This window comes from Falco rusticolus, chromosome 14 (genome assembly GCF_015220075.1).
Source record: "Falco rusticolus isolate bFalRus1 chromosome 14, bFalRus1.pri, whole genome shotgun sequence".
NCBI lineage: Eukaryota > Metazoa > Chordata > Aves > Falconiformes > Falconidae > Falco > Falco rusticolus.
This window is the reverse complement of record NC_051200.1, coordinates 2,681,256-2,738,405: the sequence shown is the minus strand read 5'-3', so window position 1 is coordinate 2,738,405 and position 57,150 is coordinate 2,681,256. Positions and strand designations below refer to the sequence as shown.

Genomic DNA, 57,150 nt, shown 5'->3' with positions numbered 1-57,150 from the left:
TGGCAAAACATCAACTGGGAAATTAGTAGTTAAACCGCAGAATATGAGGCTTGGTATAAGGATTTCTCTGTAGATAGAAAACTATTTAAAAGAGAAATTATAACAGAATGGACTGAAAAGGATTAGACTGGTAAAGCCCAAATACTAGAATTTCTGAAGAATCAGACTTGGAACCAATCTTGTTAAATATTTCTAGGAATGACTCTGGCACGAACTGTCAGAACATGCAAGTAAAACTTGCTGATGATGTAAAGCTGGGAGGCACCATCAATATACAGGAGGAACCGAGTGCCCTACAGGAGGAATGGCATTCCTCTGGGGACTTGAATCATAGTAATAGGATGCAAGAGCAAGTGCCTAGGGACCGAGAACAAGAATTTCTCCTCTAATCAGTTAGAAGAAACACAGGAAGAGAAAGGCCAAAGTATATTACAGTAGCATGTATGGATATCAATGTGTTGCAGCTACGAAACAGGAAATGTGAGCTCAGGATGTGTTGGGCAAAAGAATTACAGCAAAGGCTGGGTGTATGAGTGGCACTCTACACGGCTGCCTGAGACCCTCCCCTGGGTACTGCATGCAGCCCTGGTCACCCATATTCATTATAGAACAGGTGCAGGCAGAGGAATTACTGAGGGTAGGAAACCTGTCATAGCAGAGGAGGCTGAAGCTGTGGTTATATTTTTATACCTTTGACCTCCAAAGATCCTGGAGCAGGCTACAAATGTGTTTTTATGCCCACATGGCATAGCACACTGCACACAGAAATATTAGTTCAGATGTGATTGGTAGTAGGGCTACACACAGAGTTCCTGTCCACCCTCTGGAGCCTCCACCTTCTTGTTCTTCCCCCCAGGCTGCTTCTCTCCATCACGCTGACACAAACATTTCTGCAGTCACCTGGGAACCTGGGAACAGAGTCAGAAAATAGATCCACCAGAAGAGCAATGCAGCAAACAATAAAAAGGTCATTTTTCAAGATCAAGTCTCTAGACAGAGAAATACAACTGGACTTCTTCAAAATCTGAGATTTACTTAGTCAATGGGGACTTTGGAATCTTGGTGAAATTGCACGTTCATTGTAGAGGCCAGCCTTCACAAAGGTGCCCTCAACAGGGTTGCAGGAAGAATGCTGAGAAGAGACAAAGTTACTCACTACACACCGTTAGTGCTGTGAAGAAAAATTTGTTACCTAAGGAGCAAGACTGAGCAGGAATTAATGAAAACAGTGGCCATGGATTCCCAGCAGTCAGGGAATTAGAAGCTGGTTTCTATCTGTGGAGGCAGGCGAAGTTCTGGAAGAGCCTTCCAGTGGGGAACAATTTAACTGGTTTTAAAAGGAGGTTTGCCCCTTAGGGACTGTACAAGACAGATTTGCAATCATTGGAAGTGTCCAGGAAGGTCCCTTCCAGTGACCTGGCACATGCTGAACCAAAAGTTAAATATCCTCCTACAACAATCTCTGTCACAGAATACAGTAAATGTGTGGCAAAGCACACCGTATTTCTCTACACAAATAAAAAATTTTGGCCATTTCTCTCCACTTTCTATCTTTGCAATACAGAAATTTTTGCCACTGTCCTTTATCAGCACTTTTCATTCAAATATCTCAAGACAGATGAACCATACAATGTGCAAGACAAGAGAACAAGGCTTGAGAGATTTCCTTTCTTCTTGGAAGGAACAAGTCCTGAAGTAAGGGGGAGAAGGGCATATCCTAAGCTTTCATGCTGAACTGTTGCACTGCATTAATTCCCATAGCATTCTTCACTTTAATATTAAAGTTTTCCATCCTGGGCGGATTGACTGCAAGGGTTTTAAATACACAGAAAAGAGGGGCTGGCCATTATGGCTAAAAAGAAATGGTTGTAATAAGGATGGCTGATCCTAAACAGAGCAAAAATCGACTCAAAATTATAAATGAGGAATAAAACAAGCTTTTCTTCTGCACCACCCTGAAGCTGCAGCATAAAGTTGGGATGATGGAGAGGTTTCCTTTAGTGTGTGCCTATCTAAGAAGCACAGCATGGCCTGGGTGCATGTCACAAGTACGGGGGTCCCACTGTCTGCAAACCTGCAATGACACCTACTGGTAACCAGTCAAAGATGTTCCTGCTCACAAACCGTGAACCTGCTTGCTTCCAAACTTAGGAGACATTTATTTTTTTATCCCAGCTTTCCATCATTAAGGTTCCCCACAGTGGTTTTGTACATCCTAGCGCAGGAAGCAGGGCTCTGTTCATCCTGGCTTATTTGCAAACGACTCATTTACCATGTCTGCCTTCTGTTGTGAGCTGAGCAACCCAGGCTGGAACACATCACTGCGTGCGCCTAACGTGTGCGGGCATTGGGACTGCCTGTCACCTCGGGCCAGGTCAGCCAGGTATGTATGGCATAGACCTCTCATGGGCCACTCCTATACTTCCACACTAGCAATTCTCTTAGTCTACAGGACAGAGGTTGCCCTTAAAGTGCAGTCCTTGGCACCCAGCACCTAATTAACCGCTCTCTGAAGGCCTTAGAAGGCGACCCTCTTTATCTGCAGTTGTCAGCGATAACACCTAGAAGATCACCCACGAACTTGTGACAGGAAGCAAGCACCACTTCAAATAAAACAGTCCCACTGCAGACAGCAAGGGAAACCAACAGCATTTGGTTTAGTCTTGTTTTAGAACCCCACACTGGAAAGTTTCAGAGCCAGTGATAGTACATTTCCTTTAAAAACCTTTGTTTCTTCACCTTAAAATGAAGACTTTGACAAAATACATCCAACAAATCCGTAGAGGACTGAGGGTATGCTGAGCACTTCACAAACCAAAGGAAGGCAGGAGATGTGACCAAACTGTGGAAAGTCTCAATCCTCAGCTCAGAGCTAGCATTAGGCTTTCTAAGTTTGAAGAAATAACATGGAGAGAAAGGCAACAGTGGGGAGGGAGAAACTGCATATATTCTGAAAGCTGGATGGGTTTTAATATGTATTCTGTCAGTTTACTGGAGTACCGCAGAATGATTAATGCTTGTACAGGGTGCCATAAATTTCAGGAAAAATACAAGCAAAGTAATTAGACTCAGGAATCCCGTATGAGATTTTCTTACTGAATTCCTCGGATTTGTCCCAAATTTTAATTTGTCTACTTTGTCTTTTTCTAACATATTTCCGGGTGACACTACAGCTATGCATAAATAGTGAAAGTACCCTAAATTATTCTGAGACTGTAACAGTTGATTGAAATTATTCATTTGCATTAAAGAAAATCCACAGTGAGAATGTTCTGTATTTGTAAATAGGTAAAGTGTTGGACAGACGGACTATCTGTTGGCATCCCTGAAGTGTACACAGCCTACATTAATCTCATTAACTTTGGATATCTACAGACTAGACAAAAATATCTGAGGGTTAGTTTTCCAACTTCTCTCTACAACTAAGAAAAATGAGTGCTTTGAAGGGCGCATTTCATCTCACCCTAGACATCTGGAAATATCTTTGCCAGGGTGAGATGAATTGTGCCTCAGAGAAGAACCTATTTTTCCCTTATATGGAGACATCATATATATCAACCTTATAAAATACATATTAAAACCTTGTATAAAAGATCCTATAAGGAGAGTCTGGACAACTATCTGGTGTGGCAAATACCTGGCAAGTATCTAGTGTGGAGAGATGAAATATTTCCCCTCATGTTAAAAGAGAGACATTCCTGAACAGCCTTTGCTGTACATAGCATGAATTTCTGCTGCGAAGGTATAATAAGAGGCCTTGTTAATTCCTTTTATGAAGGGGTACAATTTTTTAGTTAAATTTTCAATGGAAGTGGGTATTACATTGTGGTATCTTATGTTCACATTAGCACACATATTTTAAGGCTTACCCTTACCTCTTTGATTAACACAAGTGGGACAAATAGCACCCATAGTAACAGATGATTCAAGACTGTGCACCCAAAGCCCCCAGTATCTCTTACGGTGGCACAAAACTGCTCAGCCAACGGTGTACCGTACCAATGAGTTGTCGGTGGCAGTGCCAGTGCCTGATGAGGGAAACAACTACTGGAGCCCATTTTATTTACATCCTATTTGTCTTTTTTTTTTCTTCTATCAAATCACCCCATAGTTAAGGGTCTCTCTGGTTTGAGACATCAGGAGCAAAGTCAGCTGCAGGTGTAACTTCCTACAGCAGCTCCTACAGATTTTCCCTTGCATTAAGCATAGTGCTCCTGGGGGCTATGTAACTGCAGTCACTCAGAGGCAATTCCTACTCAGCACAGAAAGCCATCTCAGACTGCAAAGCATCAATTGAGTCCTTAATTTGGGCATAAGTAGCATTTTTCTCATCCAAAACTTTCTATGGAAAAATAACATGCAGAACACACTATCTTTTTATGTGTCTCCAGGAAACAATTTAGCTTCCAAGTGACTTGTTTGTCCATGGTTATATCAGAGACCTAATATAGTATTTACTTAATTTAGCAAATTTTGAAATCTTCCTTTAATTAGAGCTAAATACAGTCTGTTCTTGAAATTCATTTATTTATACTACTTGGTGTCCCCACTGAAATAATCAAATGAGAACTCTGCCTGCAAATATGTTTTTCCTCCTGCATTTAGAGCTCATGGCATTCCACAACACTTTGAGGCCAAAGCCTGCAACTTAAGAGAACCAGTTCTTTGGCAGGAGTCACTTCTTGTGAAAATATTTTTGGCTCAGAATGACAAGGCTTATGTAGCTCCCCACAGTTCCCTATCACTAAAAAACCCCAAGCTATTATGGAATGAAAAGGAGTCACGAGGCTAAGCCAATGTCCTCTGGATCATTGAAAATCCGAGAAGCCGATCCAATTTAAGAGCCTGTCCTAAGAAAAGATGCATTTTTTTCCCCAAAATCACATTATCATTAGAACTTGCCTAGCCACATAAGACAATAGCATCCTGATGGGTGAAAAAAATAAAGCTACCTGTTACCTCACCTGCATGAATTGCCAGAATTCAAATGCTTGTTTTCACAGCAACAGTTAGCTTGAAAATGAGCGGTCACCATCAAAAAACACTCAAGATACACAGCGTGATTTGATTAGCTGTACATAAAGACTGGATTAGCAGCCCTACTGAATTAGCAGCTGATGAACTATTACAGCTGGGGCTGTTGCATCCCCACCGTGTGTAGCACTCGAGCTTGAATTCCCCTCTCCAATAGCCTAGCAGGTGCGAGCTTAAAGGACCAGCCAATTCAGACTACAGCTTAATGTGGGGACAGGGTGTGGGTTAGTATTACAGCCAACTCAGGTACCTGCACAAGCCACTACTGTCACTTCAGGGATTGCTGGATAAATGTGCATGACAGCAGAGCATGACAGGGAGCTAGCTGTGTCAGGGGGCTGAAAAGATAGTCAGTTTAGTCCTCATGCCATTTCAATGAGAGTTGAAGATCTTGAAAGGGTTTTTCCAGAGATCTCCTAGATGTGAATTTAGTGTTCTTGGGGTTTAGGAGACAAATATCTTTCACACAAAACTCATCAGGACAAATGCTGTCAAAGAGTGAAAGCAACTGGGTGAGGAAGAAGCTTGGTTATTTATAAAACTGCTGCAGAGGTGTTTCTCTTTGGATCAGTTCCTGAAGCATGTAAGCTGGGGGATGCCCAGTTACCATCCCTGTGCATGACTGGGATAAACAGGAGATGCAATCTCATGAATTTACACACGGTACCAGCATTCTTACACATACACAAAGGCTGCAGAGAAAATGAGTATGTTTCTTATTGCACAATGCCCTGGAATGTGCCCTGGAACATCCAAAGAAACTCTGCAGAAGTCTTATTAGAGGCAATACAGCAAAGCATCCTGAGGCACACCATGAGAACAAACAAGGAAAGCCTGGGAATTGATTCAGGACAATTGGACATTACTTGGCAAAGGCCAGTACTTCACAGATGGCAGCATGTGCCTCCAACTTTTTCCAGGTATTTTGTCCCCTGAAGTCCCAAACCCAAGCATTATTCTTTTCTTTTGTTATAGACAGAAGGACGATGCTCCTGGATGCTGCCATATACAAAGATACACAGTTTCTGGACTTTTGCAGAGTGCAAGACTTGACGCAGAGAAACCTAACATGCAAAAGCCCCCTTTCCTCCACCTTTTGTAATTATTTATACCTCTATAAAGAAAGGCAAAACAAAGGAAAATTCACCAATACAGCACTGTGGCATTTTACAGCCTTTTAGTGATGTAAGTAGCAACACAAAGATTGGGAAAACAGAATCAAAGCTGCTGGATGCCAATATGCAACTAATATGTTTTCATTTGCTACTTCTGGTTTTATTAATATAACAGAAGAAGTTCAGGGGATCAGACCTGAATCAAACACTTCACACCAAGAAGATTCAGATTTTTTTTCTAAAATCTTGTTATTTTCAGGCATACAATAGAAACCAAATGTCTCCATCAGGATTAGGCCATAAGCCACCCACAAAAATAAGCATTGCCAAATATAAACTGTCCCAACTCTTTTTTCTGTCAGCAAACAAAACACCATCAGCTTTTTTATACAGACAGTAACCAGCTTTGCAATTAACTAAAGCAAAAATTCAACAACCAATTTGCATTATGTTCCATGCACATGGAGTGTTTATCAAGCCAGCGGAAAGGTAGGAACAGTGAATTCTCTCCAAGGAACAATGCATGGCAGGTTGAATTGCATTGCTTGTTGATATATAAAGAAGAACCACAATAAAAGAGCAATGCAGTCCGAAGGGCTAACCATTTCCATTTTACTCTGAGAAGCTATTAGTATGAATTAGAAATTGTTAGTCACCCCAATGTGTGGGTGCAGGACACAGCGAATAATCAAGATCACTGTCAGTGAGAGCTTTTCTAAATCCATAAACAAATTTATTAAAAAGTTTGCTCCTTACCCAACACTGGAACTACAGTGCAAAGAATAACTGCTTTGTGTGTAATTGACTGATACCTCCCCTGGGCAAGACACGGTGATTTATTCTCCTTTTAAGCTGCTACCTGCTGAAGCCAGGATTTGTCTTGATCCCTGTCTCAGGACACATCAAACAGTGTTGGTGTTCATATAATAGAAAATGATGGTTAAAATCCCAGAAAACAACTATAAATATGGAGGAAACCCCATCTGATATCGTCACAACTGGCTACTCTGTCAAAGGTAGGTCAGCCAATACAGGAAATGACAGCTCAGGGTCAAAATCTCTTTACTTTTGAACATTTCCAAATGTGATGCATTAGGACTTAGCTTATTATGGACAGATTTAAACTGCAGGCTAAGACTGAAGCACAGTTTTACGTTTGGAACAAACTGTTGGATTAGAAGTGTTTCAATTATTTCTAGCCATCTGTTCTGTGGGTATTTTTGCTGTGTATTTTTATGTGGAATCAGGACCAATTTAAGATTATGACACATAGCTAGCTTTGTGGATCTGCATATTAAGGACATATTGCTATTGCTTGGAGAATTCCTTGTTCACCCAATTTAAAAAAAATCCAACATGAAGTAAATCAACATAGAGTTCAGAAAATTTTAATTCCAAAGGATAAGATCATGTAACCTTAACTTTTCTGTCTGTTATTTACAGTGGGTAGGCAGAATTCTTGCAGTTGTGCTTTTTGACAGCCTTCATATATTTAGTCAGAAATCTTTGTTTCTGGAATCTTTCTGGGTTGTCATGGAAATTATCACCATGTCCCTAAGACTAGGATAACAATTTTATGACAAATTACAGGAGATAGGGAAGGAGAATATTTTGGCATAAGACAATACTTACAAGGAAAAAAAATTCACACAACATTTTTGCACCCTTAAAAGGCATCCAATTAAAGATTACTCTCTAATCCCTGCCCATTCTTTAAAACTAGGCAAGTACAAAATCTAGCAATCTCCAGAAGATATTTTTTTGTATTCAATACAGAGCAGCCCATGCAGTCCAGGGAAGACTGGCCACGCCATCTGAGACTGCTTCCAACCATTCATCCTAAGCATCACACCAAAATCTAAGAACAAAGCAGATCAGAACATAAAAATCTCATTAATGGTTTGTGACATTTTAATGTCTGAATCTTGCAGACTATGTCTGCAATAGATACCCTGTGCATTCACCAGGTCTCTAAACCTTTATAAAATTGTTCCTACATGAAAATCATCTGAATGGTACCCAACACAGATTTTTAACAACGGGGGAAACCCTTGCTACCTAAGGGAAGGGATGTAGAAACTGATTTTAGCAGAGGAGAGAAAAATGCTTTCCCCCCTGTTGCTGTAACATAAACTTTGCAGGGGTGTCCAAGGCATTTGGTAAACAAGAAGAAAGGTCTTCTAGAAGGCAGAGACCGGTTGTTCCATGCTATATTCTAGGCTGTATATGCTGCCCTGCTAGCTCTAAAGAGCCAAATGCAGGAGGATTCATTAAAGGGGCATTTTCTCAAAGAGAGTGATTCCACTTCTGTGAAGGAACTGTGTTCACATGCAACTTCCAAAGCAGAGGAATTCTGCCAGGCATGAAAATTTTTGTCTTGCCGCAGTAACTTAGATCAATACATCGTTTGGGCTGAGAATAGCTTTCAGGGGGTCATTTTGAGTTGCCAGATCTAAAGCAAATTTCTGCTACTCCACAAATCAGGCAAGCTCCAGAAGTCAGAGGACAAAGAGAGCTGAAACCAGCTTTGCCTTCACAGGCCTATCAGATATAAGAATCAAAAGGCTGATCACAGTACGATTAAAGCACAGATGCTAAAAAGTCTATCTCTTCCTAAGACTTCAACCTAGCTGCCTTTCATGGTTACCTGGACGCACTGACTAGTACTAAAGAATGCAAAATTTCTGCTGCTTTCCATTTAGGGCATAACTAATTGACCTACAAACAAAAATAGAAGTTCTGCAGCTGTCTAGAAAACAAACATACCTAAGATGATTCCTATAAACTGAATTGATATTTGTGATATTTTTAAAGTGAAAAACAAATGGAGGAAAATAAAACTTAGAAAAATGTTGTTGATTATTTTGGCTTTCAGACTATTTTTAAAAATTCCTTTAAGCTTTTTTTTTCCTGTTTTGCAGATAGCACAACACAGCAGTACATGGAATCAAAGTAAAGGTATTTCCACCTTTTGCTGGTTCCATATAGCCAGAGCATAACTTAGCTTTGTGTTACATGCACTGGCACAGGCCACCCAGGGAAGTGGTAGAATCACCATTCCTGAAGATATTTAAAAGATGTGTAATTTGGCACTTAGGGGCACAGTTTAGTGGTGGGCTTAGCAGTGCTGACTTAACAGTTGGACTTGATGATCTTAAGAGTCTTTTCCAACCTAAAAGATTCCATGACTCTATGTCTGAGCTGCTTTTAGCCCAGTTCTTGGAAAACCTATAAACAGACTAGATGAATGAAATGCTGGATTTTTTTTTAAAAAAGCTCTTAGTAATGAGTTGAAGATATTTTTACCATTGTTTTTTCTAATATTGATACACGCAACTATAACTACTTCAAGAATTTGGACTTTCAAAATTTGATTTTCCTTGCTACTTTCTAATTAGAAAAAAACACGTCTTTAGTTTATAAAAGGAAAGATTTTTTACCTTAAAATAGATTTGGCAAAGTGAGATGGTCCTAAAATAAAACACAAAAAATCCCAGGTGTTTGGAGTTTCTCCTTTCAACGCGATTCAATGTGTTCAGGTGGCAATTCCAAACTGTTACCAGTAGAGGGCAGACGCTGACAATAATTTGAGGACACAGCCCTGGAGGCACGGAGAGCTTTTGGCTAATTAAAGTGCTAAAGCTGAGAAAAGGAGTAGGGTGCGTTCTAAGACCATCACTCACTCATGTGTGGGTATGATAAAAGCTCTCCAAACGGCAATCGTTGCAGCTGACATAAAAGAAGGAAGCTCACTGCTGAGGGACAAAACTTCCTACTTGAAAAAGTAAACAAATCCCTTATTTTCTTCCTGTCAGACAGTAACTAATTTCAGTCCAATGATTTATTTCAAAAGAATAAAGAAACTTCCATGTCCAAAAACCACATAGAAAAGTGGCTCAACACAAAACGCCCTAGCCCTGGTAATGGTGCCAGCTCCAGAGAAGCTGCACCGTTGGGGTTAGGGCGGCTTTGAAGATTCGAATGGCTGGTTAAAGGCCCGCACAGAAGGACCAGGGAAAGACAAACAAGCCTCAAAGGCACAACACACACCCCCAGACCCGATAGCATCCTTCAGCCACTTCAAAAGACTGCAGGTCTGTTTGATATTCACTTTTCCTCCTTGAATTTGGAAACATGTAAACAGAGAGCTGGGCCAGCAGCCTTGAGCTGAATGCAGGATCTGCAGAGGGAAGTGGGAGGGGTCCGGGGCACAGCTGGCCCGGCCTGGCTGTTGTCAAACGGGAAGGCCTGTCTGGTGCTGGCCCCTGTAGATCAAACAAAAGATACAGGTCCTTTGAGAATATATGACTATATACATTGGGGAACTTCCTGGCCTCGCACAAGGTTACTGTATAGGATTTCATGCCAGACCTCCTCTGCTAGCTGTCAGGATTTTGTTGCAATTCTTGAGAGTCACCCAGCTTCTCTGAATGACCCCACTCCTGGAATCTGCTGTGCTTGTATACAGTCCTCAGCCTTCATAATACGGAGTATGCTTTAAACAGCCAAAGAAGGAAAACCAAAACCTGTAACCCTAAAGGATGCAAATCCAGGAAGAAAGAAAAAATAACCTGGTGTTTATTATTTTTATATTAGCAAGAATTTTATGAACCATCTCATAGTTGGGTGCCTGACTCACGATACTTAAAAGCCTGAGGATGTCAAACGTATAATTATTTACTACTGGAAAATCAAAGAGAAACACCAATTTCCATAAACCTCAAGCTTCAGAACAAAAGCCAATCTCTGCTTGCACCAAGAGCCTCTTTTTGAAGTAGGTTATTTTAGAAAGGCTCTTTATGGAAATTCCTCTGAAACACCCTATCCTGACGTCTGCTGGACATGGCAAACAGGAATAGATGAGCCACCAGTCAGATGGGTTAGCAGTTCCTCGAGCAGTAAGGTGCCTGCTGAACAAAACATGTGGTCAGAAAAACATGTGAATAATTCCTCAAGAGGCTCACTGAAGCCACCCCTGTCAATCCTGTGGTGTCACCACTTTTGCTGTTACTCTGTTAGAAAATAAGGGGGGGGGGGGGGAAACCACTTTGCTTGAGCTTCTGTGAGTTGATATTTCTCCCTGGAGCCCTTCACCAAGAGAAATGTCTTATCATGCCACCGACTCTCTCTGCAGCCCTCACTCAGCCTGCCAACCTGCCTTTAAAGTACTTTTTTACAGGTCCCACAGAACTTTTGCAACAGTTCTTGCTCCGCAAAACCATTCCTGTTGCCCTCCCGCCCTTGCTCTGCTCTCCAATCAGATCCCACCTCCTTCCTTCTTGCTTAAAATTGAGGTCGCTTTGCCCATTTCCTGATACTGACATTGCAGAGCAGGGCAGGGTTTGTAACACCCATCACTGCTATTAGAAAGACTCCAGGGACCAAAAAGCTAAGGAAAAAGCATCTTTGGTTAGTAAAGTTTTTCCACAAATCTTTGAAATTCAGGCAGGATGAGTTTCCAGGCTCATCTCTGAATGCAGCTCTTGTGCAAACAGGGCTCTACTGCGAAAGCAAAGGACAGAAGCAAGAGATCTAAAGGCTCCTGTCTGTATGCTCTCAGGCTTCTTCCCTTTGCTTTACCAGGGCGCCTTACATTAAAAGGAATCTCGCAATTTAAAGGTCGTGTCAGTCTGCAGCTGGCTACGAAAGGCTCACCATGGAAATACTTCAGCAGTGAGTGAGTGACTGGGTGGAGATGGCCTATGCACAGCCCCGCTGCAGCTATTGTTTGGCATTTTGTCTGAATAGGTTGGGAAGCCACTTCCATGAAGAGCTGATCTTTTCTCCTCCTCTGCTACTTACTTCTCCCACTTTCATGTTTTGTACTTCAGAGCTGTGCTGCTTTGCTAGCCAGGGTCAGCACAAGGTCATGACTTGTGACATGAGGTTAATGTAGTTGTTAAGTAACAACATGAGTCTTTTCAATGGCATGAATATTCCACCCCACCTATTCCAGACACACACACGCTTTCTGTCTCCTGGCTGAAGCTTGAACACTTGAACAAGTTGAACACTTGTTTAATGTAAGGGTGATCACGCGAATATCTTGGACAATATGCAGCACAGTTTTTCAGTGATCACATACCCAGCAAAATAAGCTGTTTAATACATAGCATTGAAAGATTTCCAGTCACTTTAAAAAGTTGGGCAAATATTGTGACTGCCTTTTGATAGCTGAAAATGAATTATGAGTATTGCATGTAGTGCTGACACTACATTGTGAACAAGAACAGGAAAGTGCAGGTCGATCCTTATCTCTAAATTTGCTGAAGATCTGCAGTGTTCGTTTACTTTAAGAGGGGCTGCATATGCTTAGGAAACAGCTAAGTGATCTGGGTGAGACTTCTGGAGATGGAGATGTGAAAAACATGGAACTGTATTTCAAGTCTGCAAATTTTTGCAGTCAAAGCACTTCGATGTGAGGGTTATCTTTGGGAGGCTGAGAACAAAGAGGGAGATGAAAGAAGGCTTTAGAAAGCATCAAACCAAGATGCACCAATTTTTTTTTTCTACCCTCTTCTGACAAACCACTAACAAATGCATTATTGGACCCATACCTTAACAGATGTTTCCCATTTCTATTTTCTGTATTTCAGATGAACATACTCCATGTAGTCTGCAATTGTCCAACATAAATGACAGCAGGATACTGGATCAGATATTAGCATCATAATATGGTACAAGGCCCCTGTTTGATAACCACAAGCAAGTGTGAAAGGGGCAATAGGGCTGGAGAAGAGAAATCCTACCAACTGTCTGCTTTGCTAATGACACAGCTTTGTCTGTGTCTCTGAATTTTGAAAGGGGTTTCAGAATAGCTATTTACCTACCTCCCTTAACCTGATGGGAACCTTTTGATCTCAGCTGGCTCTGACCACTCAGTTTACAAAGTACAATTAAAGACAGATAAAGCCTCTTGAAAACAAATCACTCAAATCAGAAGACCCTAGAAAAGAAGCCCAATGATCTTAAGTCAAAAGCCTGCAATTTTAATGACTAGGATTTTGAATCCAAGATCACCCCAGAAAGAAGAAAGGGATTGAGGCAAGCTATACTTGATGTCTAGCTCTAAATATGAATCAGAGCAGCAAGGCAAAGCAAACCAAACAGTACAACTTCCATCCAAGAAAGAGAAATGAAAATACAAATCTATTAGGTTAACAGACTTCTTTATCTGCAATAATCACACAGCTGCAGACTTGCAAACTCTTACTACTGTGTCAGATTTGTAAACCACCAGGTGTTTCACAACTACATTTCACGCTTTGAAAAACCTATCAAGAAAAGAAAGCAGAACTCATTTCTCCAGAAAAGTGGTTGTCAAAGCATTTCGAAATGGTTATTATTCTCAGAATTGGGAATACAATGGAATTTTGAGCTGCAGTGTAAGTTGCAAAGCTATGGCTTAGTGTTCGTAGCCAACAGTAGCCAGCAGAAATACAGACATTCAGAACTGCATTCCTCTTTGATGCAAGTCCCTCTGGAGGGTGCTGTAGTTAAGAACTGCTGTCTCATAAGGTGACACATCCAAGCAGGGCCATGCTAGTCATTAGAGATCCCCCGGGTGGCAAGGACAGGAAAGGAAATCAAGTTGTGTTGTTTTTTTCCTCACTTCAGTTGTTACCTAATTGATGGGTGCAGTGGTGAAGCTATGGAATGAGTCCCAGAGGACTGGCACCTATCAAGCACCGCCTTACTTTTTTTTCAGCCTTCCAAAGGACTATTCGAGATAAACACAGAAAATAAATACATTAATTTACTATTATGTGTCCAGCCAAAATTGTTATTTCAGAATTTCTTCTGTGTTGCTTGCTCAGTGATAGCTTTATTGTTCTAGATGGGTCTGATGTCTTACAGAAACCAGATGTACCAGGTTTTGCTTTAGACAATTGTCACTAAAGTAGCTTTCAAAGCAACTGTCATGGTTTTATGTGGGTTTCCATGAACCTACAGCAGTTGTCCAGTTATAAACCAGCCTACAAAACATCTGTGAGAGGCCCCAGAGAAGGCAGTTTGGTTCCTATATACCAGAGGTGCGTACACGGCAGCCAAGTTAAACACAGCAGGACAATTAGGGGTCCAAGGGAACAGGGGCTTTTCTTTCCTAAAGATGTAGTGAACCGTTTCTGAGATGGAATGGTCAGAACCAGATATGAGGCAAACTACAGTCAGCACAACGTCTCCTTCTCATTTGCTCTGCAGGAGATTTCCACTTGTCACTTGCAGCTACTCCTTTCTTCCAGCTATGCTAGCTTTCCCCTGTATCCAAGACTCACCAAAGGGCTCAGAGCCCAGGGTGTCTTTCCTCTGAATTCCAGCTTAGAGTGACTAAATAGGGCCTGTATCCACCAGACAAATATTACCTCTAGCCCATGAAATTTTTTTCTTCTCAGTCTTTTCTCCAGTACAGCAATTCTTCTTCACTATTTACATTCTTGATAGAAAGTATGACAGTGCTTATCCCCCCTGCTAATATTTCTGTTGCCAGAGTCTTCCTAAAGACTCACATTGTTGATCTATGATCCCTGCAGATTATCAGCATTGCATGTAACCTGCATGGTATCAAGTGTATCAGTACTTAAAAACAAATGTTAATATGTTTTTCTCAAGTGCTGATTGCTGGGGAAAATATTTATGTCAAGGATCTAAACACCAAGCAAGAAAAGAAATTATTTGCAATGGCCTATATGCATCACACTATGATGAAAAAAATATATAATTAGGTAGAATAGTAAAACTTTAAGAACATAAATGCCTCTGAAGGGACATCTATCCCTAACAGTGTTCTTTGTCTGAACACTAGTGTTACTTTGAACAGCATCTTTCATGTCACCAAATTTTGGAACTAATGCAAAAAACCACTTTTTTTAAAAATAATGAGGAGAAATGAAGAAAGTAAGTAGATTTTCCTCATGTATACTCTTAAGTAAAGACAAAATTTTGTTACTGAAATACATTTCCAAAAGTAATATATGGAGATAAGGGTAACTGGGTAATGTACTGTGCATTGATAGAACCAGACTGAAGAGCTACGGGACAGAGCCCAGTACAAAAACATGCCAGCAGAGGGAACTCACACTTCGAACATCCCAGCGCCGGTGTGCACTGTAATGCTCCTGCGGGCTGGTTAGATAGCACTGAACAGCAGGGGACCTTCAAGAATAAGCGAAGTACTGAAATGAATGAAAAAATGCCCGTAGCTGCTTACCACTCTCTTGTTGCTTCATTAGGAGCAGCTGTGAGTAATGCACCAAGAAAAAGAACATAAATCAAACTTTGAAAAAGTTGCCACAGACAGTGATTTATAGGTTGTGTCCAAAAAGCTGCTCTTTAACCCTTGGTCTTCTAGGACAAGCAGAAGGTCATAACTATTACAAAACAGCTAGACTGAAGAAACTATCATAAAAGTATTTGTTAGGCTTCTGTAGTTAAAATGGTACCGCTAAGGGAGTACAAGACCAAGAATAACCAATATCAGTATATGTGCTCATACCAATACAGGCTTGGAAAATAAATAACAGAATATAAGCATGCTTTACCTGCATATGCTTGCATGCATTAACTGGTATGAAAAACCCAAAAAATCCCTTTGCTGAAGCAGTGACACCACTATGAAACCTGGGGTTTGAGTAGGGCTCATTCTCCGTGAGACCATAGCTTCCACTACAAGGGCAGACACTGAGCTAAGAGTAGCCAGGATATTCAGCAAAAAGACAGCCAAAAAAAGACAGCCATTCTGCAGGGAAAAGGGAAATAAAGCACTGAGAATTTTTTTTCTTTGTTATTATACAGGCAGCTTGAGAGCAGAGAACAAAAAGAAAAGATCATGCTTCAACCATCAGACGATCTACACATTTAAGACCAAATTTGACTTTAGTTACCTCATCTAGAGTAATCTCACCTTAATTTCTGTAGTCTGACCATACATGGTAAGAGCTTGAGGACTCTTTTTCTAACTTAGCTTGCTGTTATATAAGAACAGGTATCTAACCTGCTCCTTAACTTACTACCCTGACTTCCTTGCAATGTTGTTTTAGTCAAGCAGAGAACATACCAGTTGCAGATGTACTGCTGTACTGAACAGTTTAGCAAATTCTAATATAAAAATAGCAGAACCTTGCTGAACATCCAGTACTGGAAAGAAGAGCAGGAAAGTACATTGGTATCAGCATTTTTGATTGTGTATAGACAACTAAGCATAATTAATACAGCTGTCCCTTCTTTTTATTTTATTATTATCTTATTTAAACCAAAATACTACTTAGATTCCTCCTCTCCAACATTGCTTTCCCTTTGGATTGTAAATCATGATAGGTGCACACTGCTCTGTGCTTAGATACACAGAAGCAACATCTTGACACCAAAAATCCCCAGAAAAATGAGTTTCCTTAAGATGTGTTCACAAGATAGCCTTTTAAGAAGTGCAATTTCATAATCAATATTTAATAATACAAAATCACTGAATACCAAGTTGCCTTTTACCTAGTGTTGAACCCTAAGCACCAAATTAACTTCTACTGTAACATCACTACTGCAACTTAGAATCGTATCAGAGATAAATATAGCATGCCTGCCTTTGACTTGGGGCCTTATCTGGCAAACTCTAAGAAATTCCACACATAAGCCTTCCTCTCCCCAGCAGCAAATTAAATGATTCAGAAAACTTCCTTTTTTGTAGAAAGCAAGAAAACTGCTGGACCAATTTTCACAATTATCAAAAGAATAAGGAAATATACAATCTGATGTAAGTAAGAATAAAGGCAGCACCATGAGTTCTATTGAACACAAACTTCCTTTGTAGTGCTATAGTGACTAAATTTCTAAGCGCCTCAGTTTCTAAACTGGCAATATGAATTGTAAACTGGGGGACTGTCAGGAGGCAAATCTGCAAATTAATATCTGCAAACTACTTTTTGATGATTAGGTAGAAAGAAATTAAGAAGGACCAAGTATTATGAGTAAAGAAGGCAAACTTGCTAGTGGACTCATCCGCAGAGGGGAACTTCCATGGCAGATGAAGAATGCAGTAAGACCAGAAAACAAAAAATGTCATGCGAGCTGCAAAACTGAAAGGAAGGCATCTTCAACCACGGGATGGAATTGCTGTATCAGTGAGGTGGAACCCCCAGTTGAAAATATTGTTCCTGGTAATCTGATTTTTGAGATATATTTCAGGCCTACAGTTGAAGAAATTCTTCTTAACTAGCTAAACTCTAGTATACAGATAAATAATTTGGATGTTTCTCACTCAAGCAGGGATGCAGCACTTATGGGTTTGGCCTTTTTTTGGGGGGGGGGGTATACAAGGATCATTACTGTGACCATTGAATTTCTGAAAAATGTAAAAAGGATAGTACTAGAAATGAGCACTGACTTCTGGTCTTGATAGTTGAATAGATTTAATATCAGTTCCCTATATGTCAGAAAACACACTAGAACATATATTAGATGGTATTCCTAGAGCAGGTGGTTCTTAAATACACCTCTGAGGAGAACCAACAGTGTAGCTATCGCATGTCTTATGAATTCAGAGCAGGGCTCCAGATTTCAAACAAGTGGCAAGTCTGCAGAATTACATTTTGCCAGAAAAATTCCTAAAGTACACATTACAGAAGCATGTAGGTCTTAACAACTAGGTCTGCCAAAACCAGCCTGGTAACAGCTGCAAGTTGTGGCAGAATTATTTTTAAAAATAAAGTATTCCTAGGAAAGGTTTATTCTATTTTCACAGCTGTATTATTGTTTTGTGACATCTTAGGTTTCTACTCTAGAGTTCATCTAAAAAGGAGAAGTGATCTACAAGTACAAAGATTATGGAAAGCTCCACAGTCAGGGTTGCAGTGGCTTTCCCAAGCTAGCATCTGGGACATAACCACTGAAACTGTGTGTGCTGACCATAAGCTCTCCTTCTCACATTACCTCCAGTGGCACTGCAACAAGCAGAAAAAAACAGCTAGAGTTGCAGGTCCCCTGGGATGGTCTGCAGAGTTCCTAACTGTCAGCTAAAAAAATGTAACCTCATGATTTGAGTACAGAGTAGCTTGGTCTAGGAATGTGAGAAATAATTCATACCAGATGCCACAATGGTATTTTCAGAAAAGTCCGATTAATGGTATAATTGTACTTTAAGCAGCTATGTTGCTTATTTCTCTGATCTTTTTCTCAGTGCTGTAGCAGAATGAATTCTTGTGGATTAGCTTGTTAACAGGTAATCCTATTTAGTGGGTATCTTTGCTGCAAGGCAGTCTTGGCTTCCCACCCATTCAGTTAGGAATGTTTATATTTAGCTATTTTCTGGAAACTGAGCTCCAGCTGCAGCACGTAGCAATTACTTTGGATGGATCTTGTTTTTCCTCAGGACATGTCTTTTTCTCGGTGTAGACTGAACAGTCTCACTAGAAATATGTCACTTTGCCTGAACAGAGTTTTGAAGAACAAGCGTGTTTAACTATATGGGTCCAGATCTGTGTTAGATCTTGATGAGACTTGCAGCCATCCCACATTCTTCTTTGCAGTCTTTTTGGGTGTATATTGCTGTTATTAAAAATTGATTGCTGTAAATATCAAAGGTATTCTAGGGCAATTTTAGTAACTAAAAGCTCCAGGGGGAAAAGAAATTCCAAGGTGTCTCGGTACATTTTGCTTTGCTAACATTCTGATGTTGAGATGCCTCTTCACTCTCTTGTAGGATGGTGCTATAGGCTATCAAATAAATTGACACTGAATCTTTTCTTCCATTCTAGAAGTGGGTGCAAATCAGGCAACAATACAGGAATCCCTATGGAGATATTTTCTACGTGCATATTTAAATTGCTTTGGCACCTGCCGTACTGAACGGCTTGCAGCAAGCTCTTGGTAGAGAACTAATGAATGTAACCTGCCAGTTTTTATGAGCTTTAGGATCTTCATTTTTATTCTTTAACATTCTTTGCATAGCTATCGAAGTATATTGTCCCACTGATGATGGCTAGTTTGACACATAGAATTTGATGCAGTAATTTCTTGAATCCAGGTGTAGGTTGCACCCGTACAGCTGGATGAAATACAAATGAAAATAGACACTTTGAAAGACAGTGCTCTTGAGAAGTATTTGAAAGATGTTGTGGTGTCATGAACCGAGGGGATCTCTGGTATAGTTCTCCAAATGTAGATGTCTCCTAGCAAAGAACATTGTATGGCTAAGCAGAATACAAACAGCCTTTGTCCTACAAGTAATTTACTGAAGCAGACAGTACACCTTAGAAGGCTGAGAGGGGACTGGCCTTATAGTTACCCAAAGAGCACTCGCTAGCAGACAGTTCAAAATGCAAGGTGATTAAAATCCCCAAATTCATATCTACTGAGTATTTTACATTTATGCTGGAGAAATAAAGGTGCTCTGTCTATTACCTTGAAATAATGAACAAGACCTGAATGTACTCCAGCAATACCACACTGTGCTGTATATTCCATAACCCAGACGTACTCATTGCTGCTGCTACTAAACCCTTGTGGCAGGGAGTTTATGTACACAAGAAATAGTGCTGCAGACTTCCTGTGACTCCTGCTTCTCCAGGAAGACTGTGGCAAGCTGCTGCAGTCTCACTTGGGATTTTAAGGGGAAGAGTTTCCTGTTAGGGACAGGATAATACCCCTTGACATACGCAGCCTTTTCCTCTGACCCAACCGTCCAAGAAGCAGTGTTCATAAACAGAGACAGCAGAAAGTCAGCATTTGCTTTTCAACGGTCAACAGAACAAAAGTGGCTAGAGGTTAAGTTCTAAGCCCTGCAGAAACACATTATTTAGTTAATACTCTGTATCAGAGAGCAGCAGTACCTCCAAGGCACAAAATTATACAGGTAGTATTCCTGAATTGGATCAAGTCTACTTAGTATCTGCTATCAGTTTTAACTAAGAGAACAGTGTTGCAATTATGGGCTATAAAGTAAATTGACCATCATACTTTATAAAAATAGTTGCTAGAAACTTGATGGTACCTTACCTCTTTTCTTCAAGAAGTTAACAAGGGAGTCAAGGCATCTGGGCTAAGGATCACAAAAGATCAAATCCAATCCTGTAAAATAATAATGGAAAATTCATTGGGACCTGAAATTGACCTGATTAAATGTTATTTTATCTATTGCTACAATATCTTTCTTGATAGGTGTTATATTTCTGATGTCTCATTTAAAATACTGCAACAGAAGCATTATGATAAAAAGAAATCTGTGCTGGTTACAAAGCAAAGGCAGCATTTCAACAGTACAATTTCAAAATTATTAAATAACCATCAATATTATTCACAACAGTAAATCAGGAAAGCAATTTGTTTCATGTACCTTGGGGTTTTTATCTTGTATTATCACATCTGTTCCACTGTAAAAAGCCAGACGGGTTATTGCCCTCCTAAGAAAAGCCAGATGCCCTCTTTGTATCTGCCAATACACACTTTTCTATAAGCAGAGAATCAATCTGTTTACCTCTAATGAAAATGTTCTACAGATCCATCAAATAAAGTACTGCAACTTTGTTAATAACTGACCATTGTTAACAAAACACCACAAGGAAAGATAATGTAAAATAGTCTTAAATCTGTACTAACACATACAAGATTCTTATGCTATATTTCTTAATATTATGTTTGCTCCCATTTATAAATTTCAAACAGTGGGACTCTGACTACTTCCTAAAAATATACAGTATGCAATGCCTATGTAGCAATAATTTGCAGCAAACATAACAAAATCCTGCTAAAGGAACAAAAGTACTATAAAATCTGGCAGAATGAACACAAAAAAAGTGCATAGGGCCTTGGCTTTACCAGAATCCACTGTCTTCATGCATGCGGACTTCCATTGCTCTGCTTTGCACAAAAGGGAGATTCCAGGCCATTTAATCATAAATTCCTGGGATGACTCTCTCTCCTTGTTTGTGGGATTTGTTTTTTAATTGTGTTTACATTCTTGTGTGTGGGTTGGGAATTTAGGTTTGTTTGTGATGAAACATCAAAGTTGAGTCCCAAATTAATACTGTGCAGTCATATATTCTTTGCACCTTCCCACAAGAGGATGATAGAAACACACACAGTTACCAAGTTTTATGTAACATTAATGGGATTAAATTAATCTGTAAACCTTTGTGTGATGTTTTGCTTCTCCATTCAATTTTCCTGGTGTTATTTTCCCTGTCATTTGCTTATTGATTTTCTATTTTCTTTTCCAGATTATATATAAAAAAAGCTTTCTAAAATATTCATGTGAAATAAAAAAATATATACTCATATTCTGTAAACATGCAAGTATATTTAGTTGATATACCTAATTCTGTTTGTCAGAAAGTGGCACTTTAATCCTGACATGCCTTGCACAGGTTCTCCACATAGCATCACAGCAGTTACTGTATTTACAATTATAATTTATACAATGTGTATAAATTACACCATCACATGCAGGAAATTATCAGCAGTTTGAGCAGATAAAAGCTTGAACTGAGATTGCCATATTTTGTCAGAGTCTTCTCAGTTATCAAAAGCTAGACAAGTAAGTTAGCAGAACCGCTAGTAAATAAAAGTCCTTGATTTCTGCAGAACTTGTATGTTTCAAAATCAATAGAGTGAAGACCAACAGATTGTGGGCTTTGCAAGAGGTGCCAGTGGAGACAGCAGACTGAGATTCTCATCAACATAAGGTTAACTGAAGTTATAATTTGAGTGTTACTCAAGAAACTGTTTCTCTCATAAATGTTGCAATGTTTTTCAGGCAAAAAGTTTACATCTGAAACTGCATGAGCTGCTATTCAGATTGACACAGCACATTTACTGGTAGCACAACAATCCAGTGGAGCAATCCATTTATGCTTTGCAGACTGAACATTCAGCTGTGGTTTGGGATCCTTCTTTACCAGAATCAGTTTCATATTTAGCCACTTTGCTCTTTTAACTGTTTGCTTCTGTACTAGTAAGGAAGAATATAATCAGCCATAACATCCAAAGTATAAACTAGATTGGGGAACTGATCTATCTGACTTAAAAAATACATGCATCTATTCTAAATGAGTTTATATATTTTAAATAAAATATATTTGTAGAGATTTTCACCTGTTTTATTTTCCAGATGGATCAGTATCCTGATCTGGTTCACAGGTCAGCCACACAAACAGCTGCAGACACAGCTAAGGGTTGGTGTACTGCATTGCAAGGGCACAAACAAGGAGCAGGTAGGAACCAGTAATACAGCAAAGGCTTCATGTCATCAAGCCACAGCTTTGTTTATGATGTGGCTGCTTTTGCCTGGACTAGGAAAGAAATGAATTTCAATTCCTCACATTTGTGTTTGCTCTGCAGAAAAGACCTATATCCACAAAGTCCATTTAGTAACCATGACTCAATGTGATTCCTTTATTGCAAAGCCAAACCAAAATTCCAGCACACTTATACAATAAACTTTCACCATATCTTAATTATATATGGGCACACTGTCCACTCAGAAAAACAGGTCATCGTACATGATAAAAATCTCCAGCGAGTGCTAACTAGACAGAATTCCTAAAGATTTGCATCCATTTGAAATTTCCCTGGGGGTTGTCTTCCTAATACCCCAAGTTCACCCACACATTTCCTGTCCTCACCGACTGAGCTGCAGGCTGTGCAAAGGAGAGATTGCTTCTGTGCTAAGGTGTAAACCTCTCCTCTCAGGAGTGCTCCAGCTCCATAGAGCTTAGCTTAAGCCTTTGCCTGTTTATATATAAACCAGTGTTCAATATAAATGAGCTCTGGCTTAATGAGTACAGGCTCTGGTGTGAGGTTGGCTGACAGTGCAGACACTAGCGTTCATGTCTGAGCTGGCAATGCACTTCCAGCCATTGCACAGCTCCGGCCTGCTGCTAACTGCTGTTCCTTCCCTAAATGCGAGCTTAATTGCACAGAATCTCAGACCAGTCAACCGCTTTATTGCTAAAATATTTTTTGTTCATAACAATGTGAGGATGCTATCCATCCTTCTCAGCCATCTCAGCCTTGGTGCTTCATAGGAAATCCTATGAAACAGTTAATTTAGTCTAACAAAAATAGATGGTTTTGTGAATCTAGATCTCATCCAAGCCCTACAAAAATACCTTACACTTCATATCCTCTGCTAACACGGATCTCGTTGAGCAAAGATGCATCGCTGGCGTGCCTTGGTTCCATTACATTTCCAACAATGATCTAAATGAAAGGAAGAAAGGGCCTTGTTGCATTTTCTGTGCATGATGCATCTCCTATGGTCTCACCTTGACAACACAAAGGTCTTCTCACACACTTATATAGCTCACAGCCCCTCACTGAAAGACTTCAATAGACAAAAATAGGAAACAGAAAGATTTAGTGAAGTAGCAAAAACCCAAAAAGATTACATAGGAAATTTAACACAGGATTGGTAAATTGAGCCAAATCAGTCCACGTCTGAAATAAAAGATGATCTCTTCTCTCCATACCAACATTTCTTGAATAGTCTTACTTGAACAACACAGAACCCTAGCCCTGCTAAAGCAGAGGTGTTTTCAGGGCATTGAAAGCACTTACTCCTCTCTCCACTGAGGTCTACTTCAGCAACTATGGGACATGCCTAAATGGTCAAATGCAGACAGGTGTGTGCTAGTTCCACCTGCACTGCATATTACCTGTGTTAATGTACAAAGATCCTTCCTAACAGATCCTCCTGTTAAACTATGGTGTAATGGGGTTTATTTTCGTTGTTGGCAGAACTGTCATTTATTACTTCATGACCCTCTTGACTGCAGTAAGAGTATTTCCAAGGCTGCGTGATGAACCAGAGACAGAAATTATAACCCAGAAAATACTATGGGCTGAGTTTTGGGGAGTTAGGTTTTGTGGCCTGAAACAGTTCTAGTTCACTTCACGGACCAGAACATGATCTGGCACAAAGAAAGGCACAATTGAGGAAAGTCTCTGTTCCTTCGGGAGGAATTCCTAGCTTGGATGTAGTGCTAACATAGCTTGACAACTTTTAGACCCCACCTGGTTTGAAGCACTAGAGTTACAGGGAGCTGCCTAAATACCAACAGTGGAAGCTGGACCTGCTTCCAGGTCATAGTAACAGCACAGAGATGAAACTAGAGCTCTGCTGCTTCCAGCGCCATCCCTCCCTGGCTCCTACCAGCCATGGGGCAGCACCAAGTGCCCCGCAGCACCAGGGCTTCCACCCCGCCACGGCACCTCACAGCCCGCTCACTCATTTCCTAGGCTTTTACGATTTGCCTTGCCAACAAATTAAATGCAAGTTGAATACTTTTGAATTGCAGTATTTCTGTTTATTGCTCAGAAGAGCGGGCAGAATGCAAATGCAAAAAAATAATTTCCCCTCAAATTCTCTTTTTTTTCAGCTGGGTAAAGCACGGTTTGCTGTTTGCACTCAGGACAGCAACAGGTTTTGCTCTTTATTCTATTTTACAGGGGTTTTTTTGGTAAGGCAGATGCTTAAGGACACTGGTAGGAGAGGAAACATCCCCGGGGGTGAGCCGAATCACCTCAGAAAGCCACCGGGGATCGCCCTTGAAAGGGGAGACCGCTCCCCACAGGGCCGAGGTACCCGGGATGAGCTGCCGGGGCCTTTCCCGGAGGTGACCCCCAGCACCACCCGCCCTCCGCGGCTGCCTCACCCGCGCACCGCGACCCCGGCAGCGGGGCACAGCCGCCCCGGCCGCCCGCCGCTCGCTGAGGGTACCCCGCCAGCGCTCCGCCGGTCTCGGGGGCGGGCAGGCCCCTGGGGCGAGCGGGAGGCCCCGGCGCAGGCGGCCGAGGACGGGGACGTGCCCCGGGCCGCCGCGGCGCCCTCTGTCAGGGCGGGAGCAGAGCTGCTGGGCGTGTGGGCGGCCCGGGGAGGAGGAGGGGAACGCGGCGGCGGTGAGGGGAGGGCAGGGCCGAGCCGAGCCGGGCGGGCGGGCGACACCTGGGCGGCTGCGCTGCCTCCTCCTCTCACGTAGGTTTCGACTTTCTTCCCCGCCCGGAAACTTGGTGGAGGAGCCGCGCTTGCCGCCGTCGCAGGCCGAGTTGGTGCTGGGCTTCCCTCGGTCTCTCCCTCCCCTTCTCGGGGGCGAGCGAGCCCTCTTCCCGCCCTCCAGGTGAGCGGCGCGGGGGGCGCGGGGGGCGCCGGGTTCCCGCCGCCAGGTTCCCGCCGCGGCTGAGGCGCCCGCCGCCGGGCTGAGGGGCGGGAGGCCGCGGGGGGTCGCGGATCAGCTGTGGCAGCGGCCGAGGGCGGCAGCTGCTGCTGCCCCGGCGCCCGGCTCCCTCAGCTGAGGGTTGCTCAGCCGTAACCGAGCGGGGCTGGGGAGCATTTCGTTCGCGCTGGGCAGCCGGCTGGGCTGGGGCTGGGCAGCGCAGGTGATGGCTGCCTGCCCGCCCGCCCCACGGGTTTCGCTCCTCAAAGGTCGGTCTGGCGGGCGAGCAGCGCTCGGCCTGGGCAAGACACCCCCAACTCGGCGTTTTGGCCACTGGCGTGGGTCGGAGGGAGCTTGCAGGGCACGGTTTCTTTGCTAGGAGATGGGAGAGGTACTAAGCAGGCAAGTTTCTGGTGCTGCGCTGGTCATTAATGCAGGAAAAGCCTATAAATAGCAGTTGAGATAACAGGCAAAGGAGAGCAACATGACAGCGTGGACGTTTTGGAAATGCCTTAAAGGTAAGAAATACAGGTGACGTTAAATAGGAGGTAATGCTCTGGAGACGTCTGTGAGAGGCTTGGAAAGACGTGTTTAAGGGATACTATATAACCAGAATACTTTTTATTTAATTTAGAAGTTTTTCTTGAGGGGTTTGAAGTAGGATGAAGCTGCATGCTGGTAAAGGGACAATCCCACTGTTTGCGGCTTGGTTGTGTGCACTTGACATCTCCCTGCTTCTGACGTTGGCCTCGTTATCTGATTGAGAGCGACCAGAACGGGTAGCAGCCAGCTGATGCCAGCATAGGAGGTGGCAGGGAGAGCGGGACTGCCCCTTTCGGTGGCAGTGCAGGCTTAGTTTGCTTTAAGCCATGCTTGAAACAACACTTTTCCATCCCTTGAGCGATTTCTTTGGTCCTACGTTACCTTGGTAAAGTAAGAAAAGCAGAATGAGTATTTCTCTGTTGCTTACCAAACCAAAAAGGGTCATGTTTTCACTTTCTGCTCCAATTTTTTAACCAAGGTGAAAGGACCAGGACTCTGTAAAGGCTCCATAGAAAAAGCTATTCCAGCTCAAGTGCAGATAGTAAGGGGTCGGGAAGGTCTCTGCTGTGTGAAGGTTATGTTGGGGCAGGGTCATAGCATACAAGCCTATGGAGATAATAGGCAGCCCAGGGAAGTTTCTGTCACTGTCACACAGCTCCAGAGATGTCCTGTCTAATCCTTTAGCCTCCAGAGACTCTAGAGCAGCCCTAGGTTTGGGTGGTGTGGTGTAGTTTAAAGGACTGTAGTTATCCTCCTGCAGCAATGCCAGTTGTGTACTGTGCCTTTGAGGGACGGCGCTGACGTTTGTCCTTGATGCCTGAACCCTAGAGCTCTTTTGGCAGTTCTCCAGCAAAGAGAAAGCAGACTGTGCACATGGCTCCTTCAGAACAAAACTTCTTTCTCATAAGTTACACACTCAAACTCTTCTCTTACATTTGTAACTAAGCAGATGTAGTGTGTCTGCTGCTGAAAAGGACTAAGGCCCCTCCCCCAAAGAGATTTGCTCCCTAAACCAGCTCATGAAGTCAGAACAGCACCAGTGCTTGTGCAGGGAAGAACAAAGGGGTCATATGGCTGAGGATGGAGCAGAAAAATGATAAACAGGAGGCCAACCTTTTCTGGAGTTCACTAGCTGTTGGAAAACTCCACTGTGCTGTAAATCCACACCCTCCTTCACCTTATTTATCTGCTCTAGTAGGCAAGCTTTATGTATATGTATATACATATACATATGTATATGTAACTCATTTAAATAACGGAGATGCACTAGCATAAAACCCCGGTGAAAAGGAGAGAAGGACCTGCGGTGTGCAGCAAAAAGCAACCTCATCTGTTGAAAGACAAGTTTCTTTTAAAGTTTCTAACCAAATGAATAGTGAGGGAAATGAGTAAGAGTTAAGAAACAAACCCAGCCATATGGCCTGGGGAATGAGAGCTGTAAAAGTTGGAAGAAACAGCACCAGCCAGAAGGGACCTGACAGCTAAATGACCTCCAAAAAAAAGCCGTGAGGTTCAAAGATACCTGATGAAACCAGCTGAAGATTATTCTGGGTGACGTTAGTGCTACCTGAATGGTGATTCCAGTAACTTCCATTAGAAATTGTAATTAATGGTTTTGTAAACCGTGGTAATGCTGTACTTCCCTAAGTATGGTTAATAGACAAATTTACACATGTTTATGAGAATGTCAAGTCTTAGACTTAATAGTATAATAACAGTAAACTTAAAAGAATAAATATAACTGCAGAATAAAATATCTGTAGTTCACAAAGCACCCCTGCCGTATTTTGTTACTCTTCCTTATGCATTACCATATATTTCTTGTTTTCTGCATTAAAAAAATAATCCTGCTGCAACTGCTGCATTGATTACACTTTGAAAATTAAGCTGCATCATTTCATTCTGATCGCGTATATCTTACCAGAGTAGTTGCAGCTGTTGTCTTACTCACAGGCCTGAGTATGTTTTCCTGGTTTAATACAAAACCCTCTTGTTTGTCTTTTTCTTCTCAGCTTACTTTAGTGGTGCTGTTCATACAGTTGTTAGGAATTGTATTTGACAGTCCTTCATCAGTTTATGCTCCCTGCTTTATAACACATAAAATGTTGCTCTTGGCTTAGAAATTTCTTGACACGAATTGAGTTAGAAGATATAAAAGTATTTGGCAATTTTTTTGATACTTTGGATAAGACATTGCCCATAAGCCAGTATCTCAGGAACCATCTAAAGCGTTAGAGGGGATTTAGATGAACACAAGTAGTAGGAATTACCATGCTGGTCCAGGAAAAAGCACTCAAGGCTGGAAGGCGGGAAATGGAATAAAGCTGGAGGAATTTAGAGAGAAAATCAGCAGCTTACAGGCAAAGACTGGTTTTATGTATATACCATGGTTCCCTGAGTTTAGAGGGTCTCTGTGCAAATTTTATTTGCAGACTATAGTGTTCCTTATTTGGAATATTCTGGAAGGGATTATGCATTTAAAAAAACAGTGTTGTCTAGCTTTGACTACTCTTTGCCTGGGCCGTAACTCATGCAAGTTTTGTAGACAGCTGCAGCACACTCTTTAAAAGCTGATTTTCTGACAGTTAAAAAGGGGTTGAGATAAAACTTGACCTGCTGCTCGGAGAGTTCAAGGGGCTCACCTGTGACACTAGTTGTGCTGCAGTTGTTGAAAGTCCAGTAAGTCATGATCAGCCCTATTTGTAAAGTTCTCAGACTTAACCTTCCATGCCTAGACTAATAAATAATAGATAAATTCTTCTCACCTTGTAAGTGCTATTGCAGGACTCTAAATAGAAAATACATAGATAAAGCAGTCCCTGCCCTGTGAGCCTTAGATCTGAGGATATCCTCTTTTACGTGATCTCAATTGGTAATGAACAAAAATTGCTGCATGATTATTTCAAGTAGGATATATAAAAATAAACATAATGGGTCTTCTGGGCCTTTTTGTACTTGGGATAAAAAAAAAAGTTCCCTGTGAGGTTAACACCTGGGGCTACTTGACTACTTTACTTGTAATCTCAACAGGCTGAAAACTGAACGGAGGAAGGAGATTGCCTCCCCATTCCCACCTGTTCTGGGACTTAAACTCGTTCACGGGTGGCCAAGGAAGAATGTGGCTGCTGCAGTGATTTGTGATAGTGGAAGGACTTTGGTCTGTTGTTACAGCTCTTTTAACTGGTGAGACAGCCACGCCTATTTTAAAACTATTTTTAGAACAAGGGAAAATATAATTATCAATTTATGTACACTTTAAATATGTGTCCAATAAGATAACAATGATTCTAAAAAATGTGTTTCTGATACCAGCTTGGACACAGCTTTAGATCAGGGTAAGGGGTGGAGGGGGAAGCCTTTTCTTTCTACCTAGCTGTAAAGGTGGTTTAAAGTCAACAAGATACACCAGCAGAAATTGTAGGATGAAAAGGCATCTTAAATTAATTACACGTGCAACTGTATTTAAGCTTATGAACCAGGAGTACAGATGTCCTAAGCAGCAGAATGTGTCTCAAGTTTTTTTAAAAATTGAACCATAATACTGTTCTGCAAATCTCTAGGGGAATGTAATTCTTAATCTGGAGTTTAAAAAAAAAATAAATATATTTTTAATTCTACTGTAGTGCTTATTTACTTACAAGCTGCCATTTGTGGTAAAAGGCATTTCAGCTACTGGTTGCAGCAGCAGCTCTGCCTGCCCACAGGCACTGGCGGGAGTTTAAGCTGTCTTCAAACTTTGCTGCATGCCACCCTAAGGAGCTGCAGTTTGAGAAGATGTGGTCTAGGGAATTAAGTGTTTTTTCAGTTTAAATTAAGATAACCTGTTTTCTTTCTTTCCCCTTTACCATGATCTGATGGTAGGATGGAATGTAAAGGGGAATTTTCTTAATTATCTTTTGATTCAGCCTTTTTAGTTTGTGGGAACAAGCTTGGGCTAGAAAATAACTTTGCACTGGTTTTAATAAAATGCCCTCTTACCCCATGAAAGGAAGTCTGGGGTGTTGTGTGCCGAGCAGGGCAATGTGCCCTGCTGTTGCTGATGGCATAAAGCTCAGGCAGGGGCAGTTGGAACTGTTGAGAAAAAAGAACCAGGACTGGGGGGAATTTGGTGGTCCCACTAGAATAGTACTTTCAGCAATGTCACCTTTGTTGCTGATCATTGGGTTTATTTTGCAGAGTTTAGATTGCATGTGCTTATTGATACAAAGGGATGCTGTCATAGATTGTGCCAAATTATTTAACTTAACAGAGCAGCATAAAGAAAAAGAGAGTGCTACTGTACCTGAGACCAAAATTTGACTTGGTGTGCATGCTAAAAAGTTCTGTGCTACTTTATCCTGCAGTAAAGCCCTAATCTGATGTTTCTGATGTTAACAACTGTAACGGTCTGTTGACAGGAAATATTTCATCACCACATGCAAAATTCTGTTTTCATGCTGCTGGATTGCTTATGGTAAAGTTATGTAGAAAACAGTATTTGCAGAAACATTGTTTGGTTTGTTGGGTGGTTTTTTTTTTAACTAACCAGGAAAACAAAGATTTCATTCTTAAGGTTGAGAATAGCCAAAATTAATTTCTTTAAACTGAAATGCGTTGCATTTAAAGTAACACTTGATAGAGTGTGATAGAGATTAAAGCTCTGTAGGACATTTTTCATGATACAGGCAAGGCTTAGAGCTGTAGAAATACCATACGTCTACCAAAAAGTGTCTCTTTCTTTCCCCCTTTTTACTTTACTTTTAAATGTATATGATGATGGCTGCCATGGTAAGGATATTCAAACAATAACTTTTAAAAACATACAGTTATATAATGCACAGTCTACTTCTTCCCTTGTATGCTTCAGAAATTCAGAAATTTTCAGATAAGAAATCATCTGCTTTTTTCTGACCTGTATCGCAAATATAACACCTAGATCACAAATGGACAATGATGTACAGGTTTTCTTTTGTCAGGCTACTGCAAGAGTAATAACCGTCAGGGCTGGCTGGTTGTGAAGGCTTATACCCAAGACAAGCCTCTGCACATTATATGCTTATTTCAGATTCTGTAAACCATGGTGCTGTTTTCTTTCTGTAAACAAGGAATTTACAGGCAGACACACAGAAAAAGATGTGGTAAGAGCTCGTGATATTCATATATAGTCAATAGATAGATGATCTTTACCTCCTGTCCTCAAAAGCAAACCCAAGTTACTTTGTAAAGTAAGTGCGCTACCAGATATTTAGATGAACCTAAATCTTAACATCAAATCTCCTAATCCCTCTTTGTTTTCATTTTTGGCTTTTTGTTTTAATTGCAAGAGAAGCTTTGGTTATTAATTATAGATTAGGCCTTTTATCCTTAAATTATAGCATTGGATTCCTTCTTTCTTTGTCTATAGAAAACTTCTCCCACAAACTTCAAACTGATTTTTAGGCATGGAATTGCAGATAGCTGCTGAATTAAAAATGTAGGTGAGGTAAGGGTGGAGGTAGGGGTATTTAATTTCCTAGAGAGTGATGATTAGACACAATAGAAAAAAATAAAGAACACACAAAGAAAATCCACATGTGCTGCCAGTGGTGGAACTTCCATAGGAGTCTTTGAGTCAAATTCTGCAAAGCAGCAGATTGAGTGGTACAACAGAAGAATTCATGCAAGTGTAAAGCAAGTAGCTTGCATGTTTATATGGAAGGCAGGTTGTAGAAAGGATGGTGGATATAGCGAAAGCATCTAGCAGAGGTGAGAAAGCAGGAAGCAATGTAAATAAAACATCTTTTTCTGCAGTACTTGTCTTCACTTCTATTTGATGGCATTTCATTTATCCATTTTTCAGAGCAGTATGTTAAAATAGTGACTGTTTAATCCCCTTGGAAGAAATGTGTAGGTGGAAAACATTTTATACCACTACTTAATTCCTGAAGAAGAATGGAGGAAATTTATTGGTTCTTGTTACCCAGATAATATTAATTGCATGATAACACCAGAATCTCCTGCTCTGTAGAAAGAATTGGGATTGTTGAAATTAGATTTGCGTAGTCCTGCTACTTTAGCATGCTGTGTCCCTGGTGAGACAGTTACTGTTCTGTGGTGTCATTAACTGAGCTGAGAAGCAAATGTTAAGAGCATATGGTAGTGAGAGAAATTAATTGGAAGTGCCAGCTTCTTAATTTTTCATGTCATTTTTGCTTCCTCCTAAAATTAGGTGTATGTTTGCAATTTAAGCTGTTGATTGCCAGTAAGATTTTTAAAATAAGTAACAGAAAGCTAAGAGGTCTTTTCTTATGTTGAACTTGCAAATATACCAACAAAACATTTTTTTTTTTTAAAAAAGTCTATCTTGAAGTGTGTTATGCTAAAAATGGAAATTGGTTTACCATACTGGAGAGCTGATATTGCAAATGTTGCTCAGGAGAAAACTCCTTGGGATAGTCTTGTTCCAGTGAACCCAACCTTTTAGTACATCTCTCAGAATTTAGTTTCCTGGAATAATAAGTCTTTTCTAGTTTACAGGTTAATGATTCTGATTATAATTAATGAAAATACAGTTGGTTTTCTGTTTTCTGGCTTGGAAAACAGATACTTGCCCTGAAGTTCAAGCAGATTAAATAAAAAATTGTCCAATGAGCACAGAAACACCAGGGAGTTAGAATACAATTTAATTTCGAATTTATGGTTAAAGAATGGGCATAAATGATGGGGACAATAGAAACTTTTTAAATTGTTTATCTTCTTTTATATTGAGTACAGTAAATCAGCTTTGCTTTAGAATTTCTCAGTTGAGGTGTTCATATATGGGCTTTTGCAGGTGGCTTTTTAAAAACCCTTTGGCTTGAAGGCTAGGTTAATTAGTGAAAGGGTTACTTCTTATTTACCTGTATAAATATACCATTTACAGAAGCTTTGACTTCTTACTTTCACGTTCAGTGGCCTGATCTTCAGCAATATCAGAAAATAATAGAGATAGGTAATAGGACATTGTATCACCACCTGAAACTATTCTTGGGTTTGGTATTGTGGTTTTTGTAAAAGTTGACCTACTTTAAGTATTGCTTATAAAAATCCCCTGATATTTCAACACTATTTTCTGTGGCACTAGTGTAAACTAAGGATAGTTTACTCATGGTTGTGAAACACTGCAGCAGCGCACACTGGCAGTGTTCAACCAGGGCAGTAGTGCATTTCGTATAAAACCTGTGCCATTTCATGTACCTGAAATCCTCAGTCAAAGTGGTGATGAAATTCAGAAAAAAAACATGTTACAGAACACTTCTCTCTGTCACTGGAATGAAAAAGAAATTGCCATTCTATGAAACACAAAACTTCTTAACTGAGTGAAAACTATTTGAAGAAAGTTTAGCAAAAGTTCTGCCACTTTTTCATAACTTTATTGCTAGAGCACCGGCTTTGCTGTGTTAGAATCCATCTGGGACCTGCTTTTCTGTAAGCAGATGGCTTTGGGGTTAGTAGCCTGCTGGTGTGTGCCCTCAGTCATCTTAATCCAGAATGTGCTGGCTTTGTTTTGTCCACCCCAAAAAAATTAATTAATTGTTTAGCCTTTAGTTGGAATGTTGCATTTCCAGTCTCCCAGGGAAATGTAGTTATAAATATAATAACTGGCTTAATTATTGCAGTGAACTATTACATAGCAGTATATGTGGGGCACGCGCTCTGCCATCTCAAAGCCAACTTTCATATTGGGGTTTTGGGTAACACAGTCTATATCAACATATAAGTGCTAACCTACAGGTGCATAAAAGCATAAACCTGTTGTATTTCCAAAATATTTTCCAAAGTACAAGTATTTTTTTATTATTAAGAACTAATTATTCGGCAGATATTTTTTTGTTAATTATCTTTTAACTAAAGCAGTATGAAACATTCCTCTAGTCAACCTAATCTGTTAGAAAAAAATTTACCCTTCTGTTTTGTGTTCTTACTGCAGACTGGCTGCATGTTTCTTTATTTTGCAATATGGAATGTGCTCTGGCTCACTTGCCATATTTGTGGTTTTATAAATCAGTTAGTTAATAGTAACAGTCTTGATTTTCGGTTTGGTTTGGGTTTGATTTTTTTTTTTTTTCTTTTTTTTTTTTTCCCCAGGATCTTCCTATGTGATCTTAGGTAGGCCACTTGAGATCATATTCAGAGACATACTAAAGTGGTAAATTCCCAGACCCAGCCTTTGTGGGTCTGTGTTTTAGCCTCTGGTGATGTAATTTCTCAGCCTTTAAATGGGAGTAGCAACAATTTTATATACCTCAAAGAGATGTCATTAAGGTAAATATGTGCATGACTGAAAGTGACTTGTATCAAATGTTAGAAATGTATAAGCACAGGGCTGGACTGAATTGTGCCATAAATTGTGCTCCACACTAACAGTGGCAGAGTGAAATGCCTTAAAAACAAGGAGCAAGCGTTGTGTTTAGAAATGCTGAGACTTCACAAGGTAAGATTGGAAGGAGGGATGTTGCTCTTGGGGTAGCCAGGTACCACAGCTACAGTTCCTTTTCAGTCGCTGTAGCGCAAGTGGAGGCACAATGTTGAAAAGATTTCTTAGATAATAATTATGCTTTTTTTTAAAGGAATTTTTAAAAAAGCTATAGAAGTATCTCATCAGCTCTGTTTATGAGTCTATGGTGCTTTAGAGAACTGAACAGAGTTTGTCCATCAGGAATGGTGTTGGGTGGTTTGCTGTCGGTATGTTTCTTGGCATACTCCCTACTAGAGCTATTAACAGTGTTGTAGGTGTGCAGGGTGGGTGTATATCTGAGGCTCTGTGCCCTAGCAGAGTTAAAACAAGAATAGGCAATGTGCTAATATTGTCAGGAATAGTCTTGCTTTGGCAGGAAAATAGATTAGACTACCTGATAAGTCTTCCTTTAAAAATAAAAAGTCTATTCTTTGAGTCGGTGTTACAGTACAACAAATCCTACTTTAAAAAAAAACCAAGAGTATTTTTATTTTTATTTTTAGATACAGTAAAGATAAAGGTGATCCCAATGAATTTTTTTTCTCTAGCCCACACAGGGTACGAAATGGGGAGATATAAAGATATTTTTGCTAGTTTATTTTTTTCAGTTCTTTGTCATGTATAGGAATGGGGTGTATTACTTTCTAAATAATTCAGACTCCAGAGGCATTCCTTGCATTGTACTTTTAGAACAGCAGAGTTCATTAGAGCAGCAACATATGTATACATCAGTCTTTAATATTTTGATGTAGTCAGTAAGTAGTACCTTGGGACCAAGCTAGATCCTTATTTTATGATTCCCTCCTATCGTGTATTATGTGGAAGCTAAGACACTTATGAGGCCTAGGGAGAGATCCCAGTGCTATGGAGAAGGGCAGGAGCAGGGAACGTGCCACTTAGCTGGAAGGAGGCTAGAGAGGAGGATCGCTATGACAAGAGCAACACAAGAACGAAAGGGGTGGTTGTGCTTGCTCAGACCTTCAGAGGTTAGAACGAGTAACAGATTTGATAGAAACTGCAAAAGATTGAGTATAGGTCAAACTTCACCTCCAAAGCCAGAATCCTAGGGTCTCTAAATGGACTCTGTGAAATTGGTCTAAGCAAGCTGAGAGGAACCATGCCTGTTTTGTTGAAACAGTGCATTTTCTAGACACTTAAAATCCATCTTGTTGCACTGAAGTAGTAGTCTTTGCTGAATAAGATGTTAGCAATTTTCCTCTTACAGAACATCTGCTTTCTGACTGAATCACTGAAGAAGCGGCAGGCTTGTTGGAGCCTGCTGTCCTCCCTGCTGCTCACGAACTCCTGCCTTGCCTCAGGGTGTGGGCTGGGTTTCATCTCGGAGGTGTCAGGCTTAGGTTCCCTGGTGTCTGCAGGAGCGTCATCCTTATTGAAAGGACAGCAGCGTAAAAGTAAACTTTACCTTGGCACTTTTGAATGAAATCTTCTCCCTTGTTTTCGAGGATCTAGAAGTGAGGGGGCATAACAGCTTTGAGTTACAGGGAAGAAAAAAGCAGCAAGATTGTAGTGATACTTTTATCTTCCACAAGTTTAGAAATTACTCATAAATGGGATTCATCTTGTATAACCTTTAATCACAGAGAGCAGAGAATGAATTTGGTAAATAATCTGAAAAACCCCCATATAAAAGCCATTTATCAGCAAAATTACCGTGGGGTTTGTTTTTGCTGAGAAAGTAGATTTGTTTAATCACCTGCCAAAGTTTTATGCAAATACAACCTGAAGCACAAGTATCGCTTATTTGTAGATGTTTGCCTTGGAAGCTTGATGCTTTGTTAACTGCTGGTGCTGAGCTGATTGATTAGAATTGGTAGGTGACGTCAAGTGATTGTCTGATGTTGAAATGTTTCCTTTTTGCTGGTAAGATAATTCAAGATCAAATGAAGACTTTTTGTGAGGCAAACAGTAGGGATGCCTGTTTCAGATGGAGGTAAGCACCAAAGAATAGGGGTATTTCTAAGAAAGCAGGCATGAATAAATCTGCTCTGGTTTGCTTGTCTGCTGTCTGTGAACTGTGCTTCTCACTTTTGGGGAGCTCCAAGTCAGTCACGCAAGAGTTAAGAAGTAAATGCAAACAGAAGAGCTAGGTATATACATCCAACCTAAGTGCTTTCCTCAAGGGGAAGATGCTTTCTGGCACTGCAGCAGCAGGAGAAGCAAACAACTCATGCCCTGTACCCACCTGGAACTGTGACAGTAATATTTTAGTCTTTTTGAAGTTTCTATGGCTAGGTAAAAATTCGCCTGTAAAATGGCTTGATTCTGTTTGTGATATGTTATCCTTTTAATTAAATAGCTGACTTACGCTTGACAATTAATTGGAGTGATGTATGATTTTTATTAGAAACCCATGACTAATTTTTTCTTGCCTTTCTTGCTATCTTATTGTTCTTGCCTACCCTCCTCCAAAGTTGCTGCTGTGTGCCAGCCATGTCCTCCAGGCACTGGTGCAGACCAGTGTTCACTCTTGCTTAGGCTTTTACCTGTTCCAGATAAAGCAATTGTTTTCAGATGTTTTCCAAGCCGTCTCTCAGAAATTTTCCATTTCATCATAGTTCTGCAATTTTTTTATTGTAAAAGATTCTGGGATTTTTACATAAACTTTTTAAAATAAACCCCAAAATTCCCCAAGAAAGCCTCACCACCACCACAACAACCTCTCCCCCACTGCATAATACAGCATGAACTTCATCTAGTACCACATTTCCTTCTTCATTAAAATAACTGCCAGATTAAAAAATCCTTCCTGCAGTAGTCTCTGTACCTGTGGAGTAATGTGCTAGCAAACTCAAGTGAATTTTATATTTAATTACAAAAGGCAAGATTAAAAATGGAATGACTGAAGATATCTGTATTAAAATCAGTAGAGTGGCAGCTGCAAAGAACTCAAGTTTGTCCCTTATCTTATTCTGCCTAACTGTAAGAAGCTCAAGATTTCCTGTAATGTTACAACGAAATGTGACAATTCTTTACCTTTTTTTCTACTTAGGAAGCTTTAGTCTTTTTATAGGAAATTTGTTTCCATGGGTGAACTTAGGCATGGATGAGTGGGGAGCAAGGCATTGTTCGTTAAAACAAACTTTTTTGAAGGGATTGGGCTTAAAAGGAAGGAAATGTGGTTTAGACTTAAGTTTCTTTTGAAATTTCTTCCTCTTCTTTTTCCTCATCCCTCCTCAAAACAAACTAAAAATCCAAACAACCAGAAGTCCCCAAACTGATGTTTCACCATACGTATCATTCAAGTATTCGGTATAACCTGGAAAGCCAGAGAGAAAAATTGTCAGTTTAAAAATCACTGTCGTGGTTATCTTTTCTTTTCCTTCCCTTCCCTCTCTGGATTATTCTCCCTCAAGAACACACAGCTTTTGTCTAAGCTTTTCTAGTTCATATATTTGGCAGGGTTTTATTCAGTCTGTGTCACTGCTGTGTGTAAAGTAATGTAAGCTTCAGTACATCCATGTGCTTAAAAGGTTTTGCTGAATGAGGTCCTTGCATTCTCTGATCCCCGGGTTGATCATTCACAGGGTTTCTCTGGAAGGAAGAGCCCTAAGGGCGGGGTAGGTGGGGGTGAAGATTTGTGGGGGAGGACTTAAGGCAGGAATACAATTTAATTTTTAATTGGCTATATCTAGAGTGGACATTTGGCTGAAAATCTCTTTTTCTCCCTTTCGTTAGAGGTTCTCAGCCAGACAGTGACTACGTGACAAGTTCCCTTGCACTGGGCTGAAAGTGCCTGATGCTGGCTATCATGGCTGATCCCGTAGGAGAGGAACATGTGTCCCAAGTCAGTGAACTCTGCTGTGAGTGTGGTCAGTTCCACCTCTTGTTGGACAATCATCTCTACAACTTCCAGGATGAAGTGGACGATGAACTCATCTGCCATATCTGCCTTCAGCCTCTGCTCCAACCTATGGACACTCCCTGTGGACATACATACTGTTTCAAGTGCCTTGAAAACTTCATGCAGGAGTATAACTTTTGTCCCATGGATCGGAAAAAGCTCTCTTTCCAGCAGTGCCACAAGTCCAGCCTTCTAGTTCGAAACCTGTTGGATAAGCTGATTGTCTTCTGTCCTTTCAAGGCAGAGTGTCAGCAGACAATGCAGCGCTGTGAACTAGAAGCTCATCTGCAGAACAGGTGCATTTCCTTTTACATGCTATTATTGCTGCTTGTATAATGACATCTGTCTGTTGTGCTTCTGACCAGAAAGATCCATTCTGAGAACAGTTCTTAAACTGGGGCAAGATGGGACACCAGAAATGACAGAGGGTGAGGCCAGCAAGGTGGGTGGGTGAAGACAGTTTAATTGTGTGTGTGTTAGGGAAGCCAGCTCACATGTGCCACAGAGGCGAAGGGTGAGGTGCTTGCCTGCTTGCATGCAAGTTGTCCACAGACACAAAACCTATTGAATGTATATAAATTTGTGTGCTGTGATCTGGGGCACCTGACTCTGAAAATTATTACAAACATGCTTATTCTTGTTTCACTTGTGCAGCGAAAACAGACGGGCACAAAGTCAACACTCTGGAAGCAAGGGATTGTGCAGGGTTGCCAGTTTAATTGGTCCAATTAAGATGAGCAATACCTAAGTCTTTGATCCAAATAATGTAAGTCCCTCCAAGCTGCACATTATGCAGTTGCTGAATCACCTACTTATAATTCCATTATCTTCTCTCATTCTCCTGCTGAGAAGGAGAAGCAATTGAAAAATACTATTTTTTTTCCTTTTTTTCCCCCTTGTGCAGAGGAAGGGAGACTTTTTTTTTTCCCTTGCACTTGTCAGCAGAGATTTGTTTTGGTGCCTCCACTGCTGGTTGTGTTGTTGGCAGGCAGAATATTGTAGCTTCAAAAGAAATGCAGGTGACAAAGAGCTCTTGCCATGGCGCTTGAAAAACACTTGTTCCTACCTAGTTAATGATTGCAGGAAAGGGAGCTAAGTACAAGTCCTACTGCAGGCAGAAGTAGACCTTCGTTGGCAGTGTGTATTTTGTCAGTGGGCAATGAGAAATGCAACAGACTTGTTTCCCTTCAGCCATGTTGTAGCTTTTTATGGCAATGACATGTTTTAAAAATAGGTCAGCCAGCGTGCAGGGAACGGTTCCATTTAGGATACCTTTGCAGTTCCAGCCAGGGGTGTATCCATGCAGTTCTTGCGTGTCTTTGGTACTCATGAGCTGAGAGCTTGTTTTAGAGACGGGGGAAGCGATGGAAGATGCTTGTGTGCCCCTTAAACTGTGAAAGTTTATAATCTTGTTTTTCTTCATCTAGTTCTTTGTACTGCTTGCTTGTTCCCAGGCAGGGTTGAACGCTTAGACTGCAGGGAGAGGGCTGCACAGCTGTGGGGCTGGTGTGTAGCTGGGGCCATGGCCCATAGCAGGGCTGGGCCTTCCTCTCTGCTCTGTGACAAATCTACTCTGGTATCAGTAAACTTATGTCACTTGCTAATCCCTCTGGCACAGGAGTTAAACACAACAGAGGGAGGCACCCTTGAATGTTTATGTTAGAGGCATTCTGGAAATGGTATCGTTCTCTTATATATTTCATAGTTCTTTGTATCTTTCTTGGAGAAGGTGTGTTCTAAAAATTGAGGCTATTTTACCTCGGCTCTGAGCACAGTTAGACAGAAAAATGGAAAATAAAAAGAAAAAATTTACACTGGGATTTGAGTGTTCCTGTTTTTTAGTTTTAACTGAGATTAACTGAGAGCAGGAGACTTAAGGAAATAAGAAGCATCTAGAAACTTGTTTTCTTGGAGGACTTCTCTGCCCTCTGCAAAATGAATTTGTTTCTTGACATCTTAAGAGGGACATGTGCATTGGTGGATCAGTCAGCTTCTGTCTTTAAGTTTCAGGGTCATCTTACTGACTAGGAGTAATACACAGGAAGTAATACTGCGATGAGACTTGTTCAGCCAGAATGTAAATAGTTGAGTTTAATTTGAAAAGTGACTCTGGTAAACACCCAATACTACTTATGTCTCTGCAAGTGATGCTTTTGCATGCATGACCCTTCTCACCTGCCACCTTTTTTATAAGTGCTCTGGGTAAAAGAGCTTGGTTTTCCTCACTCGTTTTTGCTGAGATAGGCTGGCTGTGGTGTAGCTGCATACAGAGCGCATTTTGTTGAATACAGGATTACTTCCTGAACCTTCCTGTGAGGAGCAGTCACTGGGATTATAACCTCCATATTGCTCCTGACTTGGTAGAGCCCTCACCTGTGTGGAGTGCTGTCTGAGGATCAGGTCTCATTTAGCAACAAAAACAACAAAAAAGCTCAAGCCTGGCTTGCTGCTCTTGCTGTTACTCGTTTGTTAAAAACAAAGCCTAATTCAAGGCTGAGTTTGAAACTTGAGACGCTTGCTTTGCATAAAGATAAGTTCATAGTCATCCCTAAAAGGTCAGAGCTAAGTATTTGCTTATATTTCAAGAGGTATTGTTTTCTTCATTGAGTGTTTGCCAAGTAAATATTTAGCAAGGGAGACTCCCATTCCTATTACATTCTCCTTTTTAAAATAATTTGCTTAATAATTTTGAAAGTAATAAAGTAACAAGCCCATTCTTAAGTTGATACTAGTAGAAACTGAAGGTCAAATGAGAATAAATTTTAGCATCTGTGATACGAGCTTTGCAGCTGGTAACATCTTGAATATGCTTCTTCACATACTTTTGTCAGTCAGAGCTTGCATGTGCTGAGTTAACTGCGCAGGCAGAGACAAGCCACTTACAGTGACTGACAATCTCTCTCTAGGTGTCCTGGTTTCAAGAAATACAAATCTGAACTACAGCAGAAAAAGAATTCCATTTCCAAAGGAAAGGAAGATCTCTCTACCAAGGTGGAGACAAACACGCCCAAGGATCCAGAGGTACCAAGTGGAGGATCGTCACTTGTGGCAGAAAGCTCTGCAGCTGCCGTGGTATCACTAGGGACTGCAGAGCCTGGACTGGTTAATCCAGCTTTTGAGGAGACTGAAGAAGGTGAGAGTTTGATACAGAAATGTAATTATGTAATTACTTTTTATAATATAAAAATGAGGTAATTATCTTGGACAGTTCCATTTTTAAAGTGTCCCCAACATTCTTAGATATCCTCAACCCTATTCAGCCATTAGCAGCCATCAGAGCAATCTCTTTCCTCAGCTTGTCCTTGAGCAGAAGCGAGATGCGTTAATGTGCATCAGGTGTGGCAGGGTCTGCTCACAAACGCAAAATTGTCTGTACAGACAATTCAGAGAATCTGTTAGACTGCAGTGAATATCTGCAGTATTCTTTGCAGAAACAAAAGCAGTCCCTGTCAATGTGAACATGGAGCATGTAAAGCACTTGCAGAAGCCAAATAATTAGTAATTAGGAAATGTTCCAGCTTCTTCTTAATCTTGTTAAGAAGTTAAAGTTAAATATGCAGTCAGTTTCCTGGAGTGGTCAGTACCTCCCTAATGATGTGCTGCAAGTGTGTTTTTATAGCATAACTTAGTTTTTGGATTAATAGTCAGTTATGAAAGCCTTGCAGATAAAAGTAGCCATCTCCACTTCAGCAGAGGACTGCTTGTCTCAACCCCTGTTAGAAGGCAGTGGCATGGAAATCTCTGTGCCTTGTTTCAAAGTGAGTCTCAGTTTCCAGTGTGCAGGTGCTGGAGCTGGCAACTGCTGCTCCTGTGCCAGAGTTAATACACGGGTCAGTTTACTTCTCTGCTGACTTTTTCCTGAAGTACAGTTGGGGCTGGTTTTGCATCTCTTGTGTGACAGTTGCCTTTCACCCTAACATGCAGTGTGCTTGGCTTCATTAGTGTTGGCCTGCCTAAATGTTGCAGTGCTGGTAGATTTAATATGACTTGCTAAGAACTTTCATCTTCAAAGTGTCTGAGAAGCGTTGCTTAGTCTTCAGGATGCTGTGAAATAGGTAAACATTACTCCTGTTTACAGGGGGGATGGGAAAAAAGGAGGAAAGGAAATTAGAGGAGGGAAGTTGCAGTGAGCTGCCTGTGGTAAAGTCACCCCAGTGGCAGACCAGTAATTACAGCTCAGTAGTCCCCTTCTCTAATGAGCATTGTGGAAATTGGCATTTGTTATGTGTGTGCTTCTAGTAGGCCAGCTGTCACAGTAGAAAAAGAAATCTCTAAAAGGTAAGTGAAACATACCGAGTGCCCTTTAATAAAACTCCAGACATAATAATGCAAGAGTTTAAATCTGCTATAAGCTAGGAGAAGATGGGAAACGTTCTGAAGAAACTATAAAGAAACAGAGACTTTAAAAGCTTTAAATCTGACCTATTCTTTCCTCTCCTGATAGCTGCTTTCCCTCCAGATGCTACTTTGAACACAACCTGCCAGCATTACAAATCTTGTGGTGCTATGTAAAGGAAAATTATATTAATATGTTGTTTTTCCTCTTCAATTTCCACAATCAGACCTCCCCCAGAGAACTAGTCTTGTGGCTGAAACAACCACAATTGAAATTCACCGAGAAGACCCGGAGGAAGAGCTGGGGATGAGGATAGTTGGAGGTAAAGACACCCCACTAGGAAACATTGTTGTTCAGGAAGTCTTGCGGGATTCTGTTGTTGCTGCAGATGGAAGAATAGCACCTGGGGACCATATTCTCGAGGTACGTAAAACCCCACTGGTAGTCCCATTGCTTCTCTTGACTTGAGGTGAGGGCTGGGGGGGGAGAGTTGCCTAGAAAAACTGAAATCTCTACAGCTGGGGGTTTTAAAGCACTGATCAGACATTGTGTGTCTGCTGGGTCTGAGAAGCAGACTTTTGAGGTTCCTTCCAGTCATACTCATCGTTACTTCGTATATTTGGTAGCTTTTTGAAATTTAGACCATTTTGGGCAAAGTAAAAAGATTTCAATCTGATAAATTTCACCCAGTAGCACCATTTCTCTCCAAAGGACTCTGCTCTAGTTAGGAAGTCTTATAATTGCTTGCTCTGCTGTGTTGCTTAAGCTGCATGTTCTCAATGGGCAGGTCCAAAGTTTAAGACCTTACGACTTGAAGTAAGCATCAGATATGTAATGTGAGTAAGAAAGAGTACCAACCTCATGCTGTGCTGACCCACAGCCAGATGTAGTTTCCAGGTTAAGCATACTGGATAGCAGTGGGATACTCAAGGCGACAAGCTTGTATGCAGCAGTAAAGCCTACATGCAGCGAGAACTGTTAGCACCTCCCGGCTATAGCTTCCCAATCATTTGACAAGCCATAGAGACCTAATTATCCGTTGGACCGTGGACTTCAGTAAGGACTGGCAGCCCCACGTGCACAAGCAGCTGATACAATCCCCACGTTGGTTTCTTAGACCAATAGAGTAACTTCTGTTTTATCCAGTTGAATTGTACATATCTCAGTCTTGGCTGGGCTGTAAATAGGACAGGCCCCACACTTACTAGCCCTATTAACATCCAAAAAAAGACTGCTCAGAGTCTTAAGTGACAGCAGACAAAGTGAAAAGTAGTTTCTCCGTTATCCTGGTAAAAGCATGATTAGACTGATGATTCCAGGAGCTTGTAGACTATGGACCACTCTTCAACTTAAAAGTGAGGATGGGTAGTCTCAGTCTGAGTCTTCTTCTCCAAGTGTGTATTGAATGCTGGAGGTTAAGGGAAAGCAGTTCTGCATTGCCACGGGATGGATGTAATGATTTAATATTTTGCAGTTTCAGATTTGTTAGTTATGTGAGTTGTCCTGCGTTTTCCCTGTCCTCACCTATTCACCGTCAATTATGATCTGATTTAATCTGCTTTCTTCTGCATTCCTTAGGAAACTCTGCTCTCTTACATGCATCAGAAGCAGCTGCTTCAGTCACAGCATTGCACAGGGAGTTGTACATCCTGTATCCAAGTTTGTGATGATCCGCATTGTGGACAGTGCCTAAATTATGTAGGTTCTGATTAGTGACTCTGTTTTGTTTGTCTCTCTAGGTGAATGGCGTCAACATCAGCAGTGTGACTCACTGTCAAGCTGTCTCCTTCCTGCGCCACCCAGGTCCTGTTCTTCACCTCATGGTCCTGCAGGAGAAGGGTTTTTCCAATAAGACTGTGCAGCAGGATTCTACTTCTGCTGCAAATAGGGAAGTGATCCACGTTACCTTGATAAAGAGAGACCGATCTGAACCTTTGGGAATCAAACTGATCAGGAAGACAGATGAGGCAGGGATTTTTATTCTAGATCTGTTAGAGGGAGGTTTGGCTGCCAAAAATGGAAAGCTGAGTCGGAATGACAGAGTCCTGTCAATAAATGGCCAGGATTTGAGGCAAGGAACACCTGAGGCTGCTGCGCAGATAATCCAGGTAATTTATGATGTGTTGAGGTTGTATGGCTAATGACTCCGCAGCTGTCTGTGTTGATGGCAGGGCTCCTGTTCTGACCCAAGGACTAACAGAATGCGCTAGAGCAAACTGCATTCCCTGAAATACCTCTTTGGGAAAGTGACTTCCCTGCAGATGTGTGGGAAGCACTGCTTCCAAACGAAGACAAACATGAAGAGTTGGAACCCACTGTGGGTCTTTTCTGACAAATATAAAGCGAGTCAGTTGCTTATGGCACTTTAGATCAGTTAAGGCACTTGGATCTCCTTTGTGGTGTGGTGTGTGGAGATTTTCTTGCAGAGTGAATATTTGTATGCACTGTGTAGATGCACGTAACAGAGGCAAGGAGAGATTAGAACAGCCTCTCATGCTTCAGACAGTCAAACTGGTGGTGTTTGTTGGGAGATGTGATAGGCTGGCAGCACAGAACAGAACCCTTTTGACTGATTTGAAGCCCTCTCCCCATTTTACCTGTGTTTGGGAAAGGAGTCTAGAAAACAACATGAGGCACCTCAGGCTAAAAATATTTAAAACATTAAATGGGTAGATGAGAGGTGGTCTTTTCCTGCGCAATAGGAATGCACTCCTGTTGCAGCATGCCAAATGTTTTGGTGAAAGGAGCGGGCAAGGAATTTTGGTTAAGGATTACTACATGTGCAGCAGATATCATGTAGATCAGTTTCAATTCTTTATCTCTCTAGGCAATGACCTTCAGTTTCTGTTTTTATCTAAAGATCATGACACAATAAATCTCATCACATACTGTTTATATCCTGGAAAGGATCTGAGGTCAGCAGTGGGGGAGAGCCAGTTCTTTTCCTGGTAATCAGCAGAGGAGTAGAGTAGCATGGGAGAAAAGAGCGAAATTTCCAGTAGCAAGATCCTTTTTTATGTTATAGATGTGATTCCATTCTGTGGCCTCTTAGAATCTTGTTTGCATTCCACAAATGCAAATACAACTCCCATAGGAGGAACTCTTTCTTGATCCCACTGCAACCAGTAACCAAAGTCTCAGAACTGGCTTCATTAGGTTTGGTATTGAATTCCTTTTGAAGCGACATTTGTGTAAAACTCTGAGAGCCTTCCAAACATTATCTCATCTGAGGACTAATTAAAATTGTTGCTTAAATGTAATTTTAATTTTGCTTGCAAACCATTTGCAGAAAAAGAGTCCTTCTACCTGTTAAATACCACTTACAGTACATGTGGCTGTGCATATATATATATCTATATCTGTATGTAGTCTGGTACTCCTGGCTGAAGTAAAGAGCAAATCCCCATCTTAGGACGTGATATTTACAATGTATTTTCTGAAGACATGGATGGGTGCTGACATGTCTGGAAAAAAATTGCTCTATCTGAAGTGACTTTGGAGGCAAGAGGCTTTCTGTTTCAGAAAACAAAACTCTCCTGTACTAGGAGAGAAAAGAGAAAAAAGAAAAGAAACTAACTGCAAAACAGTTGATGCAGTCCCTCTTCTGAGGACAGGGAATTCACTGCTGCCAGGGTGCTGTGGCACCAGGGAAACAGGATCCCATGTTGAGAAGTGAGAGTGGCAACTATACTTCTCTCATCTACTGCAGGAAATGTCCCAAGTAAGCACATACGCCTTACCCCAGTGGAGTCCTTCACAATAAGGTTTTGTCCAATTATCTGGAAGAACAAACCAAATTAGAAGAGCAGTAACAATAGTGACTACTTTCCCTGTAGTTCTGCCAAGGCCAAACATACAGCTGGTTAAGTGTTTAATTGGCAGCAGTCTTAGACAAAAGGTCATGCCTTCAGGTATTCTGGGAAAAAAATGGGTGGGAGATGTTGAACAATAGACGTGGTACATAAGCTAGGAGGGGAAGAGCTTTAACAAGTTTCTTTATGATAAAAGAAAAAGCATCCAGTGCTTGGTATCATGGTCATCCATTGTGTGGACCAGTCAGTGTTCTAGTTCTGTTGTATCACAACACAATATGCTATTTTAGTTTTTTCTACTGAAGTGGAGGAATTAATCATCCCTTTCCACTTTCTCTTGTTTGGCATTTGTGGAGGAGAGAGGCATGAGTGAAGCCTGCCTCTGCTCCTGTTCTTTTTGACATTTGCTAATTCCTTTTTTCTTTTTACCATGGGATTCTGTGGCTCTTCACAAAAAACCATTCCATCGCATTGCGTAGCCCTGTTTCAGACCCTTTGCAGACAGCGATGCCAACCCTTCTGTCTCCCTAAGAAAATGGCAGGGGCCTTCTGTAATTTCTAATTTATTTTTCTATCTGTTTTATTTACACTCTTCTTGTTTCTCCTGGAAGACCACTGAATCAAGAGTGAACTTTGTGATCTTGAGGCAGCCAGGTGTACAGCTGTCAGACCCAGTAGAAGATGGCAGCACATCAAATAATAGCAGCAGCAGCAGTAGCAATGGAGGAAGCCCGGTGCACCACCGAAGACGACTAGAACAGAATCACTATAGACGAAAATCTAACTACCAGAAGGTAAGTTTTGTAATTAATGGCAAAAGTACTCGTTATTCTTGGTCTAGCAGATTTATTCTGTTTGTTCTGTGATGGTAATTTATCATGTAAGATGGATCAGTAGCCCCATTTCTTCTTGGGCTATCGAAAAGCAGCAGGTTTGTGGCTTTTGTCACTGGAGAATGGAACATTACTGGGAAACACAGTTTTTAGGGGAAAAACATGTCAAAATGTCTCTAATGTTTATGCAGAACCAGTGTTTAATCCCTTCTTGTCTGGAAAGTGCAATGGGAAATTTACCATCCATGAGACTCTTGGGACTTGCCTCTTGACGTCCTTCAAGCACAACAGGTTCAGGGTATTGCACAAGGACACTAAGTTATGCTTCTGGTTTGGAGCTAGAGGGCTTTATGGGGCAGAAGTAGAAACTACACAAATTACACAGTAATGCTCCTGTGACTTTCAGTGTTCATCTGCCATCTGTTTGCATATTATAAGAAACAGTATGAACAAGAGGAGAATCACCAGCTTGTTGTACCAAGAGAGACTTGCTCTGTGTTTAGAACTTCTGTTTGAGTGAGAAAACTTGCTACAACTGTTTAGACCTCTGTGTTTAAATGTCTCTGGAGTTTAGTAAGTAGCTGTCAGAAATGGCTGGAGTGTGGTTCCTTGATTTAAATGCTTGAATATCATTGATGTATTGTTTCTACAGCACGCACTATAACATGTGCTTTCACTGCAACCTAAACATTTAGTAGTAGTCAGAGAGAGGTTGATTGCTTGATATGAATGGCTTTGGAATGCGTTTGTAGCTTGTTCTTCAGTGCAAAATTGTTCTCCTCGGAGTAAGCATCTCTCTACAGCAAAAGAATGTGGGATCATTAGCCGAGCAGTGCCTTGGTTGTGGTTGTTGGAAATACAGGGTAGTATTTCTACCCAGAGCAAGTACGTGAGAAGCTGACTTCGCCATCTGGCAACACTGCTGAAATGTTCTGGATTGAAGATACAATATGTTCTGTCATTTTCTTCCAGATCTGGACTTCTCATTTAATTGCATTAATGAAGATGCATTTTATACTGTGATTCCTTTGTAGGATTTACCTCAGGGATATGTAAGTCATGAAAAGACAGTTGCAATAAAAAAAGAACCAAAGGAATCCTTAGGAATAACGATTGGAGGTGGAAGGGATAACAAAAACAAACTCCCTATATATGTAACAAGTGTGCAGCCCATTGGATGCCTCTTCAGGGATGGGAGAATCAAGCGAGGTAAGGAGGATCTCAGACCCTTTATCCTTGAAGAACTGGGTTGGGTTTTTTGGTGTTTTTTTTTGGGGGGCGGGGTATATGTTGGTGATTCAGTGAAAGTTGGACTTGGGCACTAAAGTGAGACTGGAAGCTTGGTTCCATATGAGACCTTGAGTCAGAAATGGGCTTCATAGCGAAAGGTCTGTAATAATCCTGTCTTTAATCAACAGGAGATGTACTTTTGAGCATAAATGGCATTGATTTGACTCATTTGAACTACTATGAAGCTGTCTCGGCACTGAAATCTAATGCAGCTTCCCACTCAGTTGTACTGAAAGCCTTGGAAGTCCTCTCACTGAACTCGTCAGAGCCACCTCTGGACATCAAGGAGCAAGGATTCAGTTGGTCTCCCCTCTGGATCACATGGCTTGGATTGCCTAGGTATGTTAGGTGACTGTACAGAGATTTGTTCAATCACAGAGTTGACTTTCACTAAAATACTAGAAATTAATTGCTTTGTTGGTTGACTTAGAAGCATTACTGGTATTTTCATTTAGCACTAAGGCAGCAGAAAGCCTTATTTGTCAACAAGCTCACAGTATAATGAATGCATAAGAAATTTCCACTGCTTTTTATGGTGTGACCCATCGTCCCCCCGCTTCTGTTGGACAGTAACTGTATATCAGAAGTTCCTGAAAGCCTTTTTTTCCTAAGAGAACTAACACAAAAAATCAGAAGTATAGGTTCTAGCATTTGAGGCACTAAATTGACATATAATCAACACAGATATAGTCCCTGCTAAAATATCATTAATGAAATCGCTCTGTGGCTCTTTCTGGGTGGCATTACAGAAACCAACAGATACTTGTGCTGTTTTGTTTCTAATCTGATCACCTCAGCTGTGGGCAGGCATTCTTTCAGTCTAAGGCTTTTTGGTTGTCATAATTGTATTATCTTTAGCATGAAGCAGAAATGATTCTGAATAGTTGAGTTTTCTCACTGTGGAGCTTTGGACCATAGACTTAGCACAGATTTTAGAAGCAACACGGTAAGTTCCAGGTAACGGGGTTTTCTTTCTCCTTCCTGGAGAGGTGAACCTCTGGTTTGCTCATTTCTGCAGTTTCATCAAAATACATTCAGCTGTGAAAGGTCGAGCCTGTTGTAGTTCCAGCTGACTGGAGGAGGATCATGTAGGAAATGCATGTGGAACAGTAAAGCCAAACCCTTCTGTGGGAAGCCCAGATTATTTACAGCCTTGTTTCTTGAGGCAGCTAAAAGAAGAAATACTAGCAAAGCCTCTGTTACGTTACCCTTGTGTTACTTAGCAGCCTGTAAATGCTAAACAAAACAGCCCAAGGAAGGTAGCTTTTGTGTCTTGGGTGACTAACTTGGCTTGTATTCAGCACCATCCTGCTGGTTTCCTCTGCTCTCCCAGGGAAGCAGCCTGTTTGTTCTGTGCAGGCCTAGTATGAACTAGCCCTGAGCTGCCCCTGGATAGCCCAAACCTGAGTGCAAACCCTTCAGTCTTTCTTGCTCCAGCCTGAATTCCGGCATTTGAATTTGTCTGCCATTCTTCTGTGGGTGTGAGGGTGGTTAGGAGGCACAAAGCAAGGTTATTTCATTTCAGGATCTGACAAAATCTCCCTTCTTGTTTCCAGTAATAAAAATGGCTGTAATTGTTGTGCTTCCTCACTCGTTTTCCCATCCGCTCACAGTAAGACCTGGTACCAGCTAGCTGGTTGTCCGTAGGATGAACAATTTCCCTAAAGCCACTAAGAATCTGCCTTGCGGCTAGGCAAGGTATTTCTATTTGACATTGTGGCTGGCACAATCAAGTTATTCTTAATTATTGCTTGAGAATCTGAGAATCTGTAAATTGAAGTGGCAGCCTTGTTTGTCACCTGTTTAGGTTGCCTCTGCGCTAGCATTTTCGTTTGGCTTGGGAATGCGCACTTGAAGCGAGGATCCCAGTTGTCCTCCTCTCCTGTATTTTGGCTGACATTGCTGAGGGGTTTTTGGCCCCCCGCAAACTGCGTTCTGTTTGGATGGGACTCAACCAGAAGTGCTGCAGAGGAATGTCTGTTGTGCTCTGGCACGAACAGACCCTGTGTGTACCACGCTAGCAATAGGTTACAGAAAATCCCCTGAAATGTACCAAAACTAGACCTTGTCTCCTCAGCACCAGGTCGGTTTCTTTTGGGCTGCCCTGCTAAAGCAGATGTACTCTCAGTATGCTAAAACATTTTGCAGTACGGTGTGGAAGTTTAAAGATTATTGCTGATAGCTTGTGCGATTTTGGTTTGTTCAGCTTTTTTTCCCAGTTACTACTCTATCCAACAGAAACGTCCTTTCCTCCTTAGAGGAAACCCAAATATTCCTTTCTAGTTTGAAGCCCAGCTTTAATTTCAAGTCCAAGCTTTCAGCATAAAGCTCAAGGCTAGGGAAATGTATTCAGTCGTTGCAACACTTGAGCCCACAGTGTTTAATTCTGGCCGTGATTCTTGTATCTGTGGTTTTCTGTTTATGTCAAATACTGTCTGTCATCACTGCTCCCTTGGTGATGTGCTCTTTCTGAAATGTGGAGCCCCTGTAGCCCACCCTGCAGAACATGGGTTATATGCCAGGCTACTGTTGCAGAAGCATTTTAGGAGAGGTGACAGCCCTGGTCCTGTGTCTTTCTTGGGGCCCTGGGTAACAGAGGGAATAACATGAGCACCTTGGTCACATTCTTCCTAAGAGAAAACCACTCTGTGCTCCTAAGGCTACCTGCACACTGCAGCGCTTGGTGTGTAAGCTTGGAGCATCTTCCACTTGTGACCACGGCCAGTGCTGCACACTCCCAGTGAAGATACAAACACCTCCCTAAGGGGGATGGTGGTGTAATATTTTTCCATCTAACCTCAGGCAACTAGTACTGGCTGTACTGAACCAGGTGGCTGCTATATTTCTTGCATTTTTTGGTTTGTAATACAACTGCGGGTAGCTCTGCTGTCCTTGTAAACTTACTCCGTCTCTGTTCTTTGCTGTGTTATTAATTGGTGGCAAGTGAGTGTTCCAAGTTAATTGTATGCTACTACTCATTGCTACTGAATGTTTATCATCATCACTGTCTATGTCATAGGAGACAGAACAGGAACTTTACTTGATTTCTTTATAGCATTATGTTAAACCAAGACCAGCTACTGATAGTATGAAATACCATCTCAATGCTGGTTTGGAGGGGGTGTGTCCCCTAATTCATTGCATGCTGAATCCTAAAGATACTAGAAATACCAAAATTACAGATTACTTTATCTTTTCTCTGGTAAAGCTATGACTCTTGAAAACAGTAACCGTGCACTATGTGGCTTAGAGATAATTCTCAGAGGGTGGCAAAGCAGTTTTCCTCCTGCCCTTTTCCTTGAGGTGTATCTGAACTCAAGTCTCCATGACGTCTGAGCTCTCTCTGCAGCAACTGTTAGGTGTTCCCTGCCATGGCCCCGCTGGAGCGGCACGCTCCACAAACTCTGAAAGGGATGCAGAACTGCAAACTCAGCAGGGTGTTTGTCAGAATAAAACTTGCACCTTTACTTTCTGTAAAATCTAAAATTCTTTTTTCACAGTCATTTTCCATTACAGTAAATTACTGTTTCTCTTCCTAAAAACCCTTTTTCATATGGAAAACTGATTTCTAGCCTTTTTAAACTCTTGGAGAATGTCTAATGCTTTTGTTTATGTTCTATGCTGACATAGTGCTGCTTACCACTCTTGCTTTCTGTGCTGTTTATTTACGCTAGTTGTCACATACCTTTCTCATGGTGTGTTTTTTACACTTGTGTGGTATCAGTAGAAAAAAAACATGGAGGCATCAGTAAGCTGGAGCTGGGTCTGCCCACATTTATGTATGAAGAACTTGTACAAAAGTAAAGTAAATTACAGTTTGAAAGTAGATAATTGGATCTTTCTCCTAGTAAGAAGTTAACTGAGGCTTTTGAAATCTGAAACTCATCTGCAAACTGCTCCAGTGAAGCCCTTACGGCAAAAACATTTATTAGGAAAAGTTTAGCTGCTGGAATACCTCAGTGGGGTGATGATCGGCGGCAGTTTCACACAGTGTAGCTCTGGCAGTGCCTCTGTGCCAGAATGTAACCTGACTGTGAGCCAGAGTACATGAGATGCTTGCCTGTGCTCCTGCCACACCTTTTCAGACGCCTCGCAAAGGCTTTGCATGCCTTTGTGCTACAAACTCAAGGAGCAAGTGCTCTTAGCACTTACAGGCCCCGTTCTCCACGGCAGCCCTCGCGCTGCAGCATACCCCAGGCTGACTTGGAAGACATACCTCAGTGACCAGCATTCAAAACCAGTGGTCTGTGAACTCGCTCTGAGGAATCCAGTATCTTGCCTGTGCATAGCAATCCCGGGTGTAGGTCCTGCAGGAAAAACCTTCCATATTCTGATTTGGTAGTCAGTAGAAGAAGGGCTGCCATACCTCGTGCGTTTGCTTTCCATCAGTGATACGCAGCTGCTGAATGCCTTCATTGTATCAAGCATGTAGTATACAGATGGAATAAAAATAGCTCGATTCTCATTAATTGCATGGGTGTAGCTGCTGTTGATGATTAATTTGGCTTTGTCACCGGTACTGTGCATGTTCATTAGTAGAATTCATGAAGTTACTCACGAATCTTTCGGGTCACAAACTCCTTTAGAGAACAGTAATTTTCTGTTAACTCTTAAACTAGCACTGACAATACCAAGAGAAGATTTCTAAAGGACTGGTACCTTCACCTTTGAGAATTATCCCTGTAATGTGCCCTGCGAAGAGGTTGCCTCAGATCCTTAAAAAGAAGATACAAGGCTGTTACACAGCTGTGCTTTTCACAAGAGAAAACATAAATTTCTGGTCAGGCAGTTTTCCTTGAAACGTACTCATAAGCTTCCTCTGGTTTTGACTGTGCCTGTCTCCACAGCTATCTTCACTGCTGTCAAGATATTGTCCTTAGTAAAGGTAACCTGGAAAGCTGGGGCTTCAGCATTGTTGGAGGCTTTGAGGAAAGCAAAGGAAACCAGCCATTCTTCATCAAAACCATCGTGCCTGGGACTCCAGCCTTCCGAGACAGGAAACTGAAGTACGTGTGAGCTACCCTGCCGGTCACTGGTGTTTGTATCAGAAATGCTATCAGTACAAGGGACTGACGGTCTCTTACCCTTTTAACTAGCTGGGCTAAGTTAATGACTTCTTACACACTCATTTGTGCAGTTAACACTGTTACCAAAGCTGTAACAAGCTAAGTCCTGTATTAATGAGTGTTTTGGTTTCTCTATAAAGGTGCAGCTAAAAGGAATTAACAGTTACATTTTAAAAGGCTGTAAAGCTTTTAATTGAGTGATTAGATAAAAGCAGAAAGGGGATATTTGAGATGAATCTTGGAGGTGCCAGAGTATAAAATTAGGATTAGGAAAAGTATGTCAATGAAAGCAACAAAAGCCCTCCTGTGCAGGAAACTTAAATCCAGTTTTGCTGACCTGTTGGTTGGTAATCACAGCGAGTGGAGGAGTGAGAGTAAACAGCGGGCCTGGATAATCCCACAGAGCTCTCTTACAGTGTTATCTCTGGGAACCAAGAGAGCTGTACAGCAAGGCTGCTGTCCTAGTAGGGGGCATAGTTTGGGCATCGGGAGCTGGGCTTTGCTCCCCTGAAAATGGTGTGTAGGCCTCTAGCTGGGGCAGAGCCTGGGTGGGAGGACTGGGGCCAGCCGGGTTCCTGTGCGGGTGCCAGGACGGCAGTGTGCTTTCCCCATCGGATGTGAGGAAGGTAGCTGCCTGGTTTCACACCTCACAGCAGAACAGGACAACCACTCAGAAGATGGCTTGGTGGGCCATAGAGGTGGGCAGATCAAGCGGGACTTTAAAACCTTTATGTGTTGAACTACAACGTGACAGCATGCTTTGGCCTCGTGAGCACTCACCTTAGTGGCTGCTAGCTGTAGGAGTGACCTTGATGACAAGTATGTTTATGAGTGCAAATTTGTTTCCTGTAACTTTTCCCTCTGCTGACTGGCCAGCTGGTCACGCTGCTGGTGACCTTCACTGCCACCGCTCGAAGCACCAGCAGTGTCCTCCCTTTCCCTTGCCCTCTGACTCAGAACGGAAAAAGTTGCTTCAACAAGGAGTTGACAATCTTGGCTCAGGGTGGGCTAGACCTTAGGGGTCCTAGGGTGTGTGTTAACGATGATTAAGTCCTGACAAGCATGTTTCCTGCTTTCTGATTAGGTGTGGAGATGAAATAGTGGCAGTAAATGGAGTGCCAGCGATCGGAATGAGCAACTCGGAACTAATCCCAATGCTGAAGGAGCAAAGGAACAAAGTCACGCTGACTGTGGTGTCCTGGCCGGGAAGCCTCGTGTGAAAGCTCAAGCAAAGCCCACGCCCGTTTCAGGTATCAGAGGGCCACCACACAAAGCTGAGCACGTGACAGACAAACCGAGGGAATGCTGAGCTCTTGCTACATAGCGTATTGCCATGGAAGACTTCTAGCTTCCTTTCCTCCAGAAAACATTTCTTCACTGTGCTGAGGTTATCAACAAATCTGATTCTTGGATTTAAAGTAACAGTTGATCCGAACAGTTGTTGTAACTTCCTGGGCTCATTAAAGCTCTCGAGGACTGGTGTTGCAGAGTAAGCTCTTTTCCCAGTGGTGTTTCTCTACAAATTGTGTTTGAGGCACTTCCCTCAATTTCAGAGCTCTGCTTTCCATTTAATATTTTGAACAGATTAAACCACATATGACTGTCTGGTTTTCCCTGTTAGTTTAATACAGTTCTGCTGCTGATCTCTGCCTGCCATTCTTGGACACGAGTTATTTTATACATGCTTTTAAAAAGCCACTAATAAAACTGTAAGGATGGGGACCCAATTAAGCAGTTCCTATAGCCCCCAGTCTTGCTATTTATAGGTTACTGAAATGTAATAAATGTATTTATACATCAAAACCCCAAAGGTAACTCCCCTAGCAGGCAGCTGAAGAGCCGCGAGGTTAGTGGCTAGTGTAGTGGAGCTGTGTTTACCTGTATGGAGGTCCCGTCGCCAGGCAGGTGTGAGTCCTGATGGAGGATCCTGCCAACTAGTCACGAGCGGGCGATTCGGCTGGCTTAAAGAAACCAGTCAAAGGTAGCGGCAGGAGTGATTTCACTGAAATACGATGTTGTAAAAGTGCAACTTTAACAAAGTTCCAAGGGCAAGGTTCACTCTTACTGCACAAAGGATATAAGCTTCCCTGGTTTTATGACTTGATGAAATGACCAGCTTTTCCCACAGAAAGTAGATGATTAAGTAAACAGGCCATTACAAGAAACCTCAGTAAGCTCAGAGGGTGGTTGGCTGCCTCAGCCGCATTGTACCAACTGTATGAAACAAGCTCCCTCCTGAAGGACAGCGTGCCCCATTGGCTTCAGTTCAAATCTGCTGTGTAGTTAAAGTTTAGAATAAAAAAACCTGAAGCCAAGGCAGGTTGGTCTGACCTGTGGCATCTTGCTGTTTCCACCTGCACCCTCTACATAAAGCAATTCCCTCCTGTTACAGAAAGCGGTTAACCAGCAGTAGAAACAACAGATCTTTCTCAAACCAGGTTGCATTGAGAGATCTTTCCTCTCTTGCTGGTTCCGCTGCACCTTTTCTGGGGCCAGCTCAGATCTTAAGAATCAAAGGAGCTTCTCTCCCCTGTAAAAATGCTACCTGGAATGAACGTTTAATTCCCTGTTGCAGTCAACTGACTGCAGGTAAGTGCCCATCGTTGTCTTAAGCAGTGCTTTTCTTAGGGCTGGCTACATTGTAATTAGCAGTTACTGCAGAGCAGAATTGTTCCTTGCTAGATGACTTTGCTGTTTACACACAGCGTGACTTCACTTCCTTTGGCTGCTCGATTAAGGCCGTGTATAGCAGGGGCTGTTATCGGAGCCTGCTCCACAGAAACAGCTCAGGATCCAGTTGTCACAAAAGCGTCCCTGGTGCCCGGGGTGGCCTTTGTTTGGCTGATACATACTGCTGTGGACTTTGACAGCAGCAGCAGTGCTGGGCTCTGGGGCCTTTTTTCCCCTCGTTGTTCCTACTGAATGCAGAGAGCAAAATGATTCAAAAGTCGGAAGAGCACCTGTGGAAAACTCATCACTTGACCTCTGTCCAACACAAAGGAAGAGAAAAATCTGAAGCTGTTTTTGTCTCTTTTGAACTGATGTGCAGAATCTGTGCCTGGTATGGAACAGTAAATATTTATGTAGATAGAGAGAGGGCGATGCCTACCGAGTAGTGCCAAATGCCACTTGTATAAAGTGCAGCAGGAAAAAGCCATGCAGCGGGTGGGCAGACGGTTTCAGTGAGGAGGATACTGCAGGAAGCAGCATAATTGACTCCATCTCCTTTCAAGGTGCCTTCAAACTTTACCGATGTCCTCGTAATTTAAGTACTGTTTCCAAGATCAGCTTGTTAATAGAAGTTGAATTTGTTTTGATGCCTTTATAAATTATTGTAATATTGCTGAAAAACATGTGTTATAGGTGGTGGTTTTTTTTCAACCCTTCTCTCCAGTGTATCAGCTGACACCCCCAGAACAGGTTGCTTCAACAACAGACACTTCTCCAAGAAACTGAGCTTGGGAGGCAGGAAATAATATAACGGTCTTCTGCTTCTCTCGGAAAGGAGCTGGATTACCCTGACGTATACCATGGCTGTGACTGGGAAAAAACCTGAACAGAAGTCCATCTGACGTACCCTTCCCCATCTGCAAGGCTGGCCGCAGCCCACTAGTGCCTGTGGGGCTCAGAAGTGCCTGGGCTGAAAAGCTAACCCAGGGACTAAATAA

The 57,150-nt window shown here is 41.6% G+C and overlaps 1 protein-coding gene across 1 annotated transcript; it reads left to right on the top strand.

The window, feature by feature from the left end:
- Positions 1-25,053: 25,053 nt before the first annotated feature.
- LOC119157147 (ligand of Numb protein X 2-like) lies at positions 25,054-56,838 on the top strand. The gene is made up of 10 exons (XM_037407691.1): positions 25,054-25,249; positions 37,980-38,441; positions 41,052-41,278; positions 42,708-42,904; positions 44,221-44,589; positions 46,905-47,087; positions 48,161-48,335; positions 48,545-48,755; positions 53,264-53,422; positions 54,567-56,838. Exons 2-10 carry the CDS (start codon positions 38,041-38,043, stop codon positions 54,700-54,702), a joined length of 2,058 nt encoding a protein of 685 aa, XP_037263588.1. The 5' UTR covers positions 25,054-25,249; positions 37,980-38,040; the 3' UTR covers positions 54,703-56,838.
- The last annotated feature ends 312 nt before the right edge of the window (positions 56,839-57,150 follow it).

What these genes read in the sequence shown, in the direction of transcription:
- LOC119157147 (XM_037407691.1), top strand. Translation starts at nt 38,041, where the DNA reads ATGCTGGCTATCATGGCTGATCCCGTAGGAGAGGAACATGTGTCCCAA. An exon ending in CTGCTGCGCAGATAATCCAG is followed by an intron (nt 44,590 to 46,904) that starts GTAATTTATGAT and finishes TTCTCCTGGAAG; the next exon opens with ACCACTGAATCAAGAGTGAA. An exon ending in TTCCGAGACAGGAAACTGAA is followed by an intron (nt 53,423 to 54,566) that starts GTACGTGTGAGC and finishes CTTTCTGATTAG; the next exon opens with GTGTGGAGATGAAATAGTGG.